We start from the raw sequence: 72089 nt of genomic DNA on the forward strand, positions 1-72089 counted from the left end.
GCAACTATGCAACAACTAAATACAATTTGAATATTTTGCCAGATAGGTGACATTTGAGTGTCACTTTTTTCTTTTTTCTTTTTTTTTTTTTTTTTTACAAATCTCGTTGTGACAAATCTCGCGATGAAAAATAAAAGACGGGAATTAATGTAACGTTCCAATACATCGGAAATTATTTTTTTGTACGGGGTAAATTTCATATCAAGTAATGTTAGTCCTTAATCAGTGAAGCCAGCGTGCGAAAACGACTGTATCTATATATTATAAATTTTGTTATTATAAGACATACTTATTTAAGACATACAGACTGTTTGCTTGGAGTGCGGTAAAGTCTTTGAACTAAGTTTTCCGAGGAGGACCTGAATGTTGCAAGAGTCAACACAGTCCATTGGTGTTTTCGTCTCGATCTTGGCTGTGTTTTTTGTGGATAGTGAAGACGTTTTAAATCAGAAACGTAATAATCGCCCTTGCTTTCTTTGGTTTTATTTGATCATTCAAACATACACATGCAGTTGCATGATCCAAATTACAAAAACGAAGATGACATCTAAACTGAAAGGTACGTTAAAATCCGTTGCTATTAATTCAAGCTAACTGCTAAGCTAACGATAGCTCGTTAGCTGTCTCGTTTGTAAACATGCTGCCAATGCTAACGCACCTGTTTCGAAATCAAGTGATAATGGTAAAAATAACAACAAAATAACGATAATTCGGTTGCTGCAAGATGTGAACCACAGTGTCTACAATTCAAGGTTTGTAGCGTTTTTTCAGGGCTGTTTGTAGTGCTACAAACAGTTCGCTATAACCATGCTAAATTAGCTTTAACGTTATACTACGGTTACGCAAACTGCGATAGATAATCTTATAACCTAAGTTCTCTAAGTAATTTGGTGATGATTTTTGCGCTTATATAAATTCAATAAAGAAGTAATGACTTATATAGGCAAAATACTATAGACTTGATAGCAAGAAGCTGTAATGTATGCTTAATATACAAAAAACAGAATCAGTATGCAGTACAATGCAGAATAGAAATATTAGGATACAGGTAGCAAACATGTTAAACAAATCAAATTGTGAAAGAAGCTTATATATGAAATATGACAAGCATTAAAAGTTGCAAAATTTTGTTGCAGCTCTGAACACCAAGCACACAGTGCACTTTGGTTTGAGTGTTTTTCCTTTAGATGATTAGAAGTTGTTTCAGATGTAACTTTGTTCATGGTGTTTTGATTCTAGTTGGGAAGGTCGGCTCCAAGAATAAGGAGGATGCTCCTTATGAGCTGGAGAGCCAGTTTGTCCTGAGGCTGCCTTCGGTAAGACTTGTACATGTTGAAACCGATTACTATGAAATTAATTGTGATCTTTTGCTGAAAATTATGCAAATTAATCTTTTACTTTAACAGGAATATGCATCAACCGTAAGAAGGATTGCCCAGTCAAGCAGTATGAACATGAAAGACAGACTCACCATTGAGTTGCACCGTAAGTTGGTTTAAAAGTAGTCATAGTACTGGATCTGTGTGACATCACTGTTCAAATATCAGTTTAATTTGTCTTAATAATCAGGTTATTTGTTTGAAGTCTCAAACTAATTAAAAAATGATATATATTTAAATATTCAAAATGTAATATTTCTACAGTGAGTCTGAAATTTTTAGTCTTTGCAGTTTGCAGGGATGGAATTGGTATTTTTGTGATTCATATTTTCTGTTTGGTTGGAATATATTACCAAGTACAACTGTCAACTTGACAAGAAAATTGAAGTGTCATGAAGTGTCCTATTTCCTACCAAATAATGTTCTTGCCTAATGCATGTCTGAAAAACATGTTTTCCACCTGCTTTTGTACTCTCTATTTTTCAACTTAACAGTGACAGCTGTGTCTGAAGGCAGTGGTTATTGCAGTCTCACTCCCAACATTTCTTTATAATCAATCATTTCTTTCATGTTATTTGTAGCCGATGGCCGTCATGGCATAGTGAGAGTAGACCGTGTCCCTTTGGCCTGCAAACTGGTGGATCTGCCCTGTATGATTGAGTCTTTGAAAACTGTGGACAAGAAGACATTTTACAAAACTGCTGATGTCTGTCAGGTAAATCACTGTAGTGGCATGAAATTGGATGTCAGGCTGTCCAATGTAGAATGTCATCTTTACTGGATACATTTATTGGTGTCCAAGTTTAGGATGATTATGACTAAAACATGCTTTTTGTCAGCTAAAGCAGTACTGTGACATTATGTTAAAGATGAGATGTTCATACAAAAATTGGATACATATTTGTTAAGTTTAGGATACCAATTGCAAATAAAAAATTCCTTATTTTTTAACATTGACATTAAAATTGAAAACCTGCTTTTCTTGTTATTCATAATACAGGAGTACATCAACATTAATCAGCAGAATGCAAAGTACAATAAATGATTTACCATTCATTTTTGCATGCATGGTTTAGATGCTGGTGTGTACACTAGATGGAGACCTTTACCCTCCTTTAGAGGAGCCAACTGGCACCGACCCTAAGAGCAAGAAGAAGGACAAAGACAAGGACAAGAAATTCATTTGGAACCACGGCAGTAAGTAGACAAACATCTACACTCAACAGCTTTTTGTGCAGTTGGTGCTGAAAACATGGCACATCAGCAATTCAAGAAGTATAGCTTGCCCTCCACAGCTGATTGAGCTTCACTAACCCTGTTGTTTTGGTCTCCAGTCACCTGCCCTCTGAAGAACACACGCAAGAGAAGATTTCGGAAGACTGCGAAAAAAAAGGTTTTGGCATTTCCATTTCCCCTTCAGCCCACCCCCACCCCCCCTTTCCCATCCATCTTTTTAGCATCTCGTCTGTTGATCCATCTCTTTCCAAGGTTCTCTTCCAACAAGACATTTACATTTCATTAAACAGAAACTGGTGAAAGTGAAAACTAAGATTTACATATAAATAAAGCCTTTCCATCTCAGTTTGCCCCAAAGGCATGCAAAAAAAGCAATTTCACTATTGCTTTGATCAAAGTGAAAGCGAGTGTGCTTGAGCACTACACTTCTACTTTGTCTTTTGAATAAATCTTCCTGAAGGTGCAGAGCCGAGCCATATCGATTTGGCCCCTTCTGTCTTTAATCACTAATGTGCATCCTGGCATCCAGCCAGCTGCTACCTTTGTGTGTGTGTGTGTGTGTGTGTGTGTGTGTGTGTGTGCGTGCGTGCGTGCGTGCGTGCGTGCGTGAGTGCGTGCGTGCGTGCGTGCGTGCGTGCGTGCGTGCGTGCGTGCGTGCGTGCATGTAAGGTGCGTGTGAGAGAGAGAGACGAAGGAAGAGAGCAACAGAGATGCCACTAACACCACATGTAACCCAATATCTCTATCTCGCGCTATGTCTCTCTGTCTCTCTCCCTCCCACAGTACATTGAGTCTCCTGATGTGGAAAAGGAGGTGAAGAGATTGCTGAGCACAGACGCCGAGGCTGTCAGTGTCCGTATCCTCTTAGACACCTACAGATATTCTGCATGTCTATCTTGCAAAGCCCAAAAAAACATTAAGAGCATATGTAACCAAGCAAAACAATGGTGGCAAATTTATGCACAAGGAAGAATACTAGTGCTTCAGAAAAGGAGTGTGTAATGTGTATCGTTGTGTGGGATCAGCTGGAAGTGATTTGTGAATCTAACCCCTAGCCATGACTTTTAACTTTTAAGAAGCATCAGATAATTCCCGCTGTTTTGCATTTTTTTTTAGGACAAACATAACCCTTTTCCTATCTATCGTCCAAACTAGGTTGATATAAGGGCCAAGCACCAAGGCCCTAACTCCTGCCTCGCTCCCCTGACTTGACTCTGTCTAATGCTTTTGTGAGAGAGATGCACTTTGCAAGGAGGCAATTAGTGCTCTAATGAAACTCTAAACTTGCCTGACAGAATAAGAGCACAGCAGGGCGGCTTTGAGTGGCTGCTTGCTGTGTGTTAATTGAGATGGACTGTTCATTATCATTGCTTAGTTGGTCACAGTGAAGCTAGATTCTAATTATAGTTTTAGAGTTTGCATGCAGCAGTAGACATACACATGACACACTAATGAATGTTAAAGTTAGGGCAGTTCCTGTGGAGTATCATCTGGGCTTTACCCTTCAAAGAAGAGTTTGTGAAAAGTGAGTTTGGAAAGACCATGAGTCTTTTACTGTAGGAATCTGAAGGCTGAGAGGAATCCACAGATTGTGTGTTGACCTTAACCCATGATGCTCAGGGTGGGAAATAATAGCAGAAGATGAGTCCAAGGAAGCAGACCAGCATGGCTCTCTGGCCAACCTGGACTCCTCTCCTGGCACCTCTGGACACAAGATAGGTCACGGGTCCTCTGGTAAGTGGAACATATTTTTATTAGTGAATCGTGGTGAATAAAATGCAGTGAGCTTCATTAGCATGTTGGTCCCTCCATTTAGTTGAAACAAGAAAAGGTTTGTGTATTATTACCTTGACCACATGGCCTATAGAAACACAAGGCCAATAAAACAAGATAGAAATTGTATTTTTGAGGCTGATGCCAATATTGAAAAAATTGGCTCCATTTTGGTATATAATCATGTAACACAAAACATTTTTTATAAGGATATCTTAAATCTGTCAGGAATATGACCAAGATATGGACTAAGTGGGACATTTTACCTTAGAAAATAAACTTGTAAGTGCTCTGTGCTGGACAGACACTGTAATCTTTGGTATTTCTGCAATTTATTGTTACTTATTGGCCAACGTATTTATTAATACTGATATATCTGCAATAAGCTAATATTAGCTGAGTTATAGGTCAATATGTACAAAGCAAGGTCAGTTTTGGTGTAGCTGTATATAGTTATTTCAAAAGGGCTGTTTTTGTTGAAAATGTGCAGCTACTTTGAAGCACCAAAAGCTCTTATGATTTCTTGTGATACCATTCAATACTTTTGGTGATATTCTTCTCCTCACTAACAAAGGTGTCATTCTTCATAATGAACTTGCACACCACCCATGTCACTCTTAATTGCCTTTGCCCCAGTGGTATGAAACAGAAATGGAGGACACCCAAGCATAAGATTCTCTTTGGCCTTCAAGAGTATTTTAGCCTCTAGATTCCCCAGAGGAACTTAGCACAGTTTTTCTTTTCCATGTAATTGAGGCTGTTCACAGAACCATAAGCACTGTATTAATGTACAGTAATAATACTGTAATAATATCTGGTTTATATCATGCATGTCTCTGTCTCTAAATTTTCGGTGTTTGCGTCTCTATGTCCATGTTAAAAACAATATCACACTGCCAGCCCAGCGTGATGAACTGAGGGAGATCTTCAACGACATCAGCAGCTCCAGTGAGGATGAAGAGGACGAAGGGGACCGACACGAGGACGAGGACCTGAATATTATGGACACAGAGGACGATCTGGTCCGACAGCTCCAAGACAAACTCAACGAGTCTGATTCTGCGCAGAATGAAAGTGACAGAAACAACCAGATAGGTGAGAGGATATCAGGGCTTCTATACAGATGTAAAAAAAAAAAAAAAAAAGAAAAAGATATATACTGTCTTGTATATCATTTTAAATTGAATCTCTTTGTGTATTTGGGACTGTTGGTTTGACAAAACAAGCAATTTCACAGTGGCACCTTGAGCTGTGGGAACATGCCATCAGTCCTTTTCACTATTGCTTTTTTAAAAACAATTTATCAAATAATAAAAACAAATATTGACAGATTAATTGTTAATTAATATATTTGTTAGTTGCAGCCCTACTGTAGTATTTGTTGAAGTTTACATCGGTTGTTTAGTCAGTTTACATAGATTGTGAATTTTGCCAATGAAATACAATTAGAAACTCTATGATGTAATGACTTTTTGAAGTATTTCCATATGGTGGGAGGTGCATGTTCATGTATCTGTTCTAAAAGCATGTGAGCATGTGCACTTATTTAAGCTATGCTGGGGTGTGTGTGTGTCTGTGTGTACATGGATGAAGTAAATGCAGCATCAGAATTATGCAATCATTCATGCTGTGCTTGCAACTTGCTTTAACACCTCAGAGTGAACGCCGATTCTTCCAGATGACTTATTCAGCATACCAACAGTCTTTAATTTAGTGGTCATCGCCAAGAACCTGGCTTTCTGATTTCAGACTGACATCAAATCCCGCTCACACTTGTCAAAGCAGAAGTCAAAAATAACCTTAGCCAGGTGTCTGGATGTCTAATCAGAGATGAGTTTTCTAGGTCAGACATCACACACACTCAAATGAGTATCCCTACTTTCACTTAAATACACATGCTGCGCCCCTGCCCACAGAGATGCACTCACTGACAGCCCTCAGCTCTCCTTCTCAGCTAGCCAGTCTGACAGGTGTTGTGGCTCAGCATGCGGCTCAGACAGCTGTCCAGTTTGACAGCTCAATGCCTCCTTATCTACATACATGGAGCTGTCAGTCAGCAACATTATTGGTCAGCTCCACTGTACCAGTGCAGCAGAGCGTTTTCTGGTGTGTCGGCGTCTGGCTGTGCATGTGTCTGGCAACGGTGCAAAGTTGTAATAAATGGGTCTGCAGGGATGATTTTGCATATTAGATGGGCTGTATCACAGGATTGAGAGCCAGTTGGGGGGAAGCAGCGGATGGATACAATTAGTATGGAAGATGGTGATGGAGCCACAGGTTGTTGTGAGACACTATTACTTTGGCTGAATGTAATGAGAACCCTCTGTGAAGCCCAGAGCAGACTGATTTAGTTGTGTCTTTTAGTGCTCTGGCCTGCTGGCTCACGTCCTTTTAAATGGATTTGTTGTTCCCATTAACCGCAGTTTGTCAAACTGAAATGGTGGCATCCTTGTGGCTCAGAAAGCTAAGGTGCATATCTTGTCCTCCTGGCTTTATGAATGTAGTGTCACTCTCAAATTATGTCACATGTTCTCTCTCTAGCTTTTTCTGTCTTTTAGTCTTCACTGCACAAAATTACAGAAGCATAAATGGCTTATTTTTTTTTATTTTATTTTTTTTATTCATGACTGTCTTAACATGTGAACCTCCTGCTGTTCCCTGCAGTTATGGAGTATCAGGTGCAGATCAACAGCATCAAGGCCAAGCTTCAGGATACCCGCGCCCGCAAAAAACAGCAGGAGGAGCTCATCATGAAAGTGGAAAACCAGGCCCTCAAAGTAAGCTGTGAACACAAACACACAGTTTTTTTCACTCATTCAGAAACTAGGTCTGCATGTACAGAAACATTAACAAGAACATGCAGATGAGCTCGGAGGCAGAAGTCATCATGCAGCATAAGTTCTCTCAACAGTGATGTGAATACATAAAAAAAACAGCTGATTATACACAGTGTTAGAGGCCATTATTTCGTTTTTTTGTCATCTTAAAGCATTGAAATACCATGAAAATTCATTGTTCTGCCAAGCACTTTTTAGTGGAGGCTTTTAAAAGAGTGAAACATGAGCAGACATGGCCCTTTTTGCGTTGCCATTTAGAGCTCTCATTGCCCGATGTTTTGGGACCGTCAAAGCCCTATCTCCAGTGGTTATTATCACAGTCGCAGGGAAAAGGTCAGCTGTCTCTGACTGGCATTCCAAGTGGCCTTTCTGTCGAGAGAGGAGAGTGACATGAGCAGCCCAGGCAGACACATATTTAAAGCCATCACAATTTAATGAGGCTCAGCATGTCGACTCGAACAAATCTTGTTTGTCTCTCTCCTCTCACAGAACCGTTTCCAGGCCTTGTTGGATGAGATTATTCAGCAGGAGGAGCGGGAGATGGAGCAGGTAAGAACCTTTCCGTAAAAGCCGAGGATCAGCGCTTGCTGTGAGCTTCCCTCAGCTTTAACCCTTTGCATGAATTTATCTCGTGTGAGTGTCAAATATCATATTAGCAGATGTCCTTTTTAAACCCAACACTGTTCTTGCTTAATAGCAAAATTCAAATTCAATCACGGGAAATGTACTTTGTCAGCACCCACCAGTGGCATCCTTTTTAGAGCTGTGACATAGTGGCCACCCACCACCTTGGGTCGTTGTTTGTATTGACAAATGAAGGCAGCAAAATAATGTGAAAAGACATGTTAATCATCATCCACTTACCTTCCAATTACACCCCGGGGCTGTCGGGCATCAATCACGCCTTCTTCTTTCTGCTCCAACAGCTGGCCTCCCTGCAGGAGCAGCTGGACTCACTGATAGAGAAGTGACCACCAGGGGGCAGCCTCATGTCATCTTCAGCCACACACATACACACACCATGAAGAGGAGGAGAAGAGTCTTCATCCGGGGAGGAGGGAGTCTTTATTAGCAAACTTGCTGTGTCATTCCTTTCAGTTTGTCATTTTCATACATTACACAAACTGCATACTGATTTTTGTTGTATTAAAAGTTCATAGGTTTTATTAGGTTGACAGAATTTGCTGTTCCTTACAATATTTCAAAAAGTATGTGACAAGCTGTAAGGATAGCGGCATACGAGGGGGGGGGGGGGGGGTCATGTCTGTTTTGCTTTCCATCTTGAAGCTAACTGACTCACTTCAACTAAACATATTTGTATTTTGTTTCTTGTATGAAAAATAAATTTCAGTGATACACAAGATTTACATGTGGGCAGTTTGATGCTGGTCTTAAAAATCTATTTTCTGTAGGTGGATGAACCTTCACTAAATCACTACAATTTTTCCAGTTTCCCAACTTTAATAGCATTAACATATTCAGGCAAAAAGAATAGGTTAACATGGGAAACATTATACTTGTACAGGAAGTACTTGTACATTGACTGGCAATTGTTTTGATCTTCAAATAATTGTTTGTCATTTGTCAAGCATCAAATGACTTCAACTATTGGGTAGATCAATCAATAATGAAATTAATCATTAGATGCAGCTCTAGTACCACTTCAAATAACCTGTGCAAATATTTGCTGACCTCTTGTGGTTTAATTTCTCATCTTGCTGCCAGGCTCTATACCACGACAGGGTACTATGGTACCTTGTGACATCACTGTTGGGTGTGGTCACAGATGAAATGAAGCACAAGCTTGAAACCTTCAACCGAGAAAGCTATCAAAGCACAGCCTGGTCATAAGTTACTCTGTAAGTACTTACTGTGACTCGAGATGTAAAGACTACTTCCTGTCCACTCTGTTGTCACAGGCCTCTCACCACAGACAGCTGCATTATTAAACCATCATTATGTCTTTAGATTACTCTCCCTTCAGAATCCTCCAGAATGATCTTTACTTGTTCGAGAGAGATCTGGGCCTTTCTCGGCCACATGATTCTGGTGGTCATCCTTCCTGCAGGGATTGCCTCACCAATCGCAGGGGTAGGCAAGGGATTAGCTCCTCAGATTAAAGTGGCCATCTCCAAACCCTGCCTAATCCTGCCATCTGTCAGAGAGCAGCTAACCAGCCAAGACACTCACCACAGGCTAATTAGAAAGCCAGAAGAACACAGACTTAGAAAGGGAAAAAAAGAAATCTCCAACACACACACACTTTTCTGTATAGTACTGGTCAAGGCAGAGTGACAATGGAGGAGACGTACCTACTCAACCATCCAGGGGTGAGGAAGAAGATTCTGGCTGGGGGCACAGGACCACTGCCGCACTTTCCACCTGGGACAAAGGTAGTCAAAGTCATAGTAAACCTGATGACCTAAATAATACTAGATTCAAATCCATTTTGTTGAAGAGAATGGAGAGGATGATTCCTTGCATAATTAACTATTGGGATGTAATTAATGTTCCACAGCAAAATGTCTACTTTTAGCTGTGTGTTGCATTGCCCACTTCAATTAGATTCTGTTGAATTATTCATGAAGTGAGAAAATTTATTCTGTATCTGGCTCTTTCACACAGAGCAAACATTTGGTCAACCAAATTGCAACATGTTTTTTGGCACAGTGTCTGGCACAGTGTCTCTGTTCATCCACTGATCTGCTAGTAGCCAACTTTTTTCCCTGCGAGTCACATCCAGCCATATGGCACCAAGCCTCGACACAGTGACAAACATTTTCCATGATGATGCCAGCATAAATTTCCATTTACCTGTGTGTTTGTATTACTGTGTGTGTGGGTGTGGGTGTTGACTTCCCGGTGAGGTGATTCCCAGTAGCTCATACAGTTATCAGACCATTATACACAATATGTTAAGCTATAAATAGGAGATTACATGGAGCCAACACAATTCTACAGTCATGGTGATGGTAAGGCTTTGTAAGTCTTTCACATGCACACACAGAACACATAATGAAAACCAGCATGTCTGTGTTATGTAAGAAGTATCTTAAATGTATCATGACAGAATGCAGATCAAAAGTCCATATTGTATATAATAATAATAAACAAAGATAGGAATAATAAGATAAAAGGAGAAAAGAAAAAAAAACATCAAGCTTTAAAAACATTCATAAAAATGTCCAAGTTAAACATTCACATGTCCATAGACCTATATATCTGTGTAAACATACATAAATGAATAATAATAAAACAATTTCCCACTGTATGTAACTGAAGAAGTGAGATAAAGGTGGTATATTCTGCACGTCAAACAAACTAACACTGTGTGTTTGAGAAACCCACTAAAATCATCTGAGCTAGTGGTTAAAAGGTTTTTCAAGTTCACTGTCAGTGGAAAAAAATAACATTTGCAATAGAGGGAGAACAGATGTGGAGATAATTCATGGACTTCCTGGAAAGTATTTTTATATTAGATTTTTTATGTACTTTTAACAAAACCATTAATCATTAATCTGTACTCTCTAAATCTTCCTGTCCCTTGATTCCCTCCTCCCATCCAAGCTGGTGTTCCACTTCCAGACGCTGTTGGACAACTTTGAGCGGACAGTCATCGATGACAGTCGACTGGCTGGCAGGCCTGCTGAGATCTTTGTCGGAAAGATGTTCAAGATGGAGGTCTGGGAGACCCTGCTGACATCCATGAGGGTTGGAGAGGTGGCTGAGTTCTGGTGTGATGCCGTTGTGAGTTGAACTACAGATTTCATATACATACTTGGATATTAGGAACCTAAAAGACGTCCTAATGAGTGTTCATGAGCAAGGAAGTGAAGCTTCTGCTCCTCATTATGATGCACATGAATCAACCTTCTTTAGCCTCCTCCGTGCTCGGTATTATAAACACAAACAGAGCAATCTTTTTGTGCAAATTTAAGTGTTTTTCCTTCTGGGGAAAAATGTAATTTGCAAGTAAAATTGAGGATACTTCTTGCATTTTTCTTGTAGAATTGATTGGCACAGGATGGCAGCACCAGGGGGTTATCATGACTAAGTGTTTCTATGTCTTGTTGCAGACCCTTTGTTTATGTTTTTGTTGATGTGTTCATTTTGCAGCACACAGGATTGTACCCGATTGTGTCCAAGGGAATGAGGCTGATCGCTCAAGGGAAAGACCCCCTAGAGGGCCAGAGACACATGTGTGGCATGGGAAACCTGTTCTACTATCACTCCACCGGCTTCCCAGAGCTGGATGAGCTGATGAGAACTCCTCAACCACTTATATTTATCATGGAACTGTTGCAGGTAAGCACCAGTGGAAAAACACTGTGTGTCAAACTGGATAACATGAAGAGAAGACCATGTAAAAGAATCAAATGTCTTTTTTCAGTAAACAATTTTTCTCAGATTTTAGCATGTGTGAACATAATCTGACAGTAAAAAAAAGATTGACCTATTCTTCCAACCCTCCTCCAGATGTGAGACACTTCTAGGCATGATTTTCTACACTCCACAGACAGAAATGACAAAACACACGTCCCCCTCTTCCTGAAACATTCAGCTTTGAAATAATATATTATCCAGAACAAGCTTGAAACACAGCAGGGGGTCCAACAGCAGCAGCAGTAAATTAACATCCTCCCTGTTTCAGATAGTTTCACAATGCTTTTCTGTGCATAAGCTGACAACAACTCAGTGGTGGCATAAGTAGTATCAGTTCCTTTACTTAAATAAGTAAAGTACATGAGTTATACCAAAAACATAATTCAAGTATCCAAAGTAAAAGTACTCATTATGTATAATTGCCCTTTCAGAGTGTTAAACCCTGGGGCGCACAGATTTTTTAAAACTTTGTGTACACAAGATGATATTTTGTGTGGGCATGGAGGGCCTTTAATCTGTAATGATGCATCATTTTTTATAAAATGTGTATATGTTTTGGAATATCAAAACAAATTGTAACTATAGCTGTAATGTAAATGTAGTAGATCAGAAGTACAAAGTACCATAAATTGGAAATAGTAAACTTCAAGTACCTGTATTTAAGTACAGTACAGTCAAATGTACTTGGTTTCTTGCCATCACTGCAATTGTAGCATTCACTTGTGCTTCTGTCAGTGGAGTTTTTCTCCTTTTAAACATCTTTTGTTCTCTTATGCTCTCCTCCTGCCCCTGCTGCTTCCAGGTTGGAGACCCCATGTCCTACCACAGAGAGTCCTGGATGATGGAAAAGGATGAGAAGCTACAGACTGTCCCAATTCTCCACATGCAGGGCAATGAGCTGGTCAAGCAGAGACAATTCAGAGATGCCGCGAGCAAGTACAAAGAGGCTGTCCTGCTGCTGAAAGCAGTCCAGTCCAGAGTGAGCAAAGGATGGGGGGAGAAAGATCGTATGGAGGGAGGAAATTACTGATGTGCAGGCTTGTGAATTTTGATATTTTCTCAGGATTATAGGTTTTTGGGACATGCAGCTCCTACTCTTTTCCAGCGGGAGATCATGGTTCCCCTGTTTTGCTCTGCTTCACTGTGTCCTTGATTACAGGCAATAGAGTGGGAGGGCTGGCAAAAGAAAGAGGAGAGAGAGACAGCTGTGAAGGACTGTCTAGGATGAGAGGGGGGTGTAAAGATGGAGGAATACTGGTGGGAGAACAAGTTGTGTATGAGATATTTTGATAAGAGCATGCTGGATTCTTTTGTATGTGAGGGGGATTTTTGGCAGCTTTAGACATATTCACAAGTTTGATGTAGGAGACTTACAGATAGTTGGTCTATGTACAAACAGCTAGCAAAGCTCTGTTTCTTTGTAAAAACATTTAAACCTGCTGGTTTCACATAAATTATTAATGTATGTGTAGGAAATGCCAAGCAGCATAACAGCACTGATCATGTTCTTGTTCTTCCATCTGTGCATGTGTGTGTTTAGGAAATGCCGGGTGATATAGACTACATTAACTTGGGTCGAATGATTATCCCTCTGGAGTTGAACTACTGCCAGTGTATGTTGGAGCTGGAGGAGTACTATGAGGTTATAGAGCACACCACCGAACTGCTGGAGAAACACAAAGGTAAAGGCATGCAGGGATAGAATTATAAGGATGTCTTCGGATTACTAATTAATCATCACTTTAGGCGCTTGGATACATTTAATTTACATTTTCCAGGGAGAGTCGACTAAGCGCATGTTTTCTTTTCTAGTGTCACCTAGCTTCACATTCACCCAGTTGCATCACTCTGACAAACCCCTGAGCTGAGCAGCTTCACAGGAGCTTACAGGGTTAATCTTTGTGCACAGAGTCAGTTCGACAGTGCAGGATATTTTGAACCTCCAAATATACTATACATTCACATTGTAACTTCAAGGCTGCTGCTGTGCCCAATTTCTGAGAGAAAAAAAGCACCATTTTCTATCAGTATTTGTTACCCGTGCCAGTGTAATTTATGTATGTCATCACTATTTAAAATGTTTGCAGGTCTTTGAAACCATATCAACCATATCAAATCTGGGTTGGGTTTCAATTTTAAAATGCTTTCTGAAACTCTCAGCCTTAGTGCAATATCTTCCAGACTGTGCCATAATATTAGCATAATGTTTTTCATAGGTAGCTGCAGTGCAAATCTTCATCTGTAATTGAGATAAAGGAACATTTTGACATTTTTGGAAATATGCTTATTCACTTTTTTGGTAGATAAAAAGATCCATAGCAGTCTGTCCATTAAATATTTAAGCAAAGGTAAAAGATGCTTACCTTCGCTTAGCATTAAGACTGTAAGTAAGTGGAAACAATAGCATGATAGCAAGATAGCTCTTTCCAAGTGTAAAAATTTGATTACCAGCACCTCTAAAGCTACAGGGGTTTGAACAGAGGCAGACTCTATGAAGAATAGAATCAGGAAAAACACTTAGCCTGAGCTTTAGAGGTGTTTCCAGTCCAGTACATTAACTAAGCTAACCACGTCCTGGCCTTTGCATCATATTTAACAGATGTGAGAGTTGTAGTAATTTTCTTATCTAACTCTTGTCAAGGAAGCGTATGAGAGTATTTTCCAAAATGTCTAAATATTCATTGTGAAGAAAAACATGAAAAGCTGCTCAGTAGTGAGTTAAAAAAGGCCTGTTCTGAGTTACTTCCACCCCTGGATATAAACACTGTGACAAACAGTAATTTCAAAATGTTGTAAAGAGCTGATATGTCAGGGTCTGATGGCTGTGCTGAGTTTATTGCAGTGGCTGTTGCATGTTCTAGCTGTGTATTCAGGGAGAGTGTGTAGGAGGGTTGAGGCTGACATTACTGCAGGTTTTACAGTTGGAGCAGCCCTGGGAATTGTACTGTCATACCCATGGCTACTCATATAATCCTAGAGGAGCTCACATGCTGGCACAGTCTCCACTTCAGAGCCTTATGAATTATGCCCCTCACCCAGAGACAGGATCCACTGAGGCAGTCCTTATTTTACTCTCTGTCCCTCAGTCTGTATTCCCAGTTTTATATTTGTCTTTGTGTGGCAGGAGGAAAGAGTGTGTACACTTGTGAATGTGTGTGCCTGTATGATGTGTGCACTAAAGCTTTTGTGGCAGGAGGAGGAAGGGTGTGAACTAGCGTGAGTGAGCATGAGAGTGACACAGTATCGTGGAAATGGTGGGCAGGAGTTTCTGAGCTCCACTGGCCCAGTTCCAGCTGTTGTCACAAAGCTGCAGCCCTCTTCATAAGGCTTATCTCACATCAGCATCACTCCACCTTTCCCTCTTCTGCTTTTCAGCCTCTTGTTATTTCCCTCTTCTAGCTGTTGATTTAGTTTCATTTCCCCTCTTTTCACACTTTTGTCTCCTTTTTCTTTTCTATTTTACTTTTATTCTTCTCCTTGTTGTTGTTTCTCTTGTCATCACTATTATGTTGTCTGTATCAGTTGAAGTCAGGCACTCTGCCACTCTTTCATCCCTTCAACCCAGTTAGAAAAGCACCCAGTGATGGCTCACTGCAGTGTCTCTGCTTTTGCCAGAGGCCACAAAGAAATCTGTTTAAATGTTGGCTGAATGGAGATTTAGGGTAGAGGGAAATTAAATGCAGAGGAACAGAAAAATGGAACCATCAGTGGGTATCTAAACCAAGGACATGGGTCTATTCTGCTGAACCAGAGGCATTGCAGTGTGTGTGTGTGTGTGTGTGTGTGTGTGTGTGTGTGTGTGTGTGTGTGTGTGTGTGTGATGTTTGTGACTGTTTGTCCACATGAGTTTTAAACGATTAATTTGACACTTTGGGAGTTTTGCGTTTTCACTTTCTGATGGAGGGTTAGGGCAACTCTCATGTCAGTCTGTTAAATATTAGCCAGCAGCCAGTTAGCTTAGCTTGGCACAAAGACTGGAAATAGGGGGAAAGGCTCTGTCAAAACACAACAAAATCTGCCCACCAGCACTTCTAAAGCTCACTAATCACACGTTTCACATTTGTTTAATCCATGCAAAAACCAAAGTGTAAAAATGACAATTTGAGTTTTTAAAAAGGGGTTATGTGGTGGACTATTTCCTGGACAGGCACAGTAATAGCCCATAAAATGCTGAATTGACTTTCTGTACACTTCAGCTCGCAAACGGACTAAACAGTAGGATATGGCGTGTTAATTTGTGAGCTTTGAGGGTGGTGCAAGGATTTTGTAAATGTTGAACAGAGCCAGACGAAGCTGAGCTCGCCAGCAGCCGACTGTAGCTTCATATGTAACGGATTGACATAAAAGTGGTATCAATCTTCTCATCTAAGAAAGCAAAGGCGCATATATCCTAAAATGATGTTGATCATTGGCTTTACAATATAAGGCTTTAGTGAGGAGTAAGATGCAGCATGTGTAGCAGTGCTCATGGGGAATACACATACTGAGAGCACACATGGTGCACTGTCCTAAATGCAGACAAATTGCCACCTCAGCCTCAGCAGTCAGAGTGGGTTTATTATTGAATATCTCTAGGTTTAGACATCAGCACCTCTGTTGTTATTCATGCTTTTTTTTCTTATTCCTGTGTTGTTGATTTTCTGTGCCTCAGACTGCGTGAAGGGCTACTACAAGCGAGCCAAGGCCCACGCGGCCGTGTGGAATGAAAAGGAGGCCCGGAGAGACTTCAACATGGTGGGCAACCTCGACATCACTCTGGCTTCTCTGGTCCACAGAGAGCTGAGGGCCCTGTCAGAGCGCATGAAGGTGAAGTACTGGGAGGAGAAGGAGAAATACTGGAACATGCTGGAGACGAAGGAGAACAAAGAAGAGGAAGAAGAGGGACATGATGATGATGATGAAGAGGAGGAGGAGAAGGAAGAGATAGAAGACAAAGGAAAACAAGAAGATAGTGAAAGTGTGACCAGAGAGAGTAAAGATGAAGTGGGGGAAGAGAAAGGTAAAGAAGAATCTCCATCCAAAGATGAACTTGGAGGAGATAAAGAAGGCACAGTAAAGGTTACACTGGCTGAGGGAGCAGGTAACAAAGGGGAAGCAAACTCTTCTGAGATCAATCCAGATGCTTTGCCCAAAACTGAGGGGAAGGACTGGCAGCAGATGTTACGACTCGTCATGTTGCTGCAGAATGAAGGAAACTTCCTGTTTAAAGAAAACCACTTTGAAGAAGCTTCTGTAAAGTTTAAGGAGGCCATAGAATATGTGGACTTCCTTCAAAATAAGGTAGGTGTAATGGGTTACAAAGTAAAGTTTTGCGAGAGCACAATGTGTGTTATTTTCTGAAAAAAAGAAATGTAAAATAAAACCTTTTGTTGTGATGACAACCTTCCAGATGGACGTCAGGATTGATTCTCACCATATTTAAAGCCACCAGTTCACTGCATTCAGCGTGATGAATGGTTGGATCTGCCAGAAAGTAGTCTTACAAAAGGATTTGTTGCTCGCAAACTATAATCATCTGTCACTGTTGCTTTTTTACTGAAGAGCAGCTGTTGCATTGTAGGTATGCTGGCAAAGTGAAGAGCAGAGAAAGAGCGCTAAAAATAAGAGCTATCCACAGAGATATCACTGTGACAGCGCTTGTCTGTGCTTCTTTTCTCTTTCTTAAACTCCCTCTATTCTGCCACACCTCCCCGTCCAACCCCTTCACACCTTTCATACACAATAAACTCCCTCTTCTCGTCATCCCAATCTTCTTCCATCTTTAAACTGCTTCCTCCTGTTGTTACATTCCTCTACCCTTACCTCCTCTCTCTGTCAACAGACAATCTTGTTCAACATTTCCTCCCAGCCCTTTATATTTTCATCCTTCTTTCCGTTGACACACTTTCATTCTCGTTTCATCTTTTCAAAATTTAATCTGCCATCCATCACCACCACCTCACCCCCATCTTGTCTTCTCTGTGGGCTCGGCAGGTGGATCAAGAAAGCGATGACTGGGAGTCACTGGAGAAAGTGCGTCTTCCGTTGACCCTCAATCTCAGCCAGTGCATGCTGGAGCTGGAACACCACCAGCAGGTGGTGGAGCTCATCAACAAACTGCTGAAGAAGCATAAAGGTGATTTATGGTAATCTGAAGTTGGAGTTTAAAGTTGGGGAGGAAGCAAAGTCGTATTTTGATATAGAAATATGTACATCAGTATATATAAACATGCTCGGGTTTAGTTTTTTTTTTTCCCTTTCTCACCTTCAGTTTTTGAGCTTAAAAATATCAAGATCTCTTGCCGGTACAAATGCCTGGCCCTCAGCAAATGTCTGCCTTCACACTGCAACAAATCCTTGATCTCTCTGTTTACCATGGAAAGAAACCAAACATTCACAACCACATTGCTGATTCTCTTTTCGTTCCCCCGGCACCCACACATGGACATCACAGTCAAAAATGAATTCACTGTTTTCTTTTTGTTTCTGCAATGACTGAATTATTTATAGTTGAGGCTGATTTGAAATGGTTGTTCTTATGCTTTCCTTTTCCCTTCATTTACTTCTCTTTCCCAACTTTCCCTTACACTTTGTCTTTCTCCTGTCTCACCACTGGTGTTCAGTGCAGGTATTTCATCCTACCTCTAGCATTTTTTTTTAAGTTTAACTTTAAGTTTTATTGCTTTCCAGTTTTATTCTTGCTGACCCCCTGTTGTGTCTCTGTGGTCTTTACATGTCAATATTTCTGTAATTTATAGCCCTCACTGGCTTTTTTTGTACTTTATAGGTAACTTTAAAGCGGTGTACCAGCGGGCGCTAGCACACGCCTCTTTGTGCAATGAGGATAAAGCTCGGAGGGACTTTGCAATGGTGGAGAAGTTGGACCCCAAGTTCAAACCTTTCGTCCGCCAGGAACTGAAAAAGCTGGGTGAGCGCATCCGCACCATGCACATCCGCCAGAATAAAACTTACAGGGACACGACGCAAGCAAAGTGGGGGCCTGGTGGAAGCAAGACCAAGAAAGCAGCAAGAAAGGAGAATGTCAAATTTACACAGAAAGCCACAGAGGAAAAAGCTGAAGCAGATAAGAAGACAGAAGAGAGTAAGACTGAGGAGAGGGAAAGCTCAGAGAAACCCGCCCCTGCTGAGACAGATGGAGTGGATGACACAGAAACAGAGAAAAGTCCAGATGTGAAGGCAGAGCAAAGTAATAAAGAGCTAGAGAGTGGGAGAGGGAGTGAAGAGGGATTAGATAATGAAAATATAGAGAGTGTTGTGGTTCATGAGTACGGGCAGGGTGCACCAGATAATCGAGCAACAGATAAAGATAGCGATCCCGTGCCCACTAGCACAGGCAAAGATAATGTAGTGAGCAAGAGATCAGCGTGCGATAAGGGCAAGAAGAAGGTCAAATGCCAATCAAGTCCTGCACCGGGCCCAAGCAAAACAAGCCAAGGGAACAAAGCCACCAGTGATAAGACAGGAAATGGTGGCACTCAATCAGAATGGACCAGTGGGCTGAAATTGTCTTGTGCAGAGCCAAAAGCCGCAGGGGAAGCGCGAGGGCAGGGAGATGAATAGACCTAAAACTGAGAGAGAAAAACAATATGGATGCAGAAGGTGAAATAGGAGGAAAGAGGAAAGTGATAAACAGCCAAGCCTCAACTCTCAACAGGAAATATTGATTCTGCCACATACAAATCCAAATATAAACACAAGAAGAAAAACTCATGTAAACAGCCCGTATTTGGCACCATTCTGAGTTAAGTTTCATTATTCAATTCTCAGAGGGATAACTGCAAGCACATAAAAGAAGCACAGGCAGACAGGGAGTTTGCCAAATACAAAGTTTTTATTTCTGTACACAAAGAGTAGAAAGCAGCCAGTAACCCACATGTTATTACAGTAAAAAGCTTTTCTTCAGAAAACTTTTTATACAGATTAAAAACTCCAGAGAAAAGAGCAAGAAGTGTTTTGAGTGCTGGACAATAACCAAAAAATCTAAAACCATTAAACAATAAATATTTGAATGATTAATGAGGTATATTAATGGTGATTTTAAAACAAAAAACAAAAACAAAAAAAACACCTCAGTTCACCAGTAATGTATGAGTGTGTGCATATGTATATGTGTTAGTGTTCCCAACTTCCTTGTTTGAGGTTAGGTGATTCATTGCCCTGTCATGTGGGAGGTGACATACACACGTGTCCTTGTTAGAAGCTCAGATGTATGATAGCAAAAATATTGAGGGGAGGGTCAGACGTAAAGGCAGTAGAGTAATGATGTGGCTTGTTAGCTTCTTGGCTGACTACATGCAGTTACAGGAGTGTGGAGAACGATAGCAGTGTCCTCTGGGGTGACTCTTGCCTCTGTGGAGAGCCTTTTTCTTCAATCACACAGCTTCAGTCACGCCACAGGGAGCAGGGTGTGTGTGTGTGTTAGTGTGTTAAGTTTGTACACGGATCCCAACCTCAGATGATCACACAGTCAGACAGAGATGCAGCTGGATGACTATGAAAGTCAGTTTAGACGCCGGTGTCAAACAGCAGCAGAGTGAAGCATGAGGACAAACTGTTGTATGGTAATGCAACTCGCTGTCATTAAACCACCTAGTGGTGTATTTGTTTCATTCTGCCTCCTCTAAAAATAAAAACAAGAAATGTTGACATACAGCCCTGTGGGAAATGCTTCCTCTTCTTTTTTCACACGCTGTCAGTGTTACATCATTTTGTGTACCAACATACAAAAGTATGGAGATAAGATAAGAGGGCGCTGGGTGATCATCAATGTGTAATGAGATGTGTGAATACCAATAAATAAACGTCTATGAGTAAACAGTAGCTTGTCAAGGATTTTTTTTTTTTCTCTTCCACAAGCTGAGCTTCTGCTCTTTGTTCTGACTCGTGAGAGCTTTAACAAAACAAATTGTTAAGCGCTGCTGGTGCGGAGATGGATTCAACGAATGACAATGACTATTTCCAACAGCTAAACAATGGCAGGCTTCAGTGGAGGTGGTGATGAAGAGGAGATTTGCATTTGGGAAACAAGATGCTCTCTCCTGCTTCCCTTAAGGCTATTAGCATTTGTAGTATGAACGGCACATCACCTTTCCGACTCACAAACCTGTGGAACTGCGTACTTGGGGACAGTTCCCTAGCAACAGCATCAAGTGGGAGTGCTGAGGAGGACAGTGTCAAATTTAAGGTTTATTTGCCTTGAGGGGGAGCCCATGAGTGCAGCACATATGTTGAGGTCAGAGTGGCATTTTAAGGTTTGGAATGAATTTTCAACTGTGTATATCTCTGCCTTTTCTGTGTGCATGCGGCGGAATGAGTGCTGAGAACCAGCCAGAGCTTATTTGTTTCAGGCAACCTCTTGTCCTGCTTCTGGAGATTTTCCTGTGGCAGGCACATCAAAGTGGATCTCTCTCACCAGCCCTTGAGCAATAAATGAACTGTTTTTTTTTCACCTTTTCTCTTTTCTCTCAGATCTATAGTCCCTCCAAGCATCCCTGGCATCATGGGTTCGCTTACAAAAGCCCCATTTAACTGGTTTTAACACATGGGCGCTCACGCGCTGTGATCCACACTTTTCTTTGCTTCCTGTTACTAGAAATTAACCACTGATCTGTCCAGGGCATGGCAGACACTAGTGCATAAACACACACACACACACTCCTGACACAACCTCTCTTCCCTGAATGTACAAGTACAACTAAAAAAGTCCAGAGAAACTAACTCTTGTTTTATATGGATTCAGTTTGTATTTAAGGCATTACATGACTGTGCTATGTTTAGAACAGAACGCACCCTATGACCCTGATATGATGAGGGCAAAGCCATTTCAAGCATTCGTCGTTTTGTAAATCTGAAAGCAATCACGTTGGCATTAGCAAGGGAAAATGAGGCATGTACAGTCAATAGCTACTGTTCTTTTTAAATCTACATGGAGAGGAGGGATTATTATGGAGGGTGAAGTCAGTGTGGGATTGCGCTATGGTGGTGTGTCGTGTACCCCCTTGTAGTGTCTGGAATTGGCCTTGACGAGAGAGAGAGAGAGACAGAGAGAGAGAGTTTCAGCCTGGCAGCACATAGCCTGGAGCTCTTTCCTTCTCTTTCTCTGCACACAACAGGAGAACACTAAGATCTCAAAGCAGACACCTGCATGCTGATGTTTATCTGAAGGCATTTCCTCAACAAAACCCAATTTAAGTCACAATTCAAATTGGCTCAAAACTGAGAGCTTGTCTGCATCCCGCGAGGAGATGAAATGGCTCTCCATTTTTATGAAAGTGTATGTGTTTGAAAGTCTGTATTTTTAGTGATGGAGCACAGCAAATATTGATCATGCAGGGACGCATGTGTGCACAATGAGGGAAAGGTGTGTTTTAAATTGGGAGTATGGAAGTAGCAGCATACATGTGTGTGTGTGCGCGTACACTGAGTGCGAGTGGTTGTGTATGTGCGTAGAGGGCTCACTTAGAAGGAGCGAGCAATGAGAGCGACAAGCAGTTTGAGAGGATTAGAGGAACACAGTGTGCGCATACAGAGGCGCTGTGCTAGCGGGCACTTTGGCTGTCTTAAATAAATCATGGATTTAACTGATGATGTGTCATTCTCGCAAAGTAAATAAGCTCGTTGTGGGTGCTGTCAACTCCCTGACAATCTACAACACGCAGCCACATGAAATGCAGTCAGCCCAGCCCTGATCTAGTTTGCACAAGCGAGCTTTACCACACCACCTCCCTTCAGAAAACAAAAATAACAACCGTGATAACACATTCAAGGAGGACAAAAAAACACACTGACGTTGCCGGCGTTCTGACAAAACAAGGGGATATCCTTCTTATTCCTTTTTGCATTTTTTAAAAGTTCTTTTCATGGAAGGTCCAATTTGTGCTGTGGACTCAGATAAAGCTTCACACCTCTGAACGACTACACAGATACTGGTAAGCACAGTGTCTTGGCTGGGCATTTCCCTTTACTTTAGTCTCTCCCTGACCTGCTGCTAACGTTAGTTTCCTTTGGCTCGTTAACATGGTGTCCGGCTGCGCCACTGAAGTTATCAAGCACGGCCTGGCCGAACGAATATCAGCGTGAGCCTTTAGCAGTTTGCATGAAAAAGGCTTTTAGTGCACAAAGTTCCAATGGAGGGTTAGCTCTGGGTATCATCGCTTCTGCAGTGGTCACAGGGCCTGGTGTATTGTGGCCTGACCTCAGCTGTGTGGAGCTCCTCCCGCTGCCATCAGGTCTCCTTTCAGGCTTTAACGTTGCTCCTATAGGCCCACTTGGGGTTATATGTGTGAGGTGGTGCCTGAAATTAGGAAGTAGAAGAGGAAAAAAAATGAAAAGCTTTTGCAATTTTAGGAACACATGCACAAGACTGAGAAAATGTTCTTGGTTTTACAAAGAGGGCTATAATTATGATAATCCCTTTCTTTGTTCAATTTACAGGCTTTGGACTGCCCGGCAAATTGCGTTTGAAATGCTACAGGACAGTTTGCAAAGTGTGTGAAACACTGACGCTCTCTTTCTCTCTGTGCTACTGTCTCTGTCTCTCTTAATCTTACTCCTCCTCTCTGCCATTTAATCTCCCCGCCCCTCCCTCTGGCAATCGACCCGCAGCAGTTCATATTTGCTCTCCTCTTCATCTCTCACTCTCCCGCGGGTGATGGAGGAGCAGAGAGTCTATCTCTGAAGCGAGAGGTTCTACAGCGTCAAAGATCCACGCAGCCGAGAAAAACTCACCCGGTTCTGAAGGAAAGACGTTTCTCAGCTGCTCAATGACCTCCTGCAGCTGCAGCACCGTGTCCTGCTCGTGCTCCATATCATCTCCTGACACACACACACACACACACACACACACACACACAAACAAACAAAATGTTACACCTCTATGAATGAATAAGGATGGGAGGGCAGGGGAGGATGCATGGTTTTACATTCAACGTGCATGCATTTGTCACTGTCTGCAGTCTGTTGCTGACCTGCTGCTTCAGTGTCAGTGGTCTCTCTGCTGGCTGGCTCCCCATGGTGACCGCCTCCAGACACAGGAGAAGACAGTGTTGACGGTTCTGATCCGTTGGCCTCCGAATCATCTTTGGGCTGTTTTTTTTTTTTTTTCAGGAAAGACTGATTATCATTCAATCCAAATTACTGCTTATATCCATCATGTTTCAGACCTCAGAGGCATTTAGCCTTTCACATAGTTATGGATGTGATGTTAATGGCACTCTGCCAGCAGTCCTCAATTGGCATCTCTCTGCAGAATTATTAAAAATAAAAAAAAATTAAAAAAACAGAAATTTTGTCCAACAGCTGTTACACAAAACTGTCAGGTTACTGTGATTTGTGCTTTGATAGAGATAAAAAAGACTGAATTGCTCAGCAGCACTGGTGAAAACACATTAACAGAGGTTAGGGGGAGATCTCAAATCACAATCAAAGATGCATAATGTAACCCTTGACGATATTAGATGCTACCACCATCTTTTGTATTGTTTTTAGCAACACTCTAGTAATACTCAAGAGGTGAGTAAGTTCAGTAGCTGAAGTGAAACGGAGATGTCTGCTGAGATTGGGAGGTATTCATACACACACCTCCACAGACTACAAAGGCAGATTCCACAGATTTTATTTTTGGAGGAAATGAAACTGTGATATTGGTCCAGAGAGAAAATGATTATATGAATTTGAATAGCATTTTTTGTTTGCCCATGTATATACCTTCTCTTTCTCTACAACCACCCCTCCACTGCTACACACTCCTTTCCCCTCATTCTGAATTTCCAAGTCTTAAACTTAAAGAAGAAGCAGCCTGTTCCCTTCTCAATGTCTCTCTCCTGTTGTCACTCATTCCCTTTGCTTTTTCTTTGTTCTGTGCACCTGCTGCTAACAATTTACACTTTCTTATTATAGTAACACAGTAACTGTGTGTCAGCTCCCACTCTTCTATCCATCGTTTTCTCACACCTTTCCTTTAGTCTGTGGTAAATCCTTTTATATTACACTCCACATTGTCTTAAGGCTTATCCTCTTTCTTAACTCCTTCAATACTGTATTTCCTTTTGTACTCCCACTGCTGGTATTTCTATCTTACCTTATCATATCTTCAAAGTTCAAATTTGACATTTTCAGAGAAGTTGCCTTTTTGCCATTTTTTTTCCATGTACCTTGTTTGTCTTTTTGTACATTAGAGAATGTAAGAATACATGTGTACTGTGCTACCTGATGCATACACTGTGAAGAATACAAAGTTTAAAAACATTGAACCTGTGCCTCTGTGCCCTTTATTCAAACTGCAGCTACAGTCACATGTTAGAAATACTGCTGATACAGTTAACCAGAGCCCCTCAACAGAACAGAACTGTTAATGGACTCAGTACTCAGATGCGCTACTTAAAAAATACTTACACTTGTCTTTTATGTACAGTTAATTCATATCAAACTGTAGAGTATCAATTCCAGGAATGAAAGACTGTGAGAAAGATATGTCTCAAAAACGTAACGTAACGTAATGTAACGTAAATCGGGACACAGTTTGGACCAATGCCAAGGCCTCACATGACCCCCTCCCTGCCCCAATCATCAAATCATTCATTTTAAGTTTTGTCATATGACCTGTTCTATATGACATCTCATGGGTTTATCTCCCCACCCTTATTTTTCAATTGCCGACCTGGAACACAAGGCATCTTCAGAACTCATGATATGGGACTGCCCAAAAGTACAAGAAACTGGCAGCAAACTGGCAGGAAACTCTACGCTCCCTCTCCACTTTGACAAATAGCAAATGTTCCAGTGGATTCAGCCCTTCAGCTCCTTAATTCAGAGTTTCTACTTCCAGTAAAGGCATGTAAGATATGGCTGACAGGTATGTGAGCAGCCAAGAGGCTGAATGCCGAATATCTTCACAGACTTTTGACGTTAAAACAGCGACTCAACAGTCTTCTGGATGCTACGTTTGAGGAACTATCAGCTGCTCCGATAAAACTGCCACTTCTACCGCTGTTGGTTCATGGGAAAGACTTCCCTCTGCCTGCTTTTAAGCTACTCCTTTGACCCATCACTGTGAATGGCAACTTTTCTTTGACTGTTGTTTTTTTGAAGACTTATTATTCTAAAACCTTTACTCTATATCTCATGCATGGCAGGGTCTGGGGGATGGAAGGGGATTTTCTTCAGATTTTTCTTGTTTCTGAGCAAAGCAAATTTCTTCTTTTGTTCATTGATTGTCAATCAATAAAGACTGAATGTCAAAAAACACTGATATAAAATGAAAACGAAAAAAAAACACAAAAACACAAGAAAAAGCACTATTACGGGCAAAATATACTTATAAATATACTCAGTTCACTCCTCGAGTGTTATATCATTACAAATATTTGTTCACCATTATAGATGTATTTATATAAGCAGCATATTATGTTTGTAGCTGGTTAAGGTGGAGCTATTTTTTATTTTGCTGAGTTTATCAATCTAAAGCAAATTATTGGTAACACTTTAATTTATAGGTCCTAATCATTTCCAATTAATTTCCTAGGAAATCTCATGGAAATAACGATTATAAGGAAAATGCCGCGTGGTCAGTGGGTACACGTCCGGTTATTTCCAAATGCTAAGATAGCATAACCTTGAGACTCTTCACTGCAGGTCAGCTAAACATGAGAAAATATTACATTTGTCATAATCAACCTACTGTATATGAGGAGTTAAGTTTCTAATGATAAATTAATAATGAAGTAATATTTACTTGGGTTTAAATGAAGCAGTTCTCTCCAGGAAATACCTCTGGAATAAAAAACTGAACCTCAATAATAAACTGAACACAACTAACTGAGTTGAGTTTCAGACTTTCGTCTCTAATTTCATTGTAATTGGTACCAAATTATAAAGTTATTTCCAGGAAACTTTCAGCAAATTATTGAGAAATTATAAGAGAATAACAAATAAAGTATTTCCCGAATCATCATAATTTAGAGGATGATCACAGGTTTTGTATGCGAAATGTGAAACTACAAACTAACAACTGTCAAATAAATAGTATATTATACATTATTTACCACATAATATTTCCCTCTGAGATTAGAAGCAGAAAATACTCAAGAAAAGTGCAAATACCTGAAAAATGTACTTTAGTGAATGTATTTACATTGCAGCACAACTCTCTCCATAACACCCCATCATCATCATCATCATCATCATCATGCCTCTCACAGAAGTGTACCTGTAGCAGTAGCTCCCTGAGCCTGCACAGCTGGGACTCCAGCTGTTTGTTGTGGTCCTCCAGGATCTGCATACGGGTCTCCAGGCGTGTCTTGTGTTGGCGGAGGACCCGTGCCTCAGCCAGGAGCTCCTCATCCTGCTGCCCTCCTGCTGTGGGTGAACCCGGGCCACCCTCTCCAGCCTCAGTCAGCATGGGAACTGATGCTGCCTCTTCGTGCTTCCACTTGAGCCGCCTGTACTCCCCCTGCAGCACCCTGAGGACCCACAGTGGAGGACAGATGGAGGGAAAACAATCAGGCCCACAAGCTGGCAAAGCATGAAAATATAAACACACAACTAGAGATATTTGTCCAGCTTCTCCCTGACACAAACAGAAATGCACCAATGTATAATAATCTGACATGTCGAGTTACATGATTTGAACAAATTTGCCTCGCCTAAACACCAACACATAAAAACAATGCAGTAAGGGGCTAATGTTCACATCTTACCACATGGAGCGCAATTATCTTCATTTTGAATATAAACTGCTCTAAATCACTTCCTCCCATCTTACATGTGTGACACTTAAACCATTTACTGATTGCACGCTGTGCTGTGACGCATTACTACAGGTGCTGTAATCTATATGAGTGCTAGAAAACCATGGTGCAGAACATGCTGGTCTATTTAAGTGCCAAATTAGCTGTAAAATTCTGTTTTCTTGATATTGGATTTATGTTCATTGTTACATTCATTGTTTGTGGTTCCACAGACTCCAATGTCATATGTGTAAAATTAATAATAACTGTTGAATTACCTTCTTTTTTCTTTAATTAATATCCAGACACAAACTGGGTGACAGTGACAAAATACGGAAATTTTATGAATTAAATGAGTTTACATGAACAAATGTCAATTTCTTTTGTTTGTTAAAATTCACTTACAGAGAAGTATACGATATGTTATACGATATGTTATCCTACATGGTGACATTATGTTATCAGTCAATAAGACCCAGAGAGGTCAGATTCCCTGTTAGACCTCTTATGAACAAACTCCAATAAGAAAACATCATCACGGGCATAAAGCAGAAGGAGAAAGAACCATCCATTCTATTTAACCCTGTTTTAAAGCAGAATATCTGAGACCAAACACAAAGTGATGCGTAAAGTAAAGTCATGAAGTATCAGGCTGATAAAATAGTGTTAAATATATATATTTTAACCTGTTAAAGAGGCCCCAAGTCTCCAGGACCGCAAGAAGAAGATTAGGATTAAAGGTGTGTGATTTCTGGAATTGATTCATTGTTCAGGTATGAGGCACATGAAAGCCACAGGAGATCACAAACAATGCTACAGCGGCTGCTGTAGTCATAAATAAGGACAACAAGGCACAATGCAGTCTCCTAACAGTAGGCATTCTTTGTAGAAAAACTGAACTGGGTCAAGGTTTCAGACACCCAGAGGGCACAAGTGTGTGTGTGTATGTGACTGTGTGTCTAGAGAGGTCACAACCGAACTGAAGACAAATTATTTATATGAATCATTCGCATAAAGACTGCCTCTAGTAACCAATTAAGTGAAAAGGGAAAATGAATTTGCTTCATTTATGGAAAATATCTGAGCCTCTTAGCTACGAGGACAAAATAAATTCAAATTCAAGTACTCACATCTAAACCAATGCGTTTCAGAGATACACTTCTATCACAGCTGTTCCTCCATGATGGACTCTTTCCGTCCCTTCTGCAGGACATCTATAAACTCTCAAACTGATGCAAAGCATACAAGTGTTCCCATTTTGCCCTCATGATTTAACAGGCTTTATTGTCAGGTGTGCACACAGAAAAGTGTGTCATGTTTTCTCAAGGCTGTTAAAAAGGATTTAGAGTGTGAAAGTGTTTACTCTCTTCAGGAGTTCTGCAAATGGCAGCAGACATACCAAAAAGGGTGTAATTCCTACAGACAAACTATGCTGCTGGTAAGCTTTAGAGATGAAAATCACCACTGCTACAAGCCTTTTCCCAAACCTTCATTTAAACCTCCTTTAAATTTATGAGGAAATCATATGATGAAATCAACTCCAACACAGTCCTCAATGATTAAAAGAACTGCACATTTTACAGTGTTGTGGAGTTGTAGTTCAGAAGGATTTATTGTGTGTAAAAACAAACATACAGTAAGGACTCCACCATCCAAACAAATAAGGTAAGGAAATGAGCTCCAGACTTAATGCATTTTTTTTTTTTTCCTGACTACAGACCTGTTCTCGTTCTCCAGACGGGCCAGGGTGCGTTGGAGCTGCTCCTTGTCCTGGTGCTCCAGGTGAGCCAGCAGCATGTGCTGTCCGCACGGTGAGTCATGGTCCAGGGCTGGGCTGGAGTGACGCAGGAGGTACTGATCTTCATCCCTGAGTCCCCCACACAGGAGACAACACACTGAGCCACCAGCACACAGCCACCAGCAGCACAAAGCAGAGCGGCATGGGAGAGCAGACGGGCCAGAACAAGGCAAGGCAAGTGGGACGAAGAAAGGTATTACAGGACGAGACAGTGAAACAAGACAAGGCATGGTCGGACAGGACACTATGAATAAGGCATTGCACTGTGCCAGGTTCACAGTCCAAAAATGAAATGTTCTACAATAAACGTGGCTCACCACACCATTAAAAACCCACTTACATTTATTAAAAATGGAGGGTGGATCTTAAGTTACAAAACAATTTAATTCTCAAAACATTGAACACTTTATTGAAAATGGAAAAAAATACTTAATGTGCAGATCTATGATAGTAGCCCTATGGCTGTAAAACAATAAATGCATCTATAAATGTTTGGCAATTACTTTATTGGAAAGACAGCTGCTTGTCAATTTTTATATGTTGTAATAATGCCTTTGGCTATGAAGCAAACGACTTTATCGAGCCAAAGTTAAAAGCAAGTTAAAGGCTTTGTATTGTAATGTCATATTATACGTCACAGAAATATTTATAGGCCTAGTTTAAATCGACTGGTTATGTATAAGAGACGGCCAGATCTATTCATTTACCTCGTTTACCTTTTAAAAAATTATACATATACATATAATTATGCATACATATTTATACATATATAACATTTTTTGATGATGATGATGTTATAAAAATGTATCTGTTATTACAATCAAATTAATCTACTTCATGGCTGAAAATGTTGCATTTTTCATCGTTGCATGATGAAATACTGCCATAACTACCTTAGCTACCTTAGTAGAGAAATAGACTCTAGTTTAATCATTTGATTATAAAAAATAAATATTTACAACACACTTTAAATAATGCAGTGTGGAATTCAAACAGTTATTTTTACTTAAATTATGTGCATAGCATATATCTATCATTACACTGAAGGTTCAGCTGAACTATGTATCTAAGGGTTCAATTTTTTTCATTTTCATTAGCTGGCAATAAGGAGCAACAGTGAACTCAGAACAATGCATGCAGGTGGTGCATGAAGGCTGCACACACAGGCCGTGCGGTTCAGAACAGAAGACAGTTTGATGCCAGCCAAACACCAGCTGGAGGCACAGATAGCACAGCAGCAAGTACAGAGCCATGCAGCAGGAAAAACAGAGAGGCAACGACAGACAGACGGACTGGTTCACTGGAATAAGAACAACAACACACAAGGGCACAAGAGAAGAAAACAACACCGCTACACATAACAGGTAGAAGTGAAGCGTCATGCATACAAACTCTTTCTAAGGCGGAGAATTACATGCAGACACAGATGCAAATACTATATGTAGGTGCACTGACATGCACACATTTTTGTGGCAAAGCTCCACCCAAGCAACACATAGATAGATATATCCAGATACATGCACATGGAAACAAAGACATCCGGAGCAGACTTGACAAGCACAGATGTCAGTAGTAAAAAGCATTGCACTAGTTTTGTCTTAGCCTAAAACTAGCTTTTAATGTGGTGTCAATCACAGCTTTCTCTCAGAACAGACACATAAAACACGCCTGTAAAGGAATAATGAGCACACTTCACAATAAACACTCACACCTGGAGCCCTAAAAGACCTGATAACACTTTGCACAGACATGCCGGGCATGCTGATGCTACCTGGACTCTAAAATGTGATAAAAAAAGGAAAACCATCTCTGAGAAGGAGGAAACGGTTGACAACCCACACAGATGTCAACAAAATAAGACACAGACATACACAAATTCATGATCTCATACAACCCTAGACCACTCTCTCTAACTGTTACTTTGAGGACTCACCTCACTGGCTGCCTCATTCACATCAAACATGCCTATTTCTCCCACTGCTGTAACCTCGTCACCGCCCTGCCACTCACCCAGCTTCTATGAACACACACACACACACACACACACACACACACACACACACACGCACACACACCTCTCTCCTTAGCGGGGGCTTTGTGTATCTACCCACAGCCACAGACTTTAATCACAGCAGGCATGTGCATGATGAAGGGGGGCTATGTGCACGCTGCTCACTGTGGGTCATTTTCCTTATGTGGCTGATTATTTATGTGATTACCCAATCTTACCCTAACATCCATGAACAAGCCTGAGCACACAGAGGAAAGGGTGCACACAAAACACACATATATAATCTCCATGAAAGGCTGCGGTTGTAATGAGGGGGTTCGTAGTGTGGGGGCGGCAGAATACTCACAGACTTTCATCAGGAGACAGACTATCCGTGAAGAATGAACAATTCTGGCTCTCCATTTCTGCCAGTCTGTATAAAATAAACACACACACACACACCAGGGCAAGCATGTGACAAACAAACACACATGTATACAATCAGACACACAAAAGAGAAATACAGCAGAGAGAATGAGTCAGAGCAAATCAAAGAAAAAAGTAACAGATATTATCACACACTGGAAAAACAATCAGAACAGTTTAGCCTTTAAGTAGTATGGATAAGACCTCTGGCCTTTTAGTATTGTGGACAGCAGCTGAGCAGCAATCTGTCCAGAAACATCTGACTGACAAGACTGCAGAGTGGCAGAAATTCCAATTGCCATAGAGCATGAACTATAAAAATGTCCACAAGGAGGGAGGATAAAATCCTGATAAAATACTGTACACTGTCTACCAGCATGCAGGCAATAAAAAAAAAAGAAAAAAAAAAGCCTTTTAAAAATGCGTTGCTGTCCAGCACCACGGACAGAAACTATGGTGTGAGTGTGAGTGTGTGGCTTTTCAGGACCAAGGACAGCGCCTCTAGTTCTGCATTATGCCCTGCTGACTGGCAGAGGACAGTTGCACTGTACATGCTGCTCTGTAAGCTGTTTCACTGTAACATCAACTCAAATGTGCTGCGGTACGGGGAAAACTTTTTAAGCATGTTAAAAAATACAGGGTGCTTCTAGTGTCTTGTGTTTGATGGCAAAAATAAGAGAAAAAAAATCACAGCTAGAACAATTGCACTGCTGTGTAAAAATAAGAAAATAACAAAAAACAACAGAAACTGGACTAAATGTAGCATATAGTATGCTACATAATAAAAGTTAGGTAAATATTTTAAAGTCTATCTTAATACAATGCTCCCATGTCCATATGTACATTAAAGTTTTAGAGTTTTTGGTCACTGCAATCATTCCTTTTGCCAAAAGTAGAGCCTGATTTTTCGGTTGGACGATTTTATCGGCCAATATTGGCCTATCACAGATATATCGGTATCAGCGCATATATTCTCCGATATGCGCTGATATGAATACTTTAAACAAGAAGCAATAATGCAGTGGAAATCCTCAGGTCATATATAAACTGTATATATAATATATATAATATATATACATATTTCTTTAATAGTTTTTTTTATAGTTATTTATTTATTTTATTTAATTCCCAGTGAGGTTTACAGTTTCAGTGCACTGATAATAAAGTTTATTGTTAAACTGTAAAATATCCTGCTTTCATTACATATCTTTTTCACAAGTGTTATAAATATATATAATATATGTCAGCCAATATATTGATATCATAATGTTTTTACTCCCTAATATCGGTATTGGCATTATATGCAGAATAAGGTTTGCATGAGGTTTCAACATCTGAGGTAGACATATCAGGTGGATAACTTTCAATATGTCTTTTTAGTGCCAAATTACAGTACTGCTGAACCCAAAAACAACAACAACAACAACAACAACAACAACAACAACAACAACATATATTTTGGCTGGTACAAAATCAAGTAATTGCAACTGCTGTTCTGCATTAGAGTGGGCAGATTACCCAGTTATTTGCACTTGGCTCATTTTGGTGTGCAGCTGCAATTTTTTGGGTGTTTCCTGGAAATAATCTATTAAACTACAAACCCGTCTGGGGACTGCCCGCCTTCCCTAACACATTCAAAATGATCATTAGTTGTGTTTCCTTGTGTGTTTGTTTGTGTTCATTACTGCCCAGATCACCATTCCGAACTAATTTATTACAGAAGCATCATTAGCAACAGTAGCCTCAATAGCCCACAATGCAGTCATGAAGCTGGTTTTAAAACGGCTCTTTTTCTTGACGTCCCTCTGCATCACTATCACCTTCGCCTCCTCCACCTACATATAGCATCCACCTGAATGCAACAAGGCCACCCATTCTCTGGCACCTGTTAAAAGGTCATGAGGGAAGACATGATCTTAAGGAGATGGAGGCTGAGTGAAGTTAATTCATCACAAGCAGTCCACTGAATATCATGTTAATGATATGTAACAGTATTATATGATCAAACAGTGAGTTTTTCCTTCAAATAAGGTAATTAACTAGCGCAGAGAATCAACCCACTGATGCTAATGTGCTACAAGCCTTGTGGCTGCCCACATACATACATAAATACATAGAAACACATGCGTGTGCCACATGAAAGCAGTCTTAAATCTTCACAGCAGCATTCCAGGTACACACAAACATACAGACACACTCCATGTCGCATCATTTTTCGCGGAGTGTCGTCAGCTGAAATAGTGAGGGATAGGGGGAGGAGGAGGGGTGAGTGATGTAGAGGGCTGTCAGGGACATTCACATTACATCCTATTTCTCTTCAGTGTCCAATGAGACCATAACACTGAGAAATTCAGGATTCATCCATGTCCTGTTACAAGAGCCCCGGCCTGTGAACCTGACCGCTCGTAATTCAATCTGCGACACTACTCATCAGAAAGCACTCCACAAACCTAGAGCCGCAGTCAGTTACAAATGAGAGAGGAAATGGCAGACAGTAATAGGAAATAGTCGTGTGTGGGTGTCTTGTGCATACATGTGTGTTTATCTTCTTGGATGAATGTAAATGGATGTGAGAGGAAATGAGAAACGGGAGAGAGAGCGAGGGTAAGAGAGGAGAAATCCTAACAGAGCTCTGAGAGGTTTTTTATTATCTTCTTCTCATCCATCCTCTCAAAGATGTTGAAGCAGTGCTGATGATGAAAGGAATGAACTCTACTCATGCATCAATATTGAGGGAGGGGCGAGGGATACAGAGAGAGAGAGAGAGAGAGAGAGAGAGAGAGAGAGAGAGATGGAGGAAGGGACAGATGCTGTCTCTGTGTTTGACATGCCTACAAATCTGGCTTTCCTAACCCCAAACATCAAATACTTTATCTCCTTTTAAGATGAGTGGAGACTATTTTATTGCTACGGATAAACATGCACACCCCTCATTGGCTGAAGGGCACTTTGACACAAACGTGCACACACAAACACACTCAGAGAGACTCCCACACAAACACCTATCTAATATGTCATCCCAGGCAAAGAATTTCAGACATTGACCTGCCAGCGATGACATTCAGTGTTTTGATATCGGCTTGACTTTCCATTAGTGTTCAAAGTGAGCAGTGAGTTATGATTAATGTGGGGAGTGAATTCAAATAAGAAATGCTATTTCTCTTTTTATATCCTTTATTAACTGACAGCAGAGGGAAGAAAGAAAGAAAGAAAGAAAGAAAGAAAGAAAGAAAGAAATGATTTAAGTCCATTCTGCAGATAAAATAGTCACCATTGCCATAATAAGGACTGTCTACTCGTATTATGATGGTGCTCAGATCATGCTGGAAAATAAGGAGTGTGCTCACGCTGTTCTATTTTTTTTCTTGTGTCTAAATGTGCTGCTGATTCTCATTCATTTTAAGCCTGTATGATTTCTTTATAGTCACTGAGCCAACGCAATCAACGACACATGAAAGTGGGACTAAATAAAAAAAACACGGTACAATATACAAGTTAAATGCATTTTGGATAAAGGCACATTTATACAGCAATCATGTTCGCTCAGCCTCTTATCTTTTTGCTTTTCATTCACCCATTCATAGTCACAGACAATGGCAAACTATCATGCAAGACTCTGGCCTAACCATCAGTAGCCGTTGGGGTTTATTGTCTTGCTCAAGGACCAACTGACATGAAGAATCAGGGATCGATCCACCAGCTGCAGACACAGTTAATGAATGTTTGATAACACAGTATAACAGAGCTGTAGTCATTTGTAACCGCCTTTCTACCATAAATACTCACTGGAGCAGCAAATGTGAATTAATCCGCCACTGAAAATACACACATTACTCCTGTTTGAGTAAAGTGTGCTAAAAATTACAGTACCCAGATTTTTAAAAATAAAAATAAACATTCCTCACCTGTTTTTTGTTTTTTTAAGATGTACAACTGCATTAAGAAAGAATGGGCTTGAGAAGTCACAAAGTATCTGAGAGAAGAACTAACACATTGTTGGATTTTAATGGAATTTGTTGGCATTAAGGAAAAATATAAAATATCCTTTAAGCCTGCTTGTGAATGATTTGTACATGTTTGTAAACAGTTAATAAAAGCTTAAACAAAAAAATATCATCAAAAAAATATTACCAGCATTATAACCTTATAAAACTGCTTATAAATGTGTTCAGAATTCATAGAGACATACCATAATAAGAATACAACAATGCTATGTTATCAAGCATTATAATGTGTTATAATGTGCTATTAACAGTTAAATAATTGATTATATGGTGCTTCCAAAAGATAGATATGGAGTGTTATCATTCTGGGACACTGAAAGAATAGCCCAGTGATTATAGGTTATTTTCTCAAATAAAGGCCCTTACTAATTTCTTCTTATGCAGGAAAAACAGAGATTCCTGGCATGCAAAGAGATGAGAGGCTTGTTATGAGTGAAGTAGATACAGTGGACATTTCTAAAAAAAAAAAAAACAACCTTTTTCTGACATTCTCCTCGGCAGGTCAAGGAAGGTAAACAAAATTTCTCAGTGAATGTGTCTCATTTTTACTGAATTATACCGTTGTTCCGTGACCACCTTTCCATTTCTGTTCTTCTGGTTGATTTGAGTGAGGGCTTTTGGATCAGTGTATTATGCTGGTTAAGATTTTTCTGAGCGACTCAAGAGCTAATTTTACTGCAATTGGCAACAAATGAGAAAATGTAAGAAGATGTAAAAAAAACAGATATCAAAGAACGGAGGAGAATAAAGGGCTAGAAGAGAGAGAGCACGAGACAGAGAAAGAGGGAAAAATAAATGTGTGGGTGGGAGACAATAGAAGAGAGGGATCAGAGATAAGAATTAAAAGAGAAAAGGCAAACAGAAAACAGAGGAAAGGCAAAAAAAAAAAAGGAGCGATAAGAGGGGTAAAGAGGACAATTGTGCCTGCTCTCTTGTTGGTGTGTGTTCCCTCTGTTTTGGCAGGATGTAAAGCAGTTGTGTGTAAAAGCCTTAGGGAAATAATACACAATGGCACACTTACCAGCATGCACGCACACACATAGTACCATGCACACTCTGCAGCTCTGTGGGCAGGGCCGCCAGGAGTGTGGGAGTCCAGCGCTGTGCCCTGTTTATAACCTGTCAGACAGACACTAATCCACACCGACAGCTCCCAGGTGACCAATGGGCTCACTGCCCTAGCAAGTGACAAGCCGCTAGGCATGTTGAACCCTGCTGACCTCCACACACACACACACACACACACACACACACACAAAACAACACAAACAAAAACCACAAACTGCTCTGCTTGTGTGTGCCAGCATGTGTTTGGGTGGAGTATAAGAGTGAGGGAAACTGCTGGGCAGTACAGTCTCTACCCTGTTTGGAGTACAGTGCACCACGCAGCAAAATCAATACTTCAATCAGTGTGTGGTGGAGACTAAGGGGTGAGGGAGCAGACAAAGTGGGGGAGGAGAAGAATCGGAAGCAGGGGTGGAGTGAGTATAAAGAAGAAGGGGGGGGGGTTGATTTGGAAAGAGGAAAGTGAAAGAAGGAAAGAATTTGTTGTAATTATTTGATATATAGCACAGTGCAGTGAGCCACGTACCTGCTGGCATAATGCTCAATCCTGCTGTGTGTGTCTGCATGGGGTAGCTTAGGTGAGGAGCAAGGCCTGGGAACAAAAGAGAACAATGTCAATACTTCAGCAAAGACATTTTTAACACTCAAACTGCAAATGTGAATCTGTGACTGTAGAAAAGCAACACATATTTTTATTATCCAGAGGAAGAGTCTTATTGCCAACGTGAAAAACGATGGAGAAAAGGATGGAGAAAAAAAACCTCAGATTCATTGTATTTCACAGCAAAGGAAAGTAAGGAATGTAGATTTAAGAAAGCGATGTACTTTAGTATTTCCATTTTATGCCGATTTAGACCTCTACTATATTTCAGAGACAAATATTGTATTTCTTACTTCATTTATCTCATATGACTGAAGTTAGTTACTTTGCAGATTTTACACATAAAACATATGTTGGTCATAAATATCTGATGTAATTTCACTGATTAAATCCCTGGTTCCCAACATTTTTGGCCTGTGACCCTTCACAGTGAAGAAGCTAATTTCAGAAGCAGTGTGATTCCAAAAGGAAAGATGTGAAGATACGCCTGTGTGAGTTGAAAAAGTTTCAGTTTGAGCGAAAAGTCAACACGTATCCCAGGGCTTTATCAATCTGCGATATGAACATACAGAGATGAGAGGAAAAAGGGGAGAAGCTGGAGGGAAATTACAGAGTTTCTGGCAACACAAACATACAGGCTCACTCAAACAGACACAGTCAGTACATCCATTTCTAACTTGATAACGCCTATAATTTCGGTGCTATTTGGGGTGAATAAACACAAATTCATTTTGAATACACCTTTATCACAGATGTTCAACCAAAGAGTGATGTTCCCTTCTCAGGTTGTTTAATTTAATAAAACTATCCAATAATTCTCACAAACAAACAAACAAACAAAAAAAACAATACATAAAGAGTCAGATAAAGTCAAAAATAAACACAACATAACAGCTTCTGACCTGTAGGTTGGGGACCCCTGTCAGTGACAAATACTACAGAACAGTGCAAAAATAAATCAGCTCTACTTCCACCAGCTACATGCTGCTAATGCATTAATGCATAAGGAATAACAGTCCAAAAATATATTAGTATTACAATATGAGAATGGTCACTCTGTATTGCAAGTGCTTTTAATTTTGATGCTTAGTACATTTTGATAATAAATTTTGAATGCCGGGCCTTTTACTTGTGAAGGAGTATTTTCATATTGCTTCTTCCAGCGCCGGAGTGTCATCTCTGCCGTGTCAGTACATGAAAAGATTAACTCACAGACTCGTGTAATGTTTTTTTGAGGTTATAAAAGGTGACCTTAGTGACACAATCAGACAAAACATGGACCCATAATCATGCTAAATCTTCATAGCTACTATCATCGCCCTGAGCGACGCTACTTGATGATCTCATGGATTTTAGTCTCATCGCTCTTGTTTTTCCCTTTAGCTGAGACTCGCTCATGTGAACAGAGCATCTGACCCCGACTGAGATCACAGGAATAACATTATGTTAATTCTGAACACAGAGCTGTCCCTTTAACCCATCTCAGCGAGTCAAAGCGCCCTAAATTGTCAGAGCATGATAATTAGCCGACAACAGCAGGGTTTTGTATGTGTGTAAGTGAGAGAAAGTGAGAGACAGACGACAGCAAAGCGGAGACAGAGAGATGACTGTGTTTGAGTGTTTACGTGTGGGACTCACGTCTCCGAGCTCTCAGCTTCCAGCACAGACTGCACAGGCAGGTAACCCCTCTGAGGATGCTTGGTGAAGTACTGCTTCGACCTGAACTTATTCTTCAGAGTCTTGGCAAAGTCCCTCATCTTCTCTCCCGAGGTTGTCTGGAGAATGATTTAGGAGTCGAGGAGGTTGGCGTGGGGCGGGTTTAGGAACGGGTATGATGGTGGCGGAGGTGGCGGGAGTGGATGGGTGAGAGACAAATTACAACACTGCAATTTTTTTTGAAAATGTTACTTTCTCATCTGAAATTTCTCCACTCTGTCTCAAGGCTGGTTTGTCTTACTTTAACTTCACTAACTTATTTCTCTATCTGTTTTCTCACTCAGTTTCTGCTACCTTTCTACGTTGTTTCAAATCGTCCCTGTCTTCTCTCTCTCATGCTCTCTAGCGCCTTCCTTCTCTATCACAGTAGAAATCTGTGGCCGCCTGCCTAGCCATTGTGAAAAACTGTATCTAGCTAATGTAAAATATTGTCCAGTGAAAAGAAAAATCATTGTACAGCTGGCCTTTTGCCATATATTTAGAGTTCAGAATTGATTAGAGATTAAATCTGGCACCATCTCAGTACATTTCAGCACTCCAGCTATAGTGCTACAGCTACTCCTCTGGAATGAACTCGACTTCAGAGACTGTGCGTGCAGTCGCTTAAGGCCCGGGTTTTATTGGGGTTTAGTGCGCAATGTGTGCTCCAAATAGCACTTTATGTGTGCACTATGTAGCCAAAAAGGACGTTACTGCTGAGTGGTACTCAATCTCTGCATACTATATAGATCTGGATGAAGCAGTGTAAGCATACGTAACAGTATATACTTAGAGATGATAGAGATTACACTGCAGTGGTGACTAATCTACGCCTGGCAGCAGGAATCAGGAGATAATAGTATATTTTTGAGAACAGCTGAGTTTTATTTGTCCCTGGAGCCTTAAATTTGTATTCAGCTAAAGCACTATATAATGTTTGTCTTACTGGGGTGTAGTACTCCATGATGGGGTAGTGCAGCTTCTTTCCCTTAGTAGTACGGCCGGTTAGAAAACATGTCTGGCAGATGTCCACATTGAACTGCTTCAGACTGCGATACCTGTCAAGATCAATATAACAGAGAGGCTGAACTGATGTTTGCAAGAAAACAGACATATCCAAGATATCAGAGACCCACAGACGGAGAGGTAGGGTGTGTGTGTATTCAATTTATATGCTTGCCTACATGCATGCTGTCACCTCTGGTCCAGACAGGGCTGTACTCTATTACAGCCACATGTTTTCTTAGTTTCAACGTCTCACAACAAACCTGTTTTTGATGAGCACTGATTCTTACATATAATGAAAACAGAAAACACCAGCTGCCACTATTAAAATTGATTTATTTGCTTCTGTTTTTCACTTTTAAAATATTCCCAGAAGTACTACACTTATTCTTATAATTACCAAACTGTAATTATGAAAAAAAAAAACATAATACACTACTATACTACTTCCAAACAATTTTAACTTTTTAACTCCAATTTTCTTATATTTTTATTTTTTTATTTTAGTGTTTTTTCTGTTGTTGGTTGTGTATGTATATATACAGTATTAGTCCTTAACAATAGCCTTCCTATTCTGTGTACTAAATCTCTTAATTTTGTTTGATGTTGCAAAAGCCTAATTTCCCAACTGGGATTTCTGAAGAATCCTTTAATGTCATATAACATTGCTTTATATGTCTTTGTGCATAGAATCTGAATGCGTGTCTGTTTAGGCATACCCACCTGAAGCCCTTGATGGGACACTGTTTGCAGACGTAGCATTTGGCTTGGTGTTTGGTCGACTCTGCGGCAGCCACACGGTGGAGGACAGGCAGCCAAACCATCGACTGGGGCTCGAGGCTCATCCACTCCAAGAAGTGAGACACCTCAATGGCAGGTTTCCCTGGGGCCTGGAAAGGGAAGGTAGGTGGGTGGGTGGGGAGTGCAGGAGACTGTAAACAACCCAAATATAGACCAACAGCAGGACAGGTACATAAAGTAATGAGAGGAGAAGGTGCGCTTCCTTTCCAAAGGTGGTCCTGCAGTGAGCTACTGTAAAGGGAATCAAAGAGAATACAAAAGATAAGAGAAGGAAAGAGGGTGAAAGAAGATGTACTACACTGTGGGATATCTTTTGCTTTTATGGGACTACTTAAACAGTTATAAAGCTAAAACACAGCAGACACAAACCTGTGTGTCTTTGTGTATACTGTACGTGTGTTTGTGTGTGTGCATGCAGTCCGTCTCTCCCGGAGGCACCTTGTTGAGAATTCCAGAAAGTGGGATGAAAAGGAAGTCAACCTAATAAAAGAATGACTCGCCAAGCGCTGAAAATCCGTGATGTGCTAAATTCTCATTAAGTCTGCATCAGAGATGCATTAAGAGGTTGATTTCCCTGGGGCTTCCTCCACCGCTCAAGCAGAGTAGCATAATAAATGTGTGTGTGTGCATACGGATCATACAGACTGTGATGGTGTACAGTCTCTCGGGGATGAAGGAGCTTCTCTCTGGTAGAGGAGTAGCCAGCATCGCTCCATGAGGGAGGTCAAATAGCAGCCCCTTGCATACTGAACACCTGGAACTGGCTCTGACTATGCTGAGCATGTTCCTGCATCACAAAACAGCACACTGAGCAGATGGGGCGCTTTTAACATCATTGGAAAAATAGAGTGATAAACATTCAGTTATCCATCAAAACTGCTGCTTTCTGCACCATCTTTCCACTAAACAGCACATGTTTGTGAAATAAGAATCAATGTACAACACTACTCACAAAGTATGGATCTATTTATCTATCTATTTATTCTGCTAGTTGTTGGCCCTAATAACCTCTGCACATACCATAACACCTTCAGCAATATCATACTTCTCTGTATAACTACCTTACTCTGAATATTCTGTGTCTCAAGTCAATTTCATCTTATCATCCGCCAGCAGAGTCAAACTGTCAGTATCTCTGTGAGGTGGCAGCAGCTGCCCTAGCCACATCTCCAAAAACTGATGTCACTCATTTCCAAGCTACCTGGCAAATGGGCAAATGGGCCACCCCCTCAATTCACAATACATGGATATTTCATCTACAACTAAATGTCCTGACATGGGGCAAATCGAGAAAGGAACTGATTTTAATCAGCCGTAGCTGATACAGCAAGCATGGACCAGAATAGAGTGTATATCATTAGGATCTTCCTTGAAAATGAGGGAATTAAAAGGCTTTGCATAGTCCACCTTCAAAAAAAGTTGCCCTGCCTCTAACAACTCTGTAATTATCTGGCGCCTCAAATTGAATGTCATGTGGTAAAGTTCCCACAAACCTGCGGCAAACATTCAAGTTCAGACACGTTTAGAATAAGCAAAGGAGGGAAAGCTAAATTAATTAATGCTTTGAACATGTCTTCTCATTAGCTGTTGCCCTGTGTGCTACTGCACTGACCTCCTTTCATCATATCAATATTCCAATATATTCCATATTATATATGCAACCTTCCCAATTAAACTTCTTGGATTTCACCTACAGTCTATATATGGTTAGTAACTTCATGAATTATCTACCACTGACTGTATTTTATGTACATTAGATGCAATGCAATGCAATATTAATGTGATGTAATGTTTGTAAGGCAGTTAGGGCTTCCTTAGGTAGAATAATTATAACTTCTCAATTTCCTGAGATGGTGCATTTAACTTCTTCTTTCTCTGTAGGAAAAGTTGAACTCTGCTTATGTCAGGGAAACACAAGAGGCTTCTCAAAGCTGGCAGCTTCCTGGTACCTGGCTTGTGCTGGGGAGCGTCCAAAAGCAAATGTTTGATTAAGCAGATCATTTTTTAAGTTTTGGCCTGTTTCCGTATTTGTAATACTGTCTTGGCACAGATAAGTTCTGTTCTGATTATTTAAAGGTCAGGCATTATTATCCTTCAGATTAATCAACAGATTAGCAGGTTTGAGATACATCAGCCTGCTGTAATAGCATTGATAAGTAGGTTTTCATTGTCTATACTGTGTGTATTCATATGCACAGCAAAACTGTGCATCGTTGACTATCTGTGAATGTATTTAGGTGTGATATGCATGTATGTGACTGTGTCCATACCATGCGGAAGCAGCTCCGGACACTCGGCTCCACATTGCTGCCCCCGAAAGCAGCAACTTCACCCAGCTGGCGGGGGATCTGGATGGCTTCGTGGAGCAGCAGGCTGAGGTGACGCTGGTCTGTCAAACCTCCTGGACCAGACACCTGACGGAATAAGTCTGCAAAAAATACAGTTATGCATCTATTATGCAGTAACTAATCTGATTATACAACAGAGTGTAACAGCGTTGATAGTGTACTACATTTGTATGCATGAAAAACGGTTATTTGCATTTGTATTATCATCATATCTGCATTTTCCCTACACATCTATATATGTTGATTTAGAGCATTTGTATGTAGGCTACTGCTATATGCACTGGGCCTTTCAAAATGTAAATAATGAATTTCATTCCAGACATTCAAACAGGATTTAAAAGATGGCACTGAAAATTATTAGCTTTAGTTTGTCAATACAGCCGCAACACATCTGGTTTTCATCAATTTTTTTAACAATGAGGCAACAAGCTTACCAAACTCAGTTTTGTGGAATAAAACTCACTTCAGTGACATATAGACAGAGACAGAATCACTATTAGTGGTCTGGCTGGTCTGCTCGGAGATGAAAGAGCTGCATAAGTGGAGTCTTGTCAGGTTCTCAATGAGGCCTTTACCAGGCTTGCTAGGACTCTGCCTGTCACCGAGGAGATGAATGCTGACAGGCGTGTGAGGGTGTAGCACAATGCCAGTGTAAGCATCCCATGTACCCCTTTCTCTGTGTATTTCTTCAACCCTACAGGGACAACACTTGGCTTTAACACCTGCATGTTAAACAGCCTCCTGTATATAGTCCTCATAACCACAGCTGAGGCGTGTTTGACATTTTAAACGTTCACATTGAGCTGTTTGATAGAGATGAGGTGTGGATGTGTTTTATGGAGACAGTATATAGCCCTATTACATCTGAAACATGCAGCTTGCAATGTTGCAAACGCTGCAATGAGATAATGTATTGCTGGATTTGGCTGCACAAGCCACAAAGTTTCTGAACACATTACTAAGTTTGTTTGTGAAGGCTTTAATATGTTTGCAGTAATTACTAGTTAGTATGAAACTACCTTTTTACAAAATCAGGGCTGCACAAACAGTTTTAGCTAGAAAGCCCTTAAAAATTTGTACATCAGTTACTACTACATTGATGGGTCAGTTATGTTATCCGTTACTGAATAACCTGCAGGCATGAGACTACAGCCATGCTGACATGGCTATGAGGCTGTACCGTAGACTGTACATAGACTGTACAAGCTGAAAGACTGACATTGCCATCTAGGTCATGTAGCTAAAACATCACAAAAGTGACATAATTGAGTTTGTCCAGTTTTGAAAGATTATGTAAAATGAAACTAGCAGTGTGAATCCAGTGTGGGGTACATTTTGTAAGTTCAGTTTTCTCAACATGATTTCAGTCTGGAGTTTAGTTTGTTTGATAATTTACCATCTCTTAGAAATATCAAAACTTAATGTACAACGAGTACAGCAAATATAAAATAACGTCATACCCTGCAACTATATGGAATATTTCTTGCTTGAAATTTTTTAAGAATAGATTTTGCCAGATAATTTTGGAGGACCAGACATGTTTTCAAAACAGCGTTTTTCTGATATTATCAAAAATCACTGTTACTATTAAGTAATTAAACTACTTTTGGAGGAGTAATAACAAGTAATGACAAGCATATTTCTTTCCTGAATTACAGCCAAAGACTGGCGATGATGAAATAAACACCCACCATCTGTATCTCAAAGCGGGTTGATGCACATGCTGCAGATTTATTTGCAAATATTATTCCAGTGACGTCTGGAGCTGGCAAAAAATGGGACCATTCAGAGAAATGACAAACTGTTGAGGCCACCACATGTCTACCTGAACCCAGAAAAAGCAGGCTGACTCACCTCAGGGACCATTCAACTGAAGACTAATCTGGTATCTTTCAGTCTTTAAGAGCTGACACAGATGGTGCGCCAAGCATGAATAATCCTGGCATGGGTTGTCCAAGCTCCTGTTTCAACTACAAGCTGTTCCAGGTTCAACTATCGTCAGCCTTATATTTACAGGATATTAGCGGGATGACTTGTAAACTGGGGTTATAATAGATCAGTAAAAACATATCCCAGACTGAGGCGGTGCACTAATAAAATTTGACAGCATAATTCAGAAAAAGGAGAAAAGGAAAGGGGGCTTCACTTTTTGCTAGTTGACTTGTGTAGAAAAATGAGAGTCGGAGCGATAGAACGAGAGTGTTCATGAATGGTGTCTTTGGCAAGCAATCCTTTTAAGGCCCCTGGTGTACTCTGCAGAAGTAAAGAAAGCTTTCTCCATTATGGCAGCAGAGTCATTTCCTCCATTAGACTAAGTAGATGTCTTTATGTAATACTGGAAATCACTGCCGTTTTGTTTTGGCTCATTGTTTGTTGATGAGGAGATGCATTAGGCACATGAGCAAGCATCAGACTCACATTTGTACTTCTCCTGGACGTCTGCATTGCACAAGCTCACCAATCCCATCTTGAAGCTGAGCACTCGCATTTTGCCGTTTCGAGCACTAAATGAAAGAAAGAGAAGAGAGAAAAAAAAGAGGTTGCAAGGTTAGAATTATTGAATGGTGAATTATTCTAAAATCACAGTGTACTGTGTTGTGGTAATACATTCATACGTCGCCCTGCTGGGAGGGACAAAGTGTAGTGGAATTTCGTGGGTCAAAGCAGTACAGATAAGGTCAGTGCAACAGTGTGAAATTGTATTAGAGCACATCCAGAAGAACTAAAGAGACTTGATGAAGTGCTGTGTCCATTTATACCCAGAAGAGCAATAATACAGACACACACATACACTACAATGTCACAATTTCACTTACAGACGAATATATATGCTTGCATATGACACACTACTTAAACACACTTGAATAACACAAAGACATCCCGTATTTGTGAGTATCCCCAGCTGAATAAATTGTCTGATCACTGGCCAATGGCAAGGCCAGTGAGTTGGATGCTGTTGTGCCCTGATCTGTGCCTAAAAGAGTCACATTAACTTTTTTCAGCTTGAAATAAAAAGGGCATATGGGGAAGTAGCTATGGAAACTCTGGATCTGAGAGGCAGACGCATCATCACTGGGCCTGTGAGGATTTAACAGCTCCGGTGCCAAAACAGCCAGGAGAAATTTAGTGCTGAGCTGAAAAGCATTGCCAGAAAGCACAGGTTTATCGAATTAACATTTGAATCATTAAGTGAGGAATCAATAACATCACATTCATCTGAGAACATCAGATCAGTGAAGTATAAAATTGAATTAAAAGAGTGAGTTAAATTTCCAGAGCTGGATGTTTCTTTGAATGTGTTCAAAAGCAAATTACAGGCAAAGTTTTTTAATTCACCCACAGGTCAAAACACGATGAAGTGAAACATTACTCAGGCCAGACCATTAGAGTCGAGAATATTGGAGTCACGTGGAGAAACATGAGAAGTCATGAGGAGAGCATTACTGAGGTTCCTCTGCCATAATTAGGGCCGGTGTGGGTCCAGAGAAGCTGGAGAGCACATGGGGACGACTGGCTGTCAGCACCTTTCACACACACTTCCTGCTGTGTGCCGCATGCCATCTTCAATATGCACCCCTGTGCTGCTCCTCAGGGGACACGTCACTCCTGCTAACCCTGCTAGTGTGACATGCCTCTGGAGGACACACACACACACAAATACACATGAGTATACACACTTGGTGATATACTATAATGCAATCCACTCGCATAAACACAAACAAACACACACAAATGAAAATGGACACACAAGCACACACACACACACACACACACACACACACACACACACCTCATTCAGATTCACTGCTGCTATTTATTGGAAAACAAAAAGCAATTACTGAAAAATATGCAGAGGGTAAAGTTTCTGATTGTCTCTCATTAGGAGCAAATAGTTAAGAGCTACCAACCACATTTATAGCACTTGTGGGTATATTCCTGTATTTTTGTGTCTGTGCTTGGTGCTTGCTTTTTGAAGATGGCAGAAAATAGTCAATCAGGAGCAAAGCTGGGGAGAATTTTAGTGTGAAAGAGGATTTGTTTCCGCTGTGTCTCAGAAGGGATGATTGGCCCTCAGCCTGGACATTGTTATTGGAGCTTTAGCCATGCTGTGGCTCTTTACAGATATCTGTACAACAAGCCATTGAACTGGTTACATCAATCTGCAGACAGACCTCTGTTCTAGGACTCTGAGGATTTGTACAAAATAGCTTTTATAGTAATTGTTTATAGTAGCATGAGATCACAAATATCCATTCTTTGTTCATTATGCAGTGTGTGTATATGATATGTATTTATGCTCGATTATTTTTATACTACCACTGTTTCTTATGACCCAATATAATATGAAAAAGGCCTTAGCACTGCTAAACCTGGCTCTGCAGCATTTCTAAACCTGATACAAACCCGTCATGTTATTTATCACGGTCATAGATGCTAACTTACAGGACACACTCAATTCTAGCATTTCATGATATTCTAGAGAAATTTAATGCTCATTAAGTATTAAATAAGACAATAGGAACAGGAACCACCAGAGGGAAGGTTATAGTCCAGATTTACAACGTCAGTCATATCTGAAGTAATAAAAACATGACCAAAACTGATTCACTGCAGGTGAATACCATTATACTCAATAGAGTCCGTGTAAAAGCTCAATTTCTCTTCCAGTCACAGATCACAGCTGCCATTGCTGGCTATAAGCTCAAACTGAGAGATAAATACTGTATGTGGCACTACTTTATTTATATGTTCGCCTGGCATTGGTATGAAATCTCCTGAAAAGCTGCTATAGTATGGAACTTTATGATCACTACATGACAAACATGAGTGTGTTACTTACTAAGATTTTCCACCAACTTAACATCAGAGTCGAGTCACGACGGACAGTTTTTCAAAATGTATCAAAACTGACGCAGCAGAACCAGAGATGTTGTCTTTTTTATTCCACATATTCTTCTCCCTTGTCAAAATCTAGTGTTTACATTACCACTGCTGAATGCACAATGCCACTGTTGACAGTTCAGTCAGAGTTTCGGGTGTGTTATGCTAGTAGCAGCTAATGTGGCCTCAAGCTGCAAGCACAGATGAGCAGCTTGTGACGTCTGGTAAACTCATTTCCTTCCAGACCCCGAGATGTTTTTCATTTTTCAAACCTGAAGTCTTTTTTCCCCAAACTTTCTTTATTTACAACAAAGAGCTATCATAGTTATTGTTGTACAAAAACAGCAATACAGTAAAGAGCAACTTTGTACAGCTCCCTCTCAGGGCTTTATACAACTTTTTTCACATATGTAGTAGCACTCCGAAAGAGTTGTAGACTCTGATGTGTAAAATTGCCTTTTAAGTAGCCGTCCAGGTCAACAAGGCTTATTTGACTGTCAGGTGGCAAGAAACACAACTCCGAATGAATACTCATGTTGCTCTGTGTCTGCTGGATACACAGACACTAACTCGATGAGACAGAGGTATAGTACATGAAAGCTGTGTTGTTTCAAAAACATAATTGATTCAGCTTTCAACACAAGCAGGTTTTAATAATTACTTCCCTCATTTCCTCAAGGAAACATCTTACCAGCTTACCCACCTGTCGTACACGTTGAGCAGCCAGTTGAGACACATGTCAACGCAAAGTGGAATGTTGACCAGGATGGACCTCTCCTCCTCCAGCCTCTCGTACAGAGCCGTCAGACCGTGAATCACCTCCACCACGTCCATCACGTGCTCCCCCTGCTGTAGCTCCTGCTCCCGAAACACCTCCACAAGGCTGCTCAGCGCTACTAAATCCACTTAAGACACACAGTGAGAGGTATCAAGGAACACAGATACCTGGGGACAACAAACTCATCTCTATTTAGCTCTGCATGTACTTTTTGATGCGATGCAAGTTGTGTGTGCAATATGCATGTGTGAGATTTAGACAGTTTATTTTTTGATATGGTTTGAAATAAGGTAAATGGATAAATTGAGGCATATTCAAGTGTAGACAGGCATGTTCCTACATACATGACTTCACATTCATTTTACACACGCACACACGCACGCACGCACGCACGCACGCACGCACGCACGCACGCACGCACGCACGCACGCACACACACACACACCCATACACAGAATAGGATCATAATCCTCACCTCAGCAAATGAGAGCACAAGCGACAGAGGAGCTTATTCACCCTTTTTGCCCACTTACGCCCTAGCAGATGTTTCAAGAGCAGTGACACAAATTTGATTTCGCTCTTCTAAACTAATTTGATGGTCCATCCCTTGGAGTGGAGCTAAAAGGGTGTCCGTTGATGCCAGGTATAATTGGATAGCACGATAATGAGGTAGAACAGAGAGAGGAGATAAGAGGAATATTCTCAGGGTTGGGAGGGAATCACCTAAAAATGTATTTCTGATGGGCTCTTATACAGCGCTGCTCAATCATTCACAAAGTGTGGAGAGAGAAAGAGTAAGAATTCCGTGGTTATCAAGGCAGCCTGGCAATTAAATTCGGGAACAATATCAACTAGTAGACCAGAGGAGGGTGAGATAAGAAAGCGGGCACGAGAAAAGAAAGAGGGGGAGTCAATGAAAGAGGTTTTTCACAGTGGATCAAGTACGCAGAGTTTTTATTACAGAAACCCGGGAAATGGAGGGAAGAGAGGGTGGGTGAAAGGTTGCAAAAGAAGGCAGAGAAGGAGAAGGAAACGAGGGTGGACACGAAGAAGTGGCAGTGGCAAATGTGGGCTCATCCGGGGCCAGTGAGAGTTAGAGCACTGCAGGTGATGGAAGATGGATGAGATTAAGGTGTCGAAAGCACAGAGACAGAAAGAGCAGCTTAGAGGTAGTGAAAAAGCGAGAGAGCAAAGAATGTGAAATAGGCAGATAGTGAGAGTGTGTGACCCCTGTAGGATATAACAAGTGCTGTGACCCTGACGGGGCACAAATTCAAGCCTCAACCAAGCAGCAAAAACTAATTGCATTCTCTTTTGTAACTCAAATGGACCAATTAATAGCTTTAATTACCTCGCAAACCAACGATCCAGTCCCTGATGAAAATGAGGCAGGAAACCGGTAGTTGAGTGGTTCTAGTGGCTCTTTTATCAATACTTTTGATTGCTGCATTTCAAATCCAACAGTAATGGAGAATACAAAGAATATTCTCAACTACATTTCCAAGTAGTGCAGAGGGGAGCGGTGATTCTTTCGACAACTGAATAAAGAAATGTGCCACAACTAATCGTTATATCTCATTCCCGAAGAGGGCTTGTCATAGCGGATTACCGATGGCGCAGGATAACAGCATATCACTTAACCAGCTATTCCCGTGCGGGAGACAGAAAATACCATGACTGAAAAACCATACGTACATCTCAGAGCCTTCTGAACCCGTCGCAGCTTCATGGCTGTTCTGTATGCTGAGAACTTGATGTTGTTCAGATCCGCTAATGGAGAGCGAGAGAGCGATAGAAAGAGATTAGACTAAATGAAAAGATGAGAGAAAACAAACCCATCCTGCACCACTCCACCCTGCCATTGAGGAATTAGACATCACTATATCTCCCCCTGTTTATCACGCCTTTGCAGAAGTCATTAGTAGTGTACTGTGTTACTACTGTTATCTGTGTATGTGTGTGCACATGCATGTGTGTGTCTAGGGGAGCATGTGTATGCGACGGCGTGTATATCTCCCCTGAAAGCTCCCAGTGTCAGATCAGATTAACAGTAAAACACATGATGTCGTTTAATCACAATTAATTAAAGGCTAAGCGAAAAGCAATCACGGTACTGGCAAATTGGGCCTTGTAGGTTAATGACAGTAGCGATGTAGTCCCTAAGGTGTTTGAAATACAGGGACCTTAATGAGCTGTGACAGGGCCCAGTGGTGCCTTGCTGGTGGTGCTGCTGGAGCCCAGTAGGGGTCCTGGGCGTAGGAGAACGACTCTGAGGATGCTTTAATTGTCTCCTTACTCACCGAGGGCTTGGTACAGTTCTGTCATCTTTGGATGGTCCCAGCATGTTGTCTGAGCTTGATGGCTGGGAGAAGACAGAAAAATGAAACAAAGGCAGAAGAATTTGTGAAGCAGGCAGGAATGGAGGTGCGCATTTTCAGGTCAGAAAGATCAAGGCAAAATGGAGCACAAATGAGCCGAGGGAGCAGAAACAGGTGGGTAGGACAAGACAGTAAAAGGAGTGAGATCAGAGGGGACTATGTGAGAGAGAAAGGGAAAAATGAGAGCGCTGGATACGGCGGCCATTGTCTACAAGAGATTCCAGGCCTGTAAAGAGCAGACGTATGGCAACATGATAAAGGAGACAGGTTCAGTTATCAACGTTACTTTCCACTACTGTTCTGCTGGAGACAGATGGAGTCATAGGAATGACATAAAAAATAAGTCGTAAAAGAATAAGAAAATACATGTGGAAATATGAACAGGAATAAATAAAAGAATAAATGAGTAAATAAAAAAAAAATGCTTTTGCTTTTATTTATTGCTTTTACTTTTTGCCAATAGCAACTGGTAAAAGGCTTTTAACAACTGTTATTGCTAGTAATAGGGTAAAAGCAAAAGAAAAGGAAACGCATTCTTTCCACATGTTTTATTTGCTTATTTATCCTTTTATTTATTCCTGTTTGTATTTCCTATTTATTTTCTTATTCTTTACAGATTTATTCTTTTTTAAAGCACTGACTGCTAATCCCAACCTGTATATGTGTATCGAAAACCATACACCACCTTCCCATCACACTATTAACTCTATTGGCACATTCTGAAACTGTACATGAAAAAATAGATCCAATAAAAAATGACTAGCGCAGCAAAATGAATGAGAATCCCCAAAGCAGGAAGTCTGCCAGGACCCAGGGGCCTTTTAGGACAGCACTCATTGTTTTACCTGTGCAAGCGCTCATTGATTGGTACGCAGTGGAGTGCTACTCAGATACTACTCCCACCCCCATCAGTACAGTAATGTAGCACATAAAGAACTGTACAGACTAAAACAAGAGGTTGTATTGCAAATGATAAAGAAAATAAATACTCATAGTCAGCAGAGGAACAAACTGTACAAAAGCTTGCACAGTAAATAAAGACACCATCCCCTACACACACACACACACACACACACACACACACACACACACACACACACATCGAGACAACAGCAGCAGAGTTCATTGATAAAACCAGCAGCACACTGGTGAAATAAGGTGAAATAGTATTGATGAGGTAAATAGATAAACAGATGAGTGCTCAGGCAAATAGGGTTCATGGTAGCTCAATAGAGTTCCTCTCTGAATCATTTAGTATTTATCTGCTCTCTAACCGTAACTCTGTACAAATGTTTGGGCAGCAGAAAGAGCTTTGAGTGTGTATGAGTGAGTCGAGCTGTGCTTAAAGCACAGATGATAGGGTTAATTCTACTCTGCTGGATCTGCTTGTACTAATGACACATTTATAGATTAAAAACAACAGCTTTGCAGGCTGAGATGAGTCAAGTCATGAGCTATGAGAATAATGGCACACAGACAGATTACAGATTTTGTTTGGAATTCACAGGAACTGTAGAATGTCGGGTGATTACAAATAATCTATGTTTGCCTTTGTTACAAATGCAAATGGTTACAATAAAATAAAGAAATAGCAGGTGCTCTAATAGACCCTCATTTATCATAGACTATAGATAAAACAAACTCCAGGAACAGAGAGAACGATTGTGGTATTGTTTGTGCTCTCAAAGCATGAAGCATGACTCCTAAGTATTGGTGAAACTGCATCATTTGAAGCTGTTTTACATTGTCTCTCATTGAGAAGTCACAACTGGAAAAATAAAGAAATCATGCCAGTCAATCAAACTAATAGACTTTGAATAATACTACAGGAAATTATGGAGAGGAAATTACAGTCACAGTTAATCTTTGGTGAAAAAGAATGTAATTAATGGGCTTCACAGGCATACAATAAGTCCATAAATGCCAAGGAAAACGTACATACATTCCCACAGCGCAGATACTGACCCTGAACTTCCACTTACTTGATGTAGTAGGGCACTTTGTTTGGCGAGATGGCACGTTCCCATGGTATCTGCACTGAACCTGCGCAAACACACAGACACAAAACCAGTTTCAAAACAGGCATGTCATGCACGAAAAGCCATTGTGCAAAATGCCCCTGACAGCGTGTCCACACACCATGTCCATTCAGATCGTCTTAACAGAGCTGCTCTGGTGATCAACAGGTGCAGTAAAGCTAAAGGGACAGGTCTATTGTGTCGAGTTTCCACAGAGCATTGGTTTGTTTGGCACGGCCTAATAGAATACAGGGAGGTAGAGGAGCCGGTGAGACAGGGTGAGTGTAGCGTTTTAACCACAGGAGGTTCAGTTGAAGATCAAAGAGGACAGACTGCACTGGAGGAAGCAAGAACCACACTAGTCCAGAGGCATTACAGAAGGCATACATGCAACCACACACTGAGACACACACACAGACATGCACACATGCATGTCGTTGTCCATTACTGTATTATGAGATGGCACAATGCAGACTTGTATGTTGTTGATCTGCATATGTGAAAAATACACACACACACACACACACACACACACACACACACACACACACACACACACACACACACACACACACAAAGACTGAAGTAGATCAGATTCAGAGGTGGAAGAAGCATTCAGGACCTTTACATAAAGGAAAAAGTACCAATCGTTCCATGATAAAGAATTCATGTAATAAAGTAAAAGTCCTGCATTCAAAATCCTACTTCAGTAAAACTCATTATTTTTACTAGTAAAATGAAGTTAAAGTATCAAAAGTAAAAGTACTTAATATACAGAATGTCCCCTCTGACTGACATATTATATATCATATTATCATTTTTACATTACATTACATTTTAGTTAGGTAGTTTAGTCCATCTGTTCCACAACCTAAGAGGGTGGACTACTCGACAGAGTTACAAGACAAATCTGGGGGTGTGTCATTAAATGGGTTTGTAAATAACAAGGACAAAGTTCTGCTACATTTTATTTTTTTTTTACTACTCTCTAATCTTTGCTTTTTTGGGGTAAATATTGGAGAGTTTTGCCTCCTTGGGCCTCAAGCAGTTATTTAAATGAAATTGACTCAGAGGTTTAGAGGGGAAACCACTCACAGACATCTGGAACGTGACAAGGAGCTCCAGCTAGATAAATATACATAAATGTATAGTGGAGTAAAAAGTACAACATTTCCCTCTGAAGTTAAGTGAAGTACAAGTTCCTAAAATAATAATGACATACAATACTTGTGTAAATGTACTCGGTCACATTCCACCTACCTATGAACAATAAGCACCATGTGCTTTATAGCATTTTACAGTGTGCAATATCAAACAAAATAAAAGCATGTTGGTGCATAAAAAGCCACACAGTACGTCCAGACGTTCCTGCAGGGTGCAGTGGGCTGTGCTGGCAGTGGAGTAATGCTATATAAGGCCAAGTGTGGCATTTCTGAGCCAGCGTGACAGCAGTAAAACTGGATGGGGCTGGTGAGGACACTGGAAACACACAAGTACACAGCACCACTTCAGATACACTTGCACAGAGTGCCCTGCCACACACGGCCTTTCCACTTCTTCATCAGTTTAAACTAGGCAAAGGCAATCACATTTGTCAGCCCCCTGCTACCCCGCCCCCTGCTCTGTACACTTTGAAGAGCAGCAGGTAAAAGAAAAGACAGAATTCACAAACATGTATCTCTGCTCAAATGAGAGCAATGACTGTTGTGATGAGCATCACTGGGGATGCTTATCGCAACAGTGAGCTGGAACTGATGAAGACAGACGAATAAAGCCTGCCAGCTCCATCTGTAACCCAAATACAAACAAACACACAAGCACAAACACACGTATAGGCAGCGTTTTAACGCCTCGTCACAACAAAACTGTAACACACCTAACCTTCTTTTCATCCCCCCCACACTTTAAGATGGTGCCTTGGCACAGCATGGCACAGATTGGTGCGACATGAGGTACCGACTTCAAATAGCAGAAGAGGACTCTTACTGGAAAGGAAGTGCTGCGATCCGGGGCCAAAGTCTCTATGTGCATCCTGGAGCTGCTTCAGCCGCTCCTCTATGGACCCCTGAAGACACGCACATGCACACGCACACACACACACGCACACACACGCATACACACACACACACGCAGAGTTATATCAAAGGGAATCATGCTGTTCATCCCTCTTCACCACAAATCCCCACAATAGAGATACAGACGCATCAGACCACCTGCTTCTCCTCCATTAGTTAACTGCAGAATATAAATTATGTCTTTTTCCTCTGCTGCCCCTCTTGAAGGACTTTGAAAGCCTTTGAAGAGCAGCAGGTAGGAAATGAAGACAGAGATTGCAAAATAATATATTTTGTTGAAACGAGGACAACGGTTCCTGGTTGCACTATCAGTGTGGAAAAGAGCTGGAGGAAAATAAGATGAAATGAGAGAGGAGGGAGGGTTACAAAGCTTCACATGTGCCATGTCAATAACTATGGAGACTGAGTTGACAAAATTAAGTTTGCCACTGCCTTTGTAAAAGCATTTCACATCATTTTTATTCCCCATCAAATGGGATTTAGTCTGTTTAATCCTGGTTTATTTGAAATGTATTGGATTTGGCACATGAATCATTGTCAGCTGGATGTTTGAAACGTCCTCAAACAATGGGAGGTAAATCCACTCGCGTTGAGGTAGAGACAGGTAAAGAGAGAATGAGAAAAAGAAGAAAATGTGAAGGGCCTTTATAGACTTCAAAAACAAGCAGACAGTGAGTCATAATGTGAGAACTTAGATATATTAAGTTAACATTTTTTCAGTGTACACACATCATTGCTCCCTCACCAGAAAATAAAACAATATAATCTGGAAGGTGATTTAAATTGGTTGGGACTAATATAGAGTACTGTCAATGTGCTGTGGAGGTGTTACTGCCAACTGTGCAGTGTTGTGCAGTCTATTTGTTATACAGGCAATTTGGGCTGCCATAAGGAAGACAAATGACTGAATTATCCATGATCGACAAATATGAGCAAATCAAATTTGGAAATACATTTTTGCCGGCGTCAGAGTAGCCAAAATCAACAGGGAACCGGATGTTGCTGGGATTTAGCATTTATCATTTTAATTAAGAGAGAAATGGGACACAGAGAGGGGCAAAGAAAAAGGTTTCTCCATTCTGCTTGCTTTCACACAAGATGTCAAGTCAGTGCATCTTATCGCACAGAAATTAATTACTGTGGGTGACAGAGACGGCAGATTGTCCGAGGTGCAAGGCAGCGCAAAGACAGCTGCAATACACAGAAAAGTTTGTCTAAAACCATTCGTAACACCTGTCACTTAATACATCACTTGGGCTCTACTGATATCACAGAGACTAGTCCAAGATCTGGGAGAGACTATGTGCTGGTGACTATGGATACTAAAAGCCTTTTTAACAATGCTGATCATCAGGGGGGATTAGAGACTCACTTCCTTCCTGAATCAAAGACCAGAGGACACACTGCCTGCTGCAGCACACAATGCATCAAAGATTTAGCAGAAATTATCCTGTAAGAGAACTTTTTCATGAAGACTCTTTTTACCTCCAACGCAAAGGGACATCAGTGAGCAGCAAGATGAGTCCCAATTTCTGTTCTTTCTATGTCGCTCTCTCTGAAAAAGAATGTGTAATGAGTCCCAACAATCCTTTCCTAAAATACATGGGACTGTGGCGGCAATTTGTAGCTGATGTCTCCTTGATAATTCAGGCTCCAGAAAGTGTTTTACTGGAGATTTATGAATGCTTTTAACGATCACTTAAGCTTCCCTATGCATCATGACCCTTATGAAAGAAATACTTTCAGACATTTTAATTGAAACAGAGGGAAGGTAGGCTACTGATGTGTATAAAAATAGGACTGACAGATGTTTCTATTTATATGCGAGCTCATTCCATCCCACACAGGAAAAAAAGGCTGCTTGTTATAACAGATGCACTTCTAGGATAAGCAATACCTTGCTGGTTTTTGAGCAACGAGCACCTGAACTTGTTCGTTTTGGTCAAACGCGTATCTTCAAAAAAAGGATCAACACAGCTAGAAAAAAACATAAGATCCTTCAACTTTTAACAAGCTGTGCTCCAAAAACATTACTGAAATAAATAAATAAATAAACCATCATCACCATTTTATCAGCAACTGTTCATTAAACTTCACTATGTTCTTTTTTCTTCCATAAAACATTTTGGAGCTGTTTTACCACCACCTAATTTTAAATTTAAATATAATTTTTTATTTATTTTTTAAAGCAGCTTCTCCATTTCCTTTGTACATTGCATTGTGGGTGAATAGTGTGCATCATCAGCACAAAAACTGTACTTAGGATGGACATACAAAACACAGTTGTGTGATAATCAGTATGTAGTATGGGATTGTTAGCCTGCTTACTACTGCACAATGGAAATGTCATTACTTTTGCTGTTATTTAGTCATAATCCAAAAGTATTGGACACACAGAAATTGTGACCTGATGATGGCGCTGGATGAAAAATCAAAAAAATCAACAGAGCAGTTACAATTCATCCTGACGGGGAAATTAATGTCTGGCAATCCAGCCAATAGCTGTTGAGATATTTCACTTAAACCCACATATTTGAGCCTCATGATGTTGCTAGAAGAAAAGTCAGGGAAGTCATACATTCTCTTGGGACAATGAATGTCTGTACAAAATCTTTTAGCAATCCAACCAATGTTGAGATATTTCACACTGGACTTGAGGACATTTTCAGAAAGCTCTGGCTTGTGACTCTGTCTAGCCGTGATTAGCTGCTACAAGTAATCCAATAGGTTTCATTCAGATGACAGAGGCTTAACTTGAAAGAATCGACTTTATTTGCTTCACTCAGATGAGAAAGCACAGAAAAACCCTGGCTTACACATCAAACCCACAGCTAGTCTATACTGATCTGCTCCGTTTTGTTGCATTCTGTTCTCCTCATGACCTGCTTCATTCTGCACTACTGAAGTGGATACCGGAAACTAATTTGTAAGAATTGTTGGGACGTTACAGACACAAAAGAGAGACGGGGGTGGGGAGGGTGGGGGTGGGCTGGAGTGGCAATTAAAAACATCATGACAATGTGATGAACGATAAGTTGGGAAGGTGTCATGAAGGTTATCTAATGGGAACAGGGTGTTCTCTCATGAGGTGTGGTGAAGGCTGAGTGGGTTTTGTTGTGCTTGTAAGAGCGCTACAGAGGTTGCTGATGGAGAACGAAGCCTAAGCTTGAAAGTTGCACACTTCACAGTTGCGGTAATGCTCGCTGGATAATGCATCCATACATCCAGTAATGCATCGAGCAGAGGGCAAGTCCAGTTCAATGAATTCGAGGCACTTTATTCTTGAAATTTGTGCCTTGGATTTATTGAAAAATTGTCGTCTTCATGTCAGCGCACGGTTTCAAACCGTGATTCATTGCATTTTCATTATTCATTTGTCTATACTGCTGTTTTTCTCACTTTGACTTTGAATTCATAATGTTTAAAAATACCAAAGATGTGGTCTGAGCAATGACTCTACGTATTAACACAAGCTCTAAAAGACATCAAACTGTTGTAAGCCTGAGGTGTGTACCATAAGAGCCTCATATAAACCCTTAACATACATTAGGACAAACATAACAATCCAAAACTGTAGAGTCTGCATTTAAAAGGTGAGCAAAACAATATTGTTAAATATCCAAGAATTGTGTTTGAAGAGTTTCTCATCACACACATAAAACGGTTGTAAGTCTGAGGTGTTGGTACCACTAGAGCCTCATAACACATGAAATTACTCTTTGAGGCCTCCCTAGAATTTGACTGCTGGAGAGGCTGCTGCTGACAATGTCAAACACACAGCACAGACCCGGCAGTGAACCCTACCTGAAGCACTTTCCATCTGCTGTTGAGATGCTCCAGGGCACGGGCATTCTCCATCGACAAGTGAACGTCAGAGATTGCCAGCTGGTGGGCCAGATCATTGATGTGCTTCATGCCCTCCTTAACCTGGGTCAGCTCCTCCTTAAATAACTGCAGCAGTACGAGAGAGTGAGAGGAGCAGAGGGGCCGAGAGAGGTAGATGGAAAAAAGAGCAGTGGAATAAATGAGAAAGGGAAAACAAGATGAAATATAAAACATATTAAATATAGAAAAATATCAGGCCCAGGTGGGATGAGAGAGCAGCACAAATATCCAGTCTGGTCAAAACTAAATAACGAAAATCAATAGAAACGTGATCCATTATAGCTCTCAGCTCTGTTTTAGAAGCTGTTTGGCAGCAACCATGTATTAACTTCCTAAGTCAAGGAGAAAAGATTGTATAATGATATTGAACGAGCAGCAGCCTCTGTTCATAGTAGATTGTAAATGTGAACAATGAGGGAAATAATTGAATTTATACATTAAACTGTGTGTAACTTAGGTTACACCGTAACAACAATGGAGTGTGTGTGTGTGGGCAGCCCATGTGCACATGGTCGTCTATTTACAAATCAAATTTGCACTGTTGGATGTTAGGTGCACTGTTTTTTTTTTTTTATTCATTTCAGTGTGTGAAAACCTTTGTTGTTGACCTTTACAAACCCCAAAGTGCCAAACCTCAGCTGGGATAATATCTTTAAAAAAAAAAAAAAAAAACAGGTAACAAAAACAAGCAAGTTTGCCTGTCTGACATGTCTGGGTGTTTTTAAGATTACTTTCTGAAAACCAATGTCTTTATTTGCCAGTATGCAGTAGGACATAAATAAAAGATTGGACGTGAGAAATATTATGCACCATTCAAAACTAGTGAGCTACATGGCAGAAAACTCAGCCCTAGGACAGCCTGAAGTCACATGTTTTTTAGGGATTACTTCCTTGTATTTCTTCCTCAGGGTGCCATTTGAATGATTGGAATGACAGTCATGTGAATTCATAAAAAATTCAGGTTTCATGTGTACCATGATGAATGATCCACTGTAACTCTGTGGAAGCTTGTTTGTGTGGGTGTAGTATACTATAGGAGTGTAGAGCTGACACAATTAATCAATTAGTCAATCAACAGAAAATTAATCTGCAACTATCTGATAAGTGATTATTGTTTAATTAACATTTTAGTAATCAACAGTCCTATATGTATGCATACACGTGTGCATAATGTGTGTATGATTGTGTCCTATTTACATGCATTCATGTGTTAAGTGTGAGTGAGTGGGGGAGGACAGATGAGGCCAAGTGACAAGCCTGCCCTGAAGACTGAGCTGAACATGTGCTGGCTGTGACAGGAGTCCAAACAGTGACATGATTATTGTGAAGTGCCCTCACTTCTAATGAACAGTGCCACACAATTACAGGCAGCAGCGGCACTCGGCACTCCATAATGACTAAACCAATGACCTGCCATTTGTTTAACAACATCTATTCAACTGAGGATGGTAGCCTCTGCCATCTCACTGTGTCAGTTTGAAGTGCCACGTCCTTGTCATCATCTGTCAGATCACAACCACACCGACAGGGATGCGCACATGGGCAACCAAAACAAACATTTTAAAGCAACACAGCCTGATACAGATCTCTCATTAATCTGTGAGTGATATATCACTGCTGTGTTTTTGTGATAAAAAATGACTGGATGCCACTGTTTTGATGTTTGTTTATAATGTGTCAAAGTGTCACAAAGTGTGCTTTTTCAGGGTTAGCCAGAGGCGATTATCTCAAAGGAGACAATTAAGTAACTCCACAGGTAAAACCAATTTATATTTTGGGTTCATAGTAATGTCTCTGTGTGTGCACGTGTGTGTGTGTAAGAGAGATTAAGAAAAAACGAGTTCATGTAGCGTGGGTGTTCTGTGTTTATCTACCTTTGTAGCGTCTATGTGGTCCTGCAGAGAGTCAATGAAGAGGTCTCCCACAGGCTCCCAAGCGTCTCTCACCCCCTCTGCCTGCTCCAAGGCGACTGCCAGCTCCTCCATCGCTGCCTGGATCTGGAGGAGACGCTCTAGCGTCCTCTCCATGTGTCTGCAGTTATGTTGAAAATGCAATTTGTTTTAACTACCTGCGCCATCACAATGCAAGCAGTAGCATCCAAACACATCATGCATTCAAATTTACAGACATCATTTAAGGAGGGGCCATATGCTATGTGCACATTTTTAAAACAACATTTCACAATCTGAAATGTTTCTCCCTTAAAAAAAAACATCTTAATATTCTGAAAGGTAAGCTGAATGTCCAATGATCTACAACTTGATAAATGTGTTTCTCAAATTGCTTCTGTAATGGATTATACTGCCACATTTCGTAATCAGGTTATGGTAATTGTATTATGTGTAATGTATTGTTGCATAACCTTGTTACGGCTGGACACAAGGGAGAAATAATACTCTACTGTAGAGTTATAAAAATGATGGGCATATTTTTGTTTTATGGTAAAACATTTTTAAAAGATCTGATCATTATTTAATTTTCCAACAAATATACATATTTTTTTTCCATCACATATCTTTGAACAGCATTCTCATCCTACTTTTCTCTCCTGTTACTTATTGCCAAATTATTTAAAAAGAAAAAAGAAAAAATTTACCGCAAACAATAATAAATGAAAGAGCCAATATTTCACCTTTTGTCAGGCCTATCATTAAATCTATAGTCAAGCACCATCCAGTTCTTCATTCATAAAAAAAGATCTTCTTATCCCCAAAGTTCTACCCTTTAGGCAACTAAGAAAAGAAACTTGTTTTGTCTGTCTTATATAAGTAAAAGTACAAAGCTATTAGCAACAAAATGTACTTACAGTATCAAAAGTAAAAGTATTCATCCTACTGAAAAGAGGGGCCCTGTGGCTGATATACAGTATCGTTATATTTGATATTATCATATTGCCAATACTAATGCATAAATGTGTGAGCAGCATTTTACATTTTTTATAGGGTCACAGGATAGATGTGAGAGGTCGTGAGATGACTGAAGGGGCAGTGTTTTGTGTTTTCCGTTTGTGAGACTTAAATCTTTGGGCGTCGATCAATTATTCAAAAACACCAAATTCAGAGGTGAAATGTCTCTTTCGTGTAACTGCTAACAATTCATAGACATCTGAAATGTGACAAGGGGCCCCAACTACACTCTTTATGTAAAATCTTAATCCATAAAGTAACTAGTGACTAAAGCTGTCAGATAAACATAGTGCAATAAAATGTTCAATATTTTTCCCACAGATGTAGTGGACTAGAAGTATGAAGTAGCATCCAATGGAAAGTAAATTTAACCTCCATCACTGCAGAAAGCACACATAATCTGAGCAGGATAAACTCAATGTAAAGAAAAGTATCTGACCTATGGCGGTCCACACAGCGTGCCGTCAGCTTTTCCCACAGGTCACTGGCCACGTTCGCCTGTTTCCATACTGAGCGGCTCACATTCAAGATCCGCCGGCGTGGAGAAACCTCTGCAAAAGGTGGAAAAGGTTAGACAGGGCCACACAGGGTAGAGAGGATAAAGGTGCCTAGGAGGAAGTACAAAAATAGAGGAGACAGAGAAGTAACAGTGTGGAGAGGAGGGCAGGGGTTAGAGGTCAGACAAAGAGAAGGGCAATGATTGGAGAATGATGGTGCGGAGGAAGGGGACTTAAACGAGACGCAGAACAAGGAGGACACAGTAAGGCAGATTGCTTTAGTATTTCCCAGGTGAGCATCCAGTGGTGAGAGGTAAACATTACGAAGAGGACGAGTGGGCAGAGAAACAGCTGAGCTTACTGTATTATTGATCTGAGCAGATGGTACTGTAGAGCTGCTGAACTAGAGGTAATTGGTCTCGACCTGAACACTTTCCCTAAACTCAGTGTGACACCAGAGGACAGATCACTACTAATAACTACTAATGGAAAATTTCACCTGCATGGGTCCAACCAAATTAACTCTGGGGATCAGCTGAGGGAGTTTGTGAGTAGGATATTTTGGCTGGCGCAGCAGTTGGCACAGAGTATGAAGGGAGCAGACCTTTTCCATCGGTCAGGTTCTCCTCTGGCTCCTGGAAGGGGTGCTGAGCCAGAAAGGCCTGGGCAGATTCCAACACTGAGTAGATGAACGGCCCGCGAGACTTGACATCCTCCATGAACGCCTGCAGGGAAACAAACAGAGGAGGGGGAAGTGTTTCTGAGTGAGAGAGGAGAATTAAAGATATAAGCTGTTTCCAAAGTGAATTGCTGGTTTCTCCAAGGGATGTTACAGAGGAAGCTGAGTCAGGTAGGCTCAGCTGAACTTGTGCCCACTACTCATAATGATACAATCTTGTCTAACATTGATCAAAAGGATTGGTGCTTAAACAATGGGATGAATGACTGAAAATTACTGGACAACAATTTGTTCAACTAATTAATTCAATTTTCATAGCAAAATACCAATCACAGGATGGTCCCAGCTTCTAAAGTATGAAAATTTGCTGCTTTTTTATCATTGTAAATTGAATATGGTTAGCTTAGGTTATGGTTAGGTTTTGGGTTGGTCAACAGGCACAACACAATATCACTTTGAGCTATGGGAAATTTTGATGCACATTCTTCACAATTTTCTGACATTGTATAGACAAAACAATTAATCAGTCATTCAAAAAATAATCAATCAAACAGGATAATTGATAATGATAAACATGGGCTGATCTGTGCATGAGATCAGCCCTTGTCGAAAGCACACAAAAGCAGTCCAGCTTTATCAACAGAAAGCAGCCCTCAAACTACTGACAAATTGTAAATACCACTGGGAAACTGGGGAAATTCTATGATCCCCAGTACGAGTTGTGATGTTTCACTTCAGCATATGATGGAAAACTGGCAAACACTGTAGCACATGCATTCATATTCCCATTTCATAGGAAGAAATGTGTGCACGCTGACAAAAAAAGCCAGGGAGGCTATTCAGATGCCGAAAGAATCAATTTCTAGACACTTAAATAGGCCATCAGGTACACAGCAATAGGCAATCAGGAGAAATGTGGTATGAGGTAGAGGGTGTCTTGCATGAACTCATCAGCTATAGCTGGGTGTGGTAACATAACTGGCAAAGATAACAGAATTAATATGTAGACAATGCATGTGTGTATGCATATTCATGTAAAGGGATTCAAATTCATATAACTTCATTTAAATGGATCAAACATTTTGTAGTATTTTTCTTCATCTACATTGAGGGGTCTAAGGATAAAAGGTGATGTCCTATATGTTAGATTGTAAAACCTGTAAGACTAACAGAGTGTTTTTGGGCTGTAGAAATAAATCTGACTTGATTCAGCTTCCATTTATCTGTAAATCTCAGTGATTCACAACACGCCCAGACTGCTAACAAGAACAAATAGGAGTTTACGCCTGACTTCCATTATTCACATCCTGCTGTGGCGTTTTCATTGGTCTACTTCAAGTGATGTATCACCAGTGACTTATGACCATCTGAGTAAAAATACCTGGCAAACAGTCGCACAAAAAGATATTTTGAAACTTTTAAGTTGACTGGCACTTGTTTTTCCCTCCAAATTAAGCCGAAAGAAGACTGCAGTTCTTAGTCACATTTGGAAGATCCTTTGAAATGATTCATCTTTGTCAGCCCAAAGTTTGACTAACATTATCTATATTAAGCCACCCATAACTGTCAAACCAGGGTCTGGTTTCACAAATTATATTAGACTGGTCTGTGGTATTTTTGCTCTTAGATCAGTCAGTTAGGAAATAAAGACTTATTTTAAGCCAAAAAAGTTTGCCAGCTCTGAACTAAGAGCCATGTTTCCATGGTAACCATCCGTGGCTCCTGCTGACCAGTGGCACCAAATGACAACAAAGCATGTGGCTCATAATTGGTGGTTTTATAACAATGTTTTGAAGCAAGTAATGATAAGGTAAAGGGGGTTTATAAAGACCACAGTGACTTGGTTACTGTAGTCACACAGTAACACTGACAGATTTCTGTGCCCTGCAACTTTTGATGTCTTCCAGTTCCACTTCCAGTTTGGTGAACAGAGCTGGGTGGTTTCACGTGTTGCTCTGTCAACCATGTTTTTCCTTAATGTACCCACAGTTCATGTCAAAGTAGTCCAATTTAAGAGAATCAAGAACTAGACATCTGTCTTTAGATGTCAAGTCTGACTATTAGATTGATCTAAGCCATAAAAAGTCTATCTTTGTGAATAATAACTAAGAGTGTAGCAGCTAAACCCCTGAGTATAGTGAACTGAGCAAGAGTGTGTTTTCAACTTTTAACACACATGAAAGACCAAAAGCCATCCATGAGAGAAAATTGGCCTGTTTGAATACATGGGTTTTCTATAGCAATCACTGGACACATACAAACACACACACACATATACACTAGGATTGATCCACTGGCAGGACCACATGAGATTACATGGCTGTCTGCTTGTGCTGAATGCCCAGGGCACAATACGAGACCAAATCTACTGGGAGTACTGGTCAGCTGGCCCTGCGCGCACAGAAGAGCCAATTAGCTCGAGAGCCCAGCTCCACTGGTCCACATTCAGCAGCACTCCCTATGCAAATTACAAGCGAGAGCTCAGTGATGTAAGAAGACACACACTTGCACCCTTCTACTCCACCACTAAGCAGATACCCAGAGCCTCCCCAGGGCCGTGAAAAAAGCCAGTGTGTCAACCTTTTTCATTCTTCTACACTAATCTTTGTTCAGTATAAAACATACTGCAGGTGTATGAATTAATGCCAGGGATATTCCCTCTCTTCAAAGTAATTTATTTAAGTGAAGCCAGCGTCCTCAATCCTCTTACGGTATGAAGAGATTACAATTTCAGCTGAAAATCTACATTACTAGCTGGAATTAGCGGGGTTGTGTGGTTGCAGCAGTGACAGTGTTTCAGCGACTATTAAAAAAGCCCAGGACCAGAGCCCGGCAGGCCTGATAACACCCAGCAAGCAGAGTTAAACAGAAAGGCCCCCAGTGAAACGCCAACAAAACACAAGCTGGCAATGAGCAAACATGCAAAAGTGTGTAACGGTGGGGAGCTGTGGCATGAGATAAGATTCCCAGTACAACAGTCATGAAGAAAACCTGCTGTCTGTCGTTTCTCCTTTTCCTCTCTCACACTCTTTCCCCAATCACAAGCAAATTCCCTCAGCAACCTCACATCCTCACTCCCTCCTGCTTCGTTCCTCTCCTTTTCCTTTGCCCTCTTTTCATCCTCTTCTGCTCTCTATTCTCTCCATCCTCTGTTTAGCTGCTTTGCCGCCCAAAGAGGAGCTGAGCCATGGATTCCCTGAGCCAGCTGTCATGTTAAAACTTTAATTCCAGCTAAATTTCACACTCAGAGGCTTCATCTTTGGTTGAAGGAACATTAAGAGAGAAGCCTTCAGATCAGATTAAGATACATTATGCATGGAGAAGAGAAAGCTAGGGAGGAAATGACTTCATTGACTTCGTCTAAACATGTTGATGGCATTCTTTTTACTCCTCCCTTTGGATGGTCGTCTCTCAATGTGCTTTTGACAAGACAGAAGAGGATAAATTTTCATTTCATTTTCCTTTTCGTACGAGGCAGAGAAGATTCTGCTGCTGCTACAGATTCACAAAATCCCTCCTATTGCCTAAATGCTCTCTTATCCCAACACCCAAACACACACAAGACCCTCAAAAACATATCTTCCCAGCCAAACCCCGAACCATCACCACCCCAAAAAACACATACAGTAAACATCCGCCCAAACCACACAGAAAAAAAAAAAAAAAAACAAAATGTAGCACAGAGGGAACTCGCGCTCCCACACACAAAAACGACATCAGAATAAATCCACTTAAGATCAATAATTCACATTTCTTAAAACGCTTTAATTCTCTATAGAAAACTGGGATGCAATTTCCCTCTCTGCTTTGTCGGAAAAGTTTTAGAGCGACCAGACGCTCGGGAAGCAGAGGCATCTCAGATTATAAAGGCATGCTGTGCTGAAAATGGGACATGAGAGAGGAGAGGAGAGGAGAGGAGAGGAGAGGAGAGGCTAAGTGATATTCAATAGTGAACCCTGAATGACTTAGTGCTGAGGTTTTCAAATTGTTAAGAGGTTGAAGGGGAGGTGTGAGTCAAAGATATTGCACAAGGTGAAAAGGATGGGTGCATGCCAGAGTTCTGAAAACAATTGGAAATTAGTCATTGTCGCCTGCCTCACTGGTGTGGCCTGATTTGGGCCGAAATTCGTGCTCAGCCGTACAGTCATAACTCAAAATCTGAACATAGACATGACACATATTTTTACACTTGCACTTCCCAAGGATATCATCATCTCTGATCAACCATCGTAAATGAATGTCCATAAATCCATTTAGAAATCATAGGAAAAAGACACTCCTAACTCCAGAGCTTGACTGAGGGGGATAGTAGTGGAAAGAGGCAACAGCAGTTATTGGAGAGAGGGCACGGGGGGGGGGGGGGGGGGGGTGCAACTGGAGCCTGTGAGAAGTGTTTTTTTCATTGCCCTCTTATTAGGAGGCGTGGGGTGGACTTGGCTGAAGTGTGGTTGGTGGTGGTGGGGACGGGAGTCGCAAACCTCTCACTGTCAATACATGTCGCCTTCCAGAGATACTGCACAAACTGACAAGAAAGAAAATTGGAAGGAGGGTGGAAAGGAAAACTCTGCTGTGGCTACAGAACCAATTACGAGTGTGTGTAGAGGCTACAGAGTGTGTGTGTGTGTGTGTGTGTGTGCTTCTACATGTCTACACCAGTCCCAGTTCGTGAGATGATGCATCACCTACAACTGAGGTAATATACTGGGAAATGAAAGAACATCCTGAACATCCCAGGTAGCGTTTTTCCAAACACTTCCTGTCACAGAGAAGGAAGAATCCAAAGATGATTGGTTCTACCATTCTCACACACAATCAAGTACATTTCAATGCCTTAATTTAAATCATTATTGTTTTCTTGATTCAGATATCAAAGGAGCTCACTATTCTTTTATTCCAAAAATAATAATTAAAAGCATTATCCCTGTTGTGATTTAGCTACTGCATCAGATTCTCCTTGTTGTCTGAGACATTTTTAAGACTCAGACATGAACAGGTTAACAATCTGTATGACTCTAACAATAAGACGCACGCACACACACGCACGCACGCACGCACGCACGCACGCACACACACACCTGCCTGCCGGGCAATTCCTGTCTGTACCAACTTTATGAGAGTCTGCCCTAACTCAGCACACACAGGGCTATATAACATGTCAATTAAAAAGATTTTAGTGGTGAGACTTTCCTCCCTTAGCGACATCCTGGGATTTTTTGTTATTGTCCCACCAGTGGGTATTTTCAACACACAGGAAAGCCATTTATTTTCTTTTGATCTCTCCGATAAGACAAATGCTACTGACATAATTTTAAACTCCCTCCAATTATTCTGTCAGCTTAGTCAATTAATGAATTATGATGTAAAATCCCTTGAAAATTGAATGTATGTTACACGTTAATGTTAAAAGTGACCAGAGGCTTCCTGGTCAGTGTGACAACATCATAGTGGTGAGGTACGGTTTTCACTTACTTTGGGAATGTAAAGGCCCAGGTGCTGCAATATTCATCTAAGAAATATGTAGCTCCAGGAGCTTGGTGACAACTGTTGGCAATGGCGGTTGGTGAAATATTGTAGCTGGTGAAATAAGCTAACTGGGAACAAGCTAACTCCTGTCAGTCACAGCAGCCTTTCAGCCCTGGCTTGTCATTCTTATCATAATTTCATTCAATAAAGGGTTCCTTAAGAGGATCTATGAGCTAGCAAGCTTAGTCTACTAACTGCCAATTGACAAGCTCATTAGCTTGATTGCTAACATAATAACATCCATAACTTCATGCAGTTTACTGAAAATTCATACACCATCAGCTCCTGTCTCAAAAATGTCAGCTTATACTCCCAACAGAGGAAAGTAAAATGAAAATAAAAACCTTGTTATTGGTCAACAATGCAAATTCAAGTAACAAAATTGATTCAAGTTGAAAGATTTGCGCAGATTTACCTCAACTCTGCCAGTTAATCCATCGATTGTGCAGTTCCATTGGAATTAAGTGAATTAACTGTGGATTGTTTTTTGTTTTAAATCCTGGTGTGAGCTGGCCTTGACTGACACTCCTCCTCCATTAGTTCAGTGGCATCTGTTAGGGTGGATCAACTTGTCCTTGGACAACCTCTCATCATAGATTCACTCATCGTCAACATAAAAGCAGGTTCAATCAGTCAAAATAATTGTGTGCGTGTGGAGAGGCTTAAAAGAGAAAAGGAGAACCTCATGAGACAAAAGCACCTGATTCAAATATGTAGTTAGTGAAGAAGATGAAAAAGGAGACAAAGCTAATGAGATATTGTATGAGCCATTGTGAAGTGGTTACAAGTCCTGCACAAGTCTTTATTTATTTTATGACTAATAAGAACATACACATTATGGATGAGTCAGGCCTGACAATGCTAAAATGAAAAAAAAGATAAAAATCTTTTTGAAAATTTTTTGAAATTATTTTAGCACCTTTAAAAACACAGTTTCACACAGTTATAGTTGCTTTGCAGTAAAACAAAGAATACAAGTAATATAGACAAAAGCATGAATCCAAAACCAAATAAATCCAATAACTAATTGAAACAATTACTGTCATTTACGAAAAAATCATGAAATAGAAATGTTTTAAGAGGAGATTTAAAAGAGGATACTGAATTTGAGTTCCACAGATTTCTCCCTAAACTGCTGTGGCTTGGCTTGTCTTTTGTTTGTACATCATTTTGGACAAAAGTATCTCTCAACTAATAAATAAATTTAAATGTAAATGTCATTTTAGGTTTGTCCAACTTGCTCCGAACTAGCTGTGACATCACACGGACATCAGCGACACATGTAACAAAACTACATTTTGTTATTTTGAAAATTGTATTCGCTTCATCAACAGAGACTTTTGCTTCTTGTTGGGTGACCTCCTGTATCATTCTAAATTTCCCCTTGCGGGGCTGGATACAGTTTTATACTATTTTATTATATGCTCTGTGTGAAACTGTGAAAAACACATCTGTAGATTTTTGTCAGCTCCCGACTCCAGTGGCTGCTCTCGGTGAGATGTAATTCGTCCTAAACAAGCTGTTACACGTCTTCTATAAGAAGACGTGTAACAGCTTTGCAACAAAACTAGAATCAATTGATCACTGTCTGCAAACGTCAACACAGACCTGAGAAAACATCTACGAGACAGAAAAATGAAACAACTGTGTGTGTTTTTTTTTTTTTTTGCTGATAGGACTTGAAGAGGCCTGTTGTATGTTGCAAATGTTATTTTAACTGTGTTCCTGTGTTTCTGTTGAATTCGTGTCACTCAGCCTCCTGACTGTGTCCTGCTGAATCAGCTGACAACCAATAATTTAAGTCAAATTATGATTCCAGGTTTTAAAGGCAGAACTTCATTGCTCTGTTCAGTGTGAGGATAAAAATATTTATTAGAAAGAGAAACAAGTGCTGATTTGTGCCACGATCAATGAAGTCTCTGAGTTTGTGGGCCTGTGTGCTCTTCTATCCACTACAAGCCCTTGAAGCGATTTAAAGGCCAGTTCAAATCACTGAACCATGGAGGACTTATCTGAAAGGGGGAAGAGGTGGCTCACTCCTCTGTCAGCAGCTCTAACTGATGTTCTCTAAAGCCTTAAACTTTAACACTGAAAAAAACAACATTAAAATCGCTACCAGTTCTATCAGCTTAGTACTGAGTAATGAGAACATCGCAGTTCTAGTTGTATTGAGTATTTGGTGTGCAACGTCAGTTAAGAGATGATTTTCTTTTTTAAACGCTAATTCGCAATTTTATTCAGCACACAGATCACTAGTAAGTGTTACACACACTATCAAAACTTCACAAACACGTAAACTGAGGTGAAATAGCTAACCCTCAATGCTAATCAAAATGTTTATTTGATTATGGTTATACTGTGTAGATTGTGTGTCTGTGTACAGTATGTGTAGCTTTTCATCCTGCTACAACTTATTCCCCCTCGCCACAACTGTGAATAAGTATGTAGTCAACACTAAATAACAAGAAAATAAATCACTCGAGGCCCAATCCTAAAGTTCGGCATTTGGTTCAGTTAGATGTCTTGTCAAATAAAAACAGTCCCTCTGCCTCATTGTTCAATCTGCTGCAACAACTAGTGATTTATAACTAGTCATTTTAAGTCCATTTTCAAGGAAATTGCTACATTTGATGGTTCCAGCAACACAAATGTGAGAATTGGATACATATACATAAATCAATATTGGTGTTGTCTCTTGTTTGTTGCATTTCGTATTTTGGCTATTGTATTTAGATGCTTTAGTAAAACTGCTTATCTAACACTTTTTGTTTAATCAGGTTAAACTTTTTCTAGCAAGCAACATGATGTCAATGGGCAAGGTGCTAGGGTGGCCAATCACAAAAGCAGACAATCAGGCCGAAGACCCCCCCACACAAAGCAATGTAGCATTCTGCGGTTTATCTAGAAATTCTGAACACAAAAGAGTTGAACAACCCTGCCATGAAGGAGAACAAAGACAAACGAGTTGGAATTTCTTGTTAGTGTTTTCTTCTTGAGTTTTTACTGGCAGCACTGCTGACCAAAACATTACGGAAACTTTTTAGTATATTTCACTATAATATTCACAGTCTTGCGCTTCACAGTCATTCTTGTGACAGGTGGCCTTACTGTGAAGATCATGTTCATGCCAATGCCATTTGCTGCCACAGATGCCTCCACCACCACAACCTCCTTCTTATGTGGTGTTTCGTGCTAAGTAAGATTCATATTCATGTAGGGGGGATTAGCTCAGCAGACTCCACCTCGCTGCTTGGATTCATTGTGAGCTCCCACAAACAGCAGAGCCTTTTTCTGGCAAATCTAACTGTGAAACCACTCGCTATAAATGGTCACTTTCCTGAGACAAGTGTCTCAGAGTGATCTGTTGCCTGTGTAAACAAGCAACTGTTTGCTAACAAGTTCA

At 40.6% G+C, this 72089-nt stretch overlaps 2 protein-coding genes across 2 annotated transcripts; one reads left to right on the forward strand and one right to left on the reverse strand.

Moving 5' to 3' along the window:
- The first annotated feature begins 186 nt into the window (after positions 1–186).
- taf7l (TATA-box binding protein associated factor 7 like) lies at positions 187–8447 on the forward strand. The gene is made up of 12 exons (XM_022760225.1): positions 187–559; positions 1240–1316; positions 1407–1485; positions 1961–2094; positions 2456–2576; positions 2714–2772; positions 3399–3471; positions 4236–4349; positions 5289–5483; positions 7053–7165; positions 7715–7774; positions 8152–8447. Exons 1-12 carry the CDS (start codon positions 364–366, stop codon positions 8194–8196), a joined length of 1266 nt encoding a protein of 421 aa, XP_022615946.1. The 5' UTR covers positions 187–363; the 3' UTR covers positions 8197–8447.
- A 30404-nt stretch (positions 8448–38851) lies between these two features.
- Positions 38852–52858, reverse strand: drp2 (dystrophin related protein 2). Its single transcript, XM_022760269.1, has 9 exons — positions 52839–52858; positions 51026–51087; positions 50421–50495; positions 48651–48852; positions 45485–45570; positions 42989–43146; positions 40641–40807; positions 39859–39970; positions 38852–38992 (listed from the first exon to the last, which is right to left on the reverse strand). The coding sequence occupies exons 1-9, from the start codon at positions 52856–52858 to the stop codon at positions 38852–38854; spliced, it is 1023 nt and encodes a 340-aa protein (XP_022615990.1).
- Between the last annotated feature and the right edge of the window lie 19231 nt (positions 52859–72089).

The sequence above is a fragment of the Seriola dumerili genome, unplaced genomic scaffold, assembly GCF_002260705.1.
Source record: "Seriola dumerili isolate Sdu_G_001 unplaced genomic scaffold, Sdu_1.0 BDQW01000331.1, whole genome shotgun sequence".
NCBI classification, from domain to species: domain Eukaryota; kingdom Metazoa; phylum Chordata; class Actinopteri; order Carangiformes; family Carangidae; genus Seriola; species Seriola dumerili.

What these genes read in the sequence shown, in the direction of transcription:
- taf7l (XM_022760225.1), top strand. Translation starts at nt 364, where the DNA reads ATGTTGCAAGAGTCAACACAGTCCATTGGTGTTTTCGTCTCGATCTTG. An exon ending in AAACTGCTGATGTCTGTCAG is followed by an intron (nt 2,095 to 2,455) that starts GTAAATCACTGT and finishes TGCATGGTTTAG; the next exon opens with ATGCTGGTGTGTACACTAGA. An exon ending in TGACAGAAACAACCAGATAG is followed by an intron (nt 5,484 to 7,052) that starts GTGAGAGGATAT and finishes TGTTCCCTGCAG; the next exon opens with TTATGGAGTATCAGGTGCAG.
- drp2 (XM_022760269.1), bottom strand. Translation starts at nt 52,858, where the DNA reads ATGAGAGACAATGTAAAACA. An exon ending in GGTTCAGAAGGCTCTGAGAT is followed by an intron (nt 48,853 to 50,420) that starts GTACGTATGGTT and finishes GTGTGTCTTAAG; the next exon opens with TGGATTTAGTAGCGCTGAGC. An exon ending in CTGCTCAACGTGTACGACAG is followed by an intron (nt 45,571 to 48,650) that starts GTGGGTAAGCTG and finishes TCTTTCATTTAG; the next exon opens with TGCTCGAAACGGCAAAATGC.